At 37.0% G+C, this 72089-nt stretch overlaps 1 long non-coding RNA gene across 1 annotated transcript; it reads right to left on the reverse strand.

The window, feature by feature from the left end:
* Positions 1-19530: 19530 nt before the first annotated feature.
* Positions 19531-22586, reverse strand: LOC120470399 (uncharacterized). The gene is made up of 5 exons (XR_016169814.1): positions 22324-22586; positions 21582-21616; positions 21182-21299; positions 20938-21030; positions 19531-20595 (listed from the first exon to the last, which is right to left on the reverse strand). It is a non-coding gene; the product is annotated as an uncharacterized LOC120470399 (long non-coding RNA).
* Positions 22587-72089: the final 49503 nt, after the last annotated feature.

Raw genomic sequence — 72089 nt, forward strand, 5'->3', positions numbered from 1 at the left:
TCACTGTCAATTCTACCCATCCCTCGAATGGCAATGGTTCTCCATTAACAGCTGAGACACTGAAGTCGCCCCCATCGACTATTTCTGACAGAGGTCGTAGAGCTTGATCTGGTAAGTATTTACTCTTCCAGTTGCAGTCGATTATACTAACTTGCGCTCCTGTGTCCAGTAGAGCAGTTACTGCAAACCCATGAATGTGGCACTTAAGGGTGGCTTTCTTTCCAATGAGCTGGGCTACTCGGTCACAGGAACTTTGTCTTTGATTTGGTGAATCAGGTGTCCTACCCTTCCAAGCTTCTTTTTCCTTAGGCTGGGGCTGTGGTCGCTCGGTCACTGTTCGCCCCTCATCAGTGGCCGCTGGTCGTTTCCCGACCCCTTTTCCCTTCTTAGACAGCCCACCGCACGATGTCCTTCCTCACCGCACACAAAGCAATGACTGCAAGAGCTAACATCCTTGCTACTACATCTGGGACACATTCGTCGACGTTGCCTTCGTTGCAGCTGGGAATCAAAGACTTTGCACGGACCTTCTGTCGTTCTTGCCTTTGTAAGTGATTCAACAGTCTTGGTAAGGGCTTCAATTTGTGCACTTAACCGGCGAATTGTCTCAGTTTGGTCGTTTTGTCTACTACAATCAGCGTCTTTACCTCGGCTGGACTCCCACTGAGCGCTGAGGGCATTCGACACTTTCTGCCGTGTAGCTTGTCCCAACCGACGTTGTCTTTCACTTTCATCACTTGCTATCTGGGTTACTTGGCGCAGGAGTGCCTCATCTGTCACCAGACGATTCGTAAGCAGAGGTTTCAATTCAGTGCGTAATTGATTGTACTTTGCACCCATGCCCTGATAAATCGTCCTCAGAAACACATTTTGTATTGTTTGTTCATCATACTCCAGGTCTGTGACAGCTTGTTTGGACAGGAAAATTAGTTTCTGTTTCAGTCCAATCAGTCTATACAGGAATTGTTGAGGAGTTTCATTGTCATTCTGTTTACCACACATTAACTCCTGGAAGAGTTCAGAGCTACTTCTCTCGTTCAGATGCGACTGAAGGAAACTCTTTAACTCTAGGATTGTTAGTCCCTCCTTGTTTACTAACATGTCCTTAAAGTTTCCTGGCTTAATGACTCTCAAGACCCCTCTGATGATGTCATTTTCACTGTGGTTAGCTGCAAGTCCCTCATCTATTTGCTTGGTTACACTTGTGTAGCTTATATCAGAAGTACTGTCACCAATCTGCCCCCCTTGAACTTTGAACTCTCTGTGCTGAAATGGCAGTAGCTGAAGGTCACGGAGGGAGATCATACTTTCCCTTTTTCCACTGGTGGGCTCACCAGCTACATTCACAGGTAAGCTGCCGCTACTTTTGGGAGATTCTGGTTTACTTGGATTAGCCTCGACCTTGTACTGTGCTAATTTTCGCCCTAGCTCTTCATAACAGTCTACCAATCGGTTATACTCTATCGGCTGTGCCTGCGTGTCAATGGTGGGTGTAAGTTGTTGTGGTGGTGTAAGTGGGACAGTGTCATGCACAACCGTTTTTACATTCTGTTTCTGAATTATCACATCAACATTGTCTTTTAACAGTAACAATTGAGACAACCCTCCATCTTCTAATTCCAGCAGACTATCACTGATCATGTACTCAACAATATACTCAAAGCAACACTCCTCATCAGTTATATCCAACCTGTGCTTTCCTGGTGCTGCAGTTGGCTCCAGACAATCCATCAGGCTGATCAGTTCATCATGGGTGAGTTGATGCAGTCTTTTCTTGATTTCCCAAACTGTTGCTTTTCTCTCGCTCGAAGTCATCTTGTCGACAATCCAGCTGCTGATGGGTTCACACTTGACTTGTACCACACTGCACTACTCCTCCTCAGCCAGGAAAGCCTTTCACCGCCGTGCTTTGGTTCTCCTGCCGCCGTTGAGCTGCCCTTTGTGGTCCTCGCGCTGATCACCCGTCACTCAGCCCTTCTGTGGTTCATTTGAATTGGATCCGCATACCAGCAGGTGGCGCTAGATCCCGGACGAGCCCCCAAAATCTGTAACACGCCCGCCGTCCGACTGGCGTTGCTGCAGTTAATTATTGCTGTTTAATAAAACAAGGAGACAGACAAAGATGTGCTGTTGAATGCAGTCTGAGTCGCTCTGTAATGGCTTTATTACAATAATTCAAAGATTATATCCATATTTTAAACCAATATATATGTCACAATGTCTTGTCACCTTACATGTGACTCACTCAAACAATAACCCAATAAAACAGGTTGCATCACTCTTATAGTGTCTTACTTTTCATACTCAGATAGTACTTTTCTCTAATAACTCAATACCCTTTTCCTTAAAACATACATCTCCATGTTTTACAGTCTCTGTTGTCTGAGCAAAAGTATCATACTAAATACTGTCTCATTAAATAGTTGAGCGAACCATTTAAACTGAATTACAGTGCAGCAGATATACTTCATTGAAAGATCATTAAACATTCAAATATCAACAGTCAATAACCACTATAATATAGTATGCAAAGATAGATAACATTCAAAAATTTATATTACAAATGTATGTATCTACATATACATATACTATTTTGGGTTTTCAGTGTGCTGGAGCCTTTAACCATTTCGATTATACAACATTAATAATACCAGGCCTCACGCGGGACGGCCGCGAGTGAAACTTAATTTTCATAAACACAACCCGGTCTCTATTTAACATCTCAACTTTACTCAGGAAATATATAACCCTCTCAAAACAATGAATACACGGTCTCAACATATTGCATCATGTTTTTATGTCTATGGTGACTGATTTCACCCACCTGTTTAATAAAACAAGGAGACAGACAAAGATGTGCTGTTGAATGCAGTCTGAGTCGCTCTGTAATGGCGGCTTCTTCTCCGCGACTCAGTTACTCACATAGTCCCCGATCAGCACACTGTCTCCACCTACTGTCCACCGTGAGTATCACTCCTCACCAATTCAACATACTAACAGTAATTGAAACAATACCATAAACACAATAAAATAAAATAAAATACATACAGAAAAATGTAATTATTCCTGTGACAATACAGGGTGTCACACTGACATCCATCGATCACAGCAGTCCTGATAGTCACATGATATATGGAAACTCATCACATGTAGCTCTTTCACAAGAAACTTAATATTAACATTTAGAAGCTGCACAGTGTCATTCACTCGAACATTAAACACCATCATGGTTACACACATGAAATTTTAAAAAGGCAGTAAACATTAATTTAACAACATTAAATGTCACATAAAACCCTAATGTACCTGATTGGAAAAAGTTATTTCAACAAAAATACATCAAGTGTGGTGTCGCACAAGTGTTACGTTTTTTCACTGTAAATTATACGACGAGTTGTTCATTTTCACTTTAAAAACTGTAAATTTAACAGTGTTTTACAGTAAAATTACATGAAATTTACCATAAGATCTATCACAGTTATTTACCGTATATAGTAAGGAAAGGTTCTGTTAACCAATTAACAGTTTTTCACCGTAGCATTTTTACAGTCTTTTACTGTTAAAATCACAATCATTTTTTACTGTTCTTATATGTCCTGAATTCTCAAATATGAACACACACAGTATCTCAAACAGTGAGTGTGTGTGCTCCAATGCGTAATGGGTGTGTGTTGAACTACTGAACCTCTGATGTTGTACTGGGAAGTTCAAATGCATGAACGCATGATGGAGGCTCTGAAGTTTTGTAGTCATATCATATCCATAAAATCTGACCATGCGCTCAAAAAACAAACAGACTTCCGGCTATTTAACAGCACAATGTGTTTGACAAAACACTCTCAAAATATCTGTTTACCACAAGAAACAAATGTGCTGTTCCTCTCCTGCAAGACACGAGACGATTATTAATATGACATAATTCACGATAGCTGTGGGCAATGTTGACTGTGAAATCTGTTCATTCATTTAAATGCTTTTTTGTTCCTGTTAAACTCAGCAAAGGAGGATGTGTTTTCCAGCACACAGTATATTTAGCTATATCTGCAAAATTCATGCACAAAAACAACACACACACACACACACACACACACACGATGATTCTCCCGTCGAGAAAACGCTGATTGTTGTTCCAGCCAGCTGATGGCAGCCATACTCTTTGCTGTAAGCTTTGAAGAACACACACACACACACACACGCACGCACGCACGCACGCACGCACACACACACACACACACACACACACACACACACACACACACACACACACACACACACACACACAGAGTTGTGTTTATCTCACAGCATTGATAGACAAGTGTTATTTCCAGTGATCCCTAAAGACACAGCTAAACGATTACTTTAATACTGTGATAAATGATAAGATGTTCTGATTTTGTTTAATTGGTAATAATTTGAGAGATGCATCGGCATCCCGGCGGTTATAACGAGTGAAAATGCTATAAATAATGCAGAAATATAAACACGCAGAGATCTCTTCCAGACTTTTTTTTTTAGCAATTAACCGATCCGTCAACACTGTCGATTACACAGATGAAGCCTTTTGGGTTTAATGTTTCTTTTGAAGGAAAATCAATTAAGACCTGACAGGGTTTAATCACAGTGTCATCGGGTGTTTTGCATCCATCCCTGAAACACCGTTAATGGTGTTTTTGGCCAGGTTTGAAGGCAGATCCGATAAATTCGAGAGCGCTTGTGTAGGAAATCACCGGTTGCTTTGGGATCATTGTGTCGAGAGGACGAGGAGCTCCAGTCATTCTGATGCCAGACGGCTGGGATTATTTATTTATTCATTATTGTGTGACATGCAAGATGTAAATATCATGGTGAACAGCTGCCGGCTTTCAAGGGAGGGAAATTGGGCGCGAGTTTTCCTTGTCTGTGTGTGAGGGGAAGACGTGACATAAAAGCTGTATTTGTGTTTAATTTAACCCAGAAGGCTCAGCAGATTTACTCGTCTCAGGAATATTTGCCCAGCTTTGCATGCACTTCTGTTCCCATTATAACTCAGTCCAAATAATTATGGCAAGAACTTTCGTGGCATTAAATGTTTATCAGGAGTGCTGTGTACTCGAGTCAGATCCAGTCCAGGGTTTACAACACAGAATACTTCCCTTTCCTCATCTCTGTCCCCGGATGAACACTTCCTTCACAGCCCGACACAGCATCCACACGAATGAAGAGGACCAGACCCTGAAAAACACTTAAAGCCCTTATGTGCAATGCATTATAGAAGTATAGTAGCCTAATGCAGACATTGAAATTCATTATTGAACACACATTTACTTAATCACCTTTGCACTTTACTTAAAGCCCTTAATGCATTATATAATGCAGACATTGAAATGCACCTAATAATGCATTATTGAACACACCTTTAGAAAGTAATGCATTGAAAAAAAATGACACATTTCAGGATCTGCAAATGCATTTTAGCTTTTAAATATTTATGAAAAGTTATAATGTATTATTGTAAATAACTTTATAATTATGCATAAGAGATTTCTGTAAAGTGTTACCAATTTGAACGGGTCTTTAAAAATACTTAGTGAAGATGGTTTTGGAAATTACAGGTATGTAATTTACAGTTATTTATTTATGTTTTAATACTTTTGGTTTCCAGTGTTAAGCTGCAAGGTTAAATAAATCTGCAGAATTCAACTAATATTAATATAAAATAATATTAATAATATTAATTATTTATATTATTAATAAGTAACTAATATTAACTAATATTGATAATTAATTAATGTAATTATTAATATAAATAATACAATAATGCTTACGTCTTGAATTTTTTTATTAATAACTTTCAAAGTCAAAGTTCAAATGTGCACATGATTTTTTTTGCCTGAATGATTTTCATTAAAAAAAAGAAGATCTTACAAATTATTATACTGTCAGACCAAAAGTATTATATATATATATATATATATATATATATATATAGGTTACTATAAGTATAATTCTTGTAAAACGTTTGTTGACATTGTTAACATGAATTAATTAGATTGGTTGACCATTATAACCAATAAAAATGAAGTTAGTTAACGTTAATTACAACATTTACCACTACATTATTAAATTACATACATGTTAATATTATTTAATGATCTGACATAAACTAATAGTAACAAAGATGAAAGAATACTGCCTTTTTTTAGTTTTTATACAAGTAAAAAATGTAATACTTGAATGTTAGTTAACTAATAAATAACTAACTAGGGTGTTACCAATTTTATTATATATACAGTATAAATTATATATATTTATGAAATGGAATGATAAACCATTTTTAATGGGAGAAAATTTAAATTTAAACTTTAACATTTTGCGAATCCTTTTTTTTTTAAATTATTTTTATTGTCCCAGGTGTTATTTTGAGCCTCAGTATTGAGGAAACTCACTCAAAGTCTCCTTCCATCAGCTTCAGTCTTCACATAATCCTGAATACTGAGCACCGCATCTCTGAAACTCACACACACCCGGTCGGACAGAGCCCTCGGGACATGCGAAGAGCCCTAGAAAGTCAACACGACTAGCTTGAGGTCCCCTCGGTTGTGCTGAGGCGTCACACCTGTGGACACTCGTGTCTGTGGCTCGAGATGCTGAAGTCAAGCCTTCAGGGAGGAACGGGAGTGTGTTCTTGACGAAGCGTCCTCGTTTGACACGGTGTTTGAGGTTTGAGTTGCGGAGAGAGTGCAGGTTGCCACCATCTGACTGTGATTTACAGCGACCCGAACTGAACCTTACATTTAAAACCAGACAGGCCTCAAGAGGAAAACGTGAAGAGTGGCATTTCTGTGAATTACTGAAAAAACAGGTTTCTGAAGAATTCACATGACATTAGAAGAACGGGAAAACGCTGCACATGTGGAATAATGTGACACAATAACTAATGAGTCACATGATAAAATGCTGATTTGTTAACACAGTCTCATCCCAAGACGTCATATAACTGACGTCTTGGGACGTCTTTTGACCATACGTCAACATCCGCCTTCTTAGGGTACCCTTAAACGTCGGTTAGGTGAAGGGGTAGGTTTAGGTCTGGGGTAGGGTTAGGATCCGATAACGTCATCAAAAAGGCGGATGTTGAAGTATGGTCAAAAGACGTCCCAAGACGTCAGTTATATGACGTCTTGGGATGAGACTGCGCTTATCATCTAATATTATCATCAATGTTGGTAATATTTGTGTGGATACACTACCATTCAAATAGCCTGGGGTAGGAAAGACAATACTTTTATACAACAAGAATGCATTAAATTGATCAAAAGTGACAGCAAAGACATTCATAACGTTATACAAAAGATTTCAATTTCAAATATATGGCGTTGCAACTTTCTATTCATCAAATAATCCTGGAAAAATGTTCCCCATTGATACTGTTTTTCTTGATAATATAAATGCAGCCTGAGTATAAGATTAAGATTACTATGAAAAAAAAAAAAAAAAAAAAAAAAAAAAAAATCTGAATTATTCCAGACTTTTGACCGGTAGTGTATTTTTACTTCTGGAAGTCGCATCTTAATAATCTGAAGGGTTGTACCAAAGCCTTAAGTCTGAAATTTTCATATGCGTTTTTTTCGTATTCGTGATTCGGTGGCTCTGAATTGTCAAAACACCATTCAAACTGCTTGCTACGGATGCGGAAAAGCAGAAAATTGAACCCTATTTGATTTTTGTTTATGACGGACGAAAGTTTTGGAGGCAGTGTGCAAGCATGATTGACATAACGTGAGGTCGTATTTATTTTTTAACGTGCGAAAATTTCGGACGCGATTTTCGGACTCAGTATGCAAGGGCTTTAGGCTTCTGTAAAGAGTCTTTCTGGCTAAACAATTTCCCCAAAGACTGAAATTCAAAGCAGAAAATTTAAATTTAATACGTCAGATTGTAAAAACAAAATATGGACATATTGTCGCTCGTACGTCGCCATCTTGGCCGCGCGTCAATCCCGGATAAATGAACATAGGCAAAGACGCGGATTAGCTGAGGTGACGTGATGCAAACAGACAGCAGACTAGTGACATCAGCAGCAATCCACCTGTCACTCAAGTGGCCACGCCCTTAATAATGCAGAACTTTAAGGCTTGATATAATTTAAACGGATGAGTTATAAAAATATTCACCCCCCACACAGTCGTCATGAAGGGCAAAATAAGCAATATAGACCAAAAGCACTTTTTGCACCAGGCTGTAAACATGTGTTTATCTGCTGTAAAGTTGGACATTTTAACATGCGGGTCTATGGGATTGACTCTCTAGTGGCCAGTGGAGGAACTGCACTTTAACTCACTCCACTGTTGATTAAAGAGAGAGACCGGGAGGTTGCTGCTTGGTCGTAACAATGTTAACCTATTAAGCCATACTGTAAAGAGTCTTTCTGTCTAAACAATGTCCCCACAGACTGAAATTCAAAGCAGAAAAGTGTTTCTCATCTGAAGAGCTAAAGAGCGCATTCATTTCCAGGCCGTGCACAACATCCGAGAAACAACAGGCTGAATGGAAACGAGTGATGATTAACCTGAACAAAAGACAGCGCTTGTTTCTACCCTCTTACCACAATTCCCAAGACCCGGAGTTACACGCTCTCCATTAAATCCTCACCAGTGTATAACTTCACAGAGACCATTGAGAAGAAGCCAGCCGTGCGATTCCAGCATTACAATGTTAAACGGAGAGCGGATGATGGAAGGACTCTCTTATCACTCTCAGCACAGGTAGAGTCTCATTTCTGCTTTCAGGAAATTTCAACGGGAAGTTTGCGTCCTCACACACAGAGAGACCGCCACGGAGAGTGATTAAATGAGAAACGATCGCAATCTCTCTCTTTCATTTGCTCGAGCTCTTTTTTCTTCCCTTGACCCCAAAATGCATTAACAAATCATGAGATCTCTATCTGTCTGTGCCGGTCCTCCCGGGAGGCTGACCGGAGGCCAACGCGCATCTCTGCGTCTGCGTCCAAACTCTTTCAGAAATCGCTCTGAATATTTCCATGCACGCGGCAAATGCCAATTATAGACGGAGAGCAACAAAAGATCTGGAACAGAGCCGCTGTTTATGCTCTCCAAGATCATTTGTGAAGGAAAAGGAGAATTGTGTCTGAATTGGGCCGGCTCAGGCTTGGACTCGAGGAGCGTGCACCACCTGCACCCATTGAGCTTTCTGGGTCCGGAAACGTCCTCATTTGGGATTCTCGGCACGCTTCGGCCGAGGGAATCGCTCAAGACAACGTTTCGCTTGTTTTATCTTCAGAGTTGAGGGTCTGACGCGGGTCCAGATGGTTCATTAGCCTGACAGAGCCTGAAATGTGAGCCGCCTGACACTGCTTATTAACTTCAGCGCCACATATTCCAGAGGATTTCATTTCCATATCCAGCGCCGCTTTGACCCTCGCTCGATTCAGGCAAATCAAACCTCGCCATCTTTCTTCCCTTCACGTGCAGCGCTGGGTGTAATGATGTGAACTGCTGACATCCTCTCATGTTTTGAGTAGAGTTTGGATAGAAATTAATGAAGGCGAGCCGATTGGATGCTTCAGAGTTCATGACATAAATCACAACCTCAGACGACGGCAAGACTCTTCACAACGCCTCAATCGTGCACAACATGGACATTTACTTTACTGCTTTGGGGTTTTATGCAGGAGCAAAAACATCTTAACCAATAAAGACGTCTAAATATTATAAATATATTGATTTGAGAACACACACAATAGGCTACAATATTTGTATAGCCTATATATAATCTCAGTGCTATTTTCGTAGTTATTTTTGCTTTCTAGTTTATATTTAGTCAAATTTTTTGTGTGATTTGTTTTATTTTTTTTTGTTATCGTTAAAGTTTTTAGTCATTTTGTTAACTTCTGATGTGTTTTTATTCATTTTTTAAAACATGTCTACATGCATTTTATTGTTCATTTATTTCCATTTTAATTATTCTAGTACATCAAGTTAGACTAAATAAAACTTCAAATCAGGAATAAAAACATCATAACCAATAAAGACGTCTAAGTATTATAAATATATTGATTAGCCAGACCGATATATCGGCAGACCGATATTATCGGCCGATATTAGTCATTTTCCAAACTATCGGTATCGGCAGTTATAATGGCCGATAAATGAATATTTCAAAAATAAAATAAAAATGGACGAAACACGCTTGAACCATGTCATGAGTGTTGGAGTTGTATAGTTTGTCCACCAGAGGGCACTCTACACCGTTCCTGTTGGCAACACTCGTTGAGTTGGTCGCGAGACGTAGATTGCTTGAAAAACAATTAAAAGAACATCCCCATCAGTTCAAAATTGGTGACTATCATGTCCAGTTTCAAATTAATAAATAAAATATCGGCCGATATATCGGAATATCGGATTTTAAAACCCAAAAATATTTGTATCGGTATCGGCCTTCAAAAAATCCTTTATCGGTCGGGCTCTAATTGATTTGAGTACACACGCATGGATGCACGCACGCACACAATACAATATTTGTATAGCCTATAATCTCAGTGCTATTTTAGTAGTTATTTTTGCTTTCTAGTTTATATTTAGTAACATTTTTTGTGATTTGTTTTATTTTCTGTTATCGTTAAAGTTTTTAGTAATTCTGTTAACTTTTGATGTGTTTTTATTCATTTTTTAATACATGCATTTTATTGTTCATTTATTTCCATTTTAATTATTCTAGTACATCAAGTTAGACTAAATAAAACTTAGAAATTTCTCAAATCAAATTATTTGGAATAGATATCTTTAATGATTTAGAATTTTTTTTTCTTTTTAAGCATAAAACACTTTACTTGAAGGGGTGTGCATGACACCTTCATAATCATGACATGACAGATTTGTCTTAAATATGAAGTAGGGTTTATGCATACCGTTTATTCTTAAATCAGATTTTTATACAGCAAGCAAAGCCTTATCTTACAGTGATTTATCTTATTTTATGTATGTTTAGATTAGCTAGAATCTGCTCACACACAGATCCTAAACTCTTCAGGTTTAATTTAAAGTGTATTCTGTGCCTAAGCCGGAGCGTCCGCAGCGGTCCTGGCCGTGGGAGTGACCATTACCCAGCGTGAATGCATGCCACAATTTGTTGTTTGTCCTATTATACGTGTTCACACCATGCGCTACAGCGGTTGACAGCCTTTCTGATGAGCCTGTGGGGAGAGTATTATCTCCATTCTCTTTCAGCTCTGAACACCACCAGCCGCTCTCGACAGTTATAAACCAGGTTCTCTGAGGTTGAATAAGACAAAACCCTCTCCATTTAGAAAGGCAAACTGACAATAATGAGATTATGGCATCTGAAACCGGGGATAAGAGTGCCATTTCCCCAGCAGCGGCACTGCAATCATATTTGCTTAAGATCTTTGACAAAGCCCTGCGAATAGAATTGCGCTGAGAGCAGAAACAAAATGCCTCCTTTCTCCTTCCCCGGCTTCTGCAGTGTTTGTCAAGGCAGGAGTGGGTGTTAAACAGTGAGTTTCCCCAGTCAAACTGCAGGCTAAATTTAAGAGTGTTAATGAATCTGGATCTCTTCAGCAATCACTGCCAATAAACCCTCTCTCTTTCACTTCCTATAGTCCTCGCTCTCTCATCTGTAAATGTGTGCAAATATTTTTCAAAGGAATGCCAGTGCTATTAGTAGATGTGTAAACGGCTGACTGAAAGTGATAAAGGAACTAAAGCGATCTCCATTTTGTTTCAATGTGTAACCTCGGGGTTTCCACAGGAATAAAAGTATAAGCAAGGTAAAGACTTTTAACTTTAGATGGCTTTAGACTCTTATTCCTCGGCTGGATCGTGTCGAAACTCTGAAGCTGCACTGAAACTCACATCTGGACCCGTTGGACCCCATTGAAGTCCATTATATGGAGAAACCCCAAAAACCTTCATTTCTTTTCGACTGAAGAAAGTAAGACGTGAACATCTCGGATGACGTGGAGGAGAGTAAATGATCAGGAAATTTTAATTCTGAAGTGAACGACTCCTTTAATAATTCTTAAAGAGTAACATGATTTTTAGATGAATTCAAAGGACTCGTATGTCATTCAGACTGCAGTGTATCTGTGTGAAGAATGAAAAAAAAAAATGTCTGACCCACATTCATAGTTAATCTCCTTTCCAAAGATTATATTTGATTTTGAGAAAACCTTTAAATGATTTGAATCCCTCTGGAATGAGTCCTCTGTGCTTTATTGTCTGAAGTCTTTCCACCGTCTTTTGAAGATTATGTAAAATCCTTCAAACCGTTAATTGGTCTCTTGAATTTTAAAGGGATCGTTCGTTCTGTGATCATTAACTCGTGTCATTTCAAACCTGGATGACTTCATTTCTCACACTAAAGGATTTTAAAGGGGTCATGAACTGGCTTTTTAAATCGTATTATATTGTTGTCTGAGGTCAACTTATAACAACAATGCAATTTACATGGAAGAGTTCGTTAAGTAACTAGTAAATTCTATATTAGTACTCAATTCAAGCGTGTAGAAATGAAAGCGTAAATATCAACGTTATAAAATTAAGACTCAACTTTTCTGATACTGGTGTTCCCATCATGCACTGGGCCTTGATTAATTAACGAGGTTGACGTTTCACTGCTTTCCAGCTGTATTTACACTGTTTTATCATCACTTTTGTTGTTAGGATTAGTAACTTTCCAATTTTTTATTTTATTTTGGAGTGTATTTTCTACTCAAAATGACACATTCAAACACTAAAACGATCCATCAAATGTCTACCAAGAATTGAGGTCTGGATTCAGGTGATACTGTATGTAATTTCCAACCCGATCTCACGGGAATTCATACGAATTTTACGAGGTGGCTAATTCGTAACAATTCATACGACCTCACTCGTACAAATTTGCACGAATTTGCTAAATCGTACATATTTTACGAAGTATGAATTCGTACGAATGACCTACCCCTGACCCCGCCCCTAAACCTAACCATCACGTGGGTTTAGACAAATCGTACGAATTCGTACGAGTGAGGTCGTACGAATTAGCCACTTTTTAATCACTCGTGAGATAGGGTAGGTAATTTCAGACATTTAGATATGATCTCACACAATATATATTGTATAAATCACATAAGATGATTCAAAGTAAAGCAGATATTTTAAAAGTGTATTAATTCAATGTTTTATTGTTTGAGAGAAATGTATTGCACAGGAAACTTCAACTAAATAGACATTATTCAACCTTTTACTAGCCTTATTTTATTTGTTACTTCACTTATTTTAGTTGTTGGATCTCAGCTGTTAGATGTATCCAAAGTTCTTTGGAGTTGTAAAAACTTGATGGCGTGTCTGATTAAAACACATGGAAAAATGCCAGTCCTTTGCTCTCTTTTATTACAGTTCAGGATGATTAAGTCTTAATTCACATGGAGCTGATACACACGATGCCAATGGACAGATGTTAATGGATGGACAGGATGTACAAAATGGTCTTTAGTCATCAACGCATCCTAAGGAAAGGACATGTGTCCATTCCAACCACCACACCTCACCAATACAAAAGGAAAAAAGGGAGGAAGTGAGGTCTACTTATAGACCTCACCCAGGGGGTGTATGGGTAATGTAGTGAAGCTTACAAAAAATTGTGGGATATGTAGTGCAAATTAGAGCCCGACCGATAAAGGATTTTAAAGGCCGATAACGATACAAATATTTTTGGGTTTTAAAATCCGATATATCAGCCGATATTTTATTTATTTATTTTTTTAAACTGGAAATGATTAGTCACAAATTTTGTCATGCTTATTTGACTTAGGAGAACTGATGGGGATGTTCTTTTAATTGTTATTCAAGCAAAGTATGTATCGTGCCCAACTCAACGAGTGTTGCCAACAGGAACGGTGTAGAGTGCCCTCTGGTGGACAAACTATACGACTCCAACACTCATGAGATGGTTCAAGCGTGTTTCGTCCGTTTTTATTTTATTTTTGAAATATTCATTTATCGGCCATTATAACTGCCGATGATAGTTTGGTAAATGACTAATATCGGCCGATAATATCGGTCTGCCGATATATCGGTCTGGCTCTAATAAGTGTTGCTTAAAAGGAGCTGTTAAAAACACTATTGTTAATTTACCATTGAATAGAAATAAAACAGCGATATATACAAAGAAAAACAAAAATTAATACTTTAATTCAGCATGGGTGCATTCAATTATTCAAAAGTGAGACATAATTTTATAATGTTACAAAATGTTCAAATAAATGCTGTTCTTATGAATTGTATTGATTTCAACAAAAAGTATTTAGCACCAAAATCTGTTTTCAACATTGAAAACAATGAGAACCATTATTAATAATTGAGCACTAATAATAACTAAGCAGCAAATCACATGTTATAGTGTTTTCTGAAGGATCATGTGACACTGAGGACTGGAGTAATGATGCTGAAAATTCAGCGTTGATCACAGGAATAAATTACTCTTTACAATATATTCACATAGAAAACATGCTGATTTAAATGGTAATAATATTTCATTTTTTTTACTGTATTTTTTAATCAAATAAATTCAGCCTTGGTGAGCAGCAGAGCTCTAAAAACATAAACCCCCCCCCACACTTTTGACACATATGGATAAGCAGACCTATGTTATACCTATAGCTCGAGAATTGTTTTTATCTTATCATGCCATCCCATTTTGAAGACAATTATTTTTGGGGATATATTTAATTAATTTTAAGGTTTTTATTCCACCAGTCTCTCGCAATTCAAAGTGTCACCTCTAAAGATAAAAGAACCGAAACATTAACACCCACGAACACACTCTTTTCAGTTTCATTCCCAGATGTGCACGCTTGCAAAACCACCTTTAAAAGCATCAGCGGGCTGGAGGACAGAGAGTTCCTTATCTTCAGCGGCTGTGGGGGGCATCAGACTGACACTTTAACAGCAAGTCAGTTCTCTCCTCTTTTTAAAAACAGCACGAGGTTGAGAGTTAGATAAGTATTTGCTCTTTATAGCTTACAGAAAAGCCCCCTATAAACCACTTAAAAAGCTGGCACTGGCAGGATAGATGAAGCGTAAAGGAGCTGAGCATGTACGAAACTTTTAAAGATTCCATAAACTTTTATAAACCAAAAGAAAAAGATTCTGACCTCTTGTTAGAAAGCACACACACACACAAAATAAAAAATAATTAAAGAAAATGTGGATGGTCCCTAAAGCCAGAGAAGCCCTCAAATGCGATAAACCGGGCCGGAGACTGACCCCAGGGCCACCGGCGAGCTTTAAACGCTCTCTGAGATTTTGCTCGAATCTGCAGTGGCCGATGGATGTTCAGAACAGCATGAACTTCAGCAGCGAATTCACCTGGAGTCAGAGCAGGGATAATCCCATGAAAGAAAAGAGAGACGATTTCAAATATAAGTCTATTTGAGTCTGGAGAATCACATTACTGAATCACTTTCGTGGAAGCGCTCGAAAATGTACCCAGCAGAGGAACTGCTCTCAAATCCATTTCGCCGAAATACATCCTGCTTCGGTTTGATGTAAAACGCCGTTAGTGTCAACCCTTCTTGCTAGTGTCACTTTGCTGTGTGGTTGGACCATTGAAGGAAAAAAAAATTCACAATTGGTCTTGAGAGATGAAGGGTTAAGGCTGATCCGCACCAGGGTGAATTCAGTTTGATTGGGACACTTTTTCCAAGTCATCTCAATGGCAAAAAGTCTAGTGTGTAATCAACGATTATTATCCATATGACAGGCTAAGCATCAAAACCACAGGGAAGATGATCCAAACAATAACATAGTCCAAGATTCAGGCAAATAGGGAATCCAGGAAACCAGGTCGGAGAGTGCTCAGAAGTGCAGAGTGACACATACAAGACTTCGCAAAGAATGACAGAAAACACAGGGCTTAAAGGTACAACATGCAGGATTTTTGCAGTAAAATATCCAAAAAACACTAGGCCAATGTTATATATTTTGTTTAGTTGATTACTCACAATATCCCAAATGTTTCCAACTATTTGTAAATCGTGAGAAAATTGCGATTTTTAACCAAGGAAACGGGGCGTGTGAGCAGGGGTGAGGAGTCGCCAGTCAATGACGTCATATCCGCGTTACCCCATATCATCCTAAATGTAAAAGAACGGCAGAGTAGAGTCCACACCACAACTATCAGAGCCTTTTATTCTCCCAGAATCCTGATCAAACCTGCAGCAAACTGACAGTGTGGACGCTAATATAGTTATCTAAATATCGTTCTTGGCGTAAATGAGTGGGAATGGGCCACGCAAAGATTAAATGGTGTCGAGTGGCCGTGTTACCCTTCTGCCAAGCGATCTGAAGATGGGTGAGAATCAAAGAGGAAATATTCATGAACAGAAAGGCATGGAAGTTCAAGATGGAGGGTGGGGCAGGGATCAGAGATGTGGGACACTACCCAGAAGGCCATTGGATTGATCCCTAGGTAAGCGATAGCATGCAGTGCCATCTGCCCGCGCTCTGCATTGCACCACACACTCACATTGATCTTTTTTTTCTCCCCCGTCTATGATTATTTTGTTTATTTCGGATATGATGTGTGTCGTGAGACAGGTGATCGCTTGGAGGCAGGAAGTCATCTTATAGTCATTTCGACATTTGGAAAAATGGATTATCTCCTGTTTGGTACGAAGGCATTTGGAGAGAAGCCTAAACATGTCCTTAAGCTGAATTTGGCTTGCGGTGAAACTGTGCACATCTGCCAGGACATTGAGACGACGCTGTATTCTGAATGTGTGTTCATTTCTCTTTCTCAGATGAGATTAAATGCTAGTCTGGTTTTGCATGCGAGTGTGTTCGCACATGCTCGTTTCCAGTCATCTGCCAGCATCAAATTGAAAAAGAAGGTAATACATGAGATTTTCACTTGATACGCTGAACCTGAGCAAGGATGATCGTTGTGGGGGAAAACCAGCTCAGCCACTGACAGATTCAAGATTTCCAATTAATGCTTTTCATGTTCTTACACATTTTGCATTTCATTCATGTAACACTGGGCGAATCCAATTACCAGCTTTTGTAATGCATGCGTCTCACACGTCATTCGCCATTCTTTCAACAACATTAGCAACACGTCTGAATTGAGAGAAGGAGAATAGTTTCAGTAGTTACTTCACAGCCAACTTGACCATTCACATGCACTGTACAAATGATTCTTACAGTAAACTATCTTTACTTTTTATTCTGACTTTATATCTCACAAGTCTGAATTTATTTCTAGCAATTCTGACTTTATATCACGCAATTGTGAGATATAAAGTCAGAATTGTGAGATGTAAACGGGCAATTGCAATAAATAAAGTCAGAATTGCGAGATGTAAACTTGCAATTATGAGAAAAAAGTTAGAATTGTGAGATAAAAAGTCGCAATTACCTTTTTTATTTTTCATTCTGTGGGGGAAACACGCTTCCATAGATAAACCAACAAGCATAGATTAGTTGGATTAATAATTTTGTTTTCTGGAAAATAAGCTTCCACTAAAAAAATAAATAAAATAAAAATAAAACAAGTGTATGGCTTTGTGCTTCAGCCCATTCCCCCAGCATGCACTGAATAATCATTCATTTATAATAGTAATAAAAAATAAAAAAAAACATTAAAAAAAAAATCATGGTTACCCCATTTGACCATTTTCCAGTTTTTAAGTACATAAGTAATTATGTAAATAAATCCAACTGTTGTACTTTTTTTTTTCTTCTAATAAGCTCATTTTTCATAGTTGCCTGTAGGGGCATAAAACTGAAAGAAGAGTTCATTCTGTTCGCCGTTTCTCCTTTTAATCTGTGCCGTGGGGCCGTAAAACCCTTCATCCAAGCCTTTATCGTATAATATACTGATGTTTCCGTCATTTATCCTGAAGGGCATGCGGCATCAACTGCAATCAGTCATGACATTATGACACTTGGAGTTCATTATAATCTTTGTTTTGGGCAGGACACAAATACACGTGTAATCATAGCAAACAAATTGCCTAATATTTCGATTAAAACGATGCCTCGATGGTTGGATTGCTGCTGTCGTTCAGATCTGTGTGCAGGCTGGAATAAAGGAGCCCATCTTGCTGGCAATCTTCTGGTATTGTAGATCAGAGCTGCAGATGGTGGCGGTGGCCGTCCGCTTGATTCTGGAGTGCAAAACATGCTCTTTAGGAGGAGGAAACACCTGCTGGTTCTGCTGGGGTGGATTCAGAAGAACAGGCTTTAATTAAACCGTTATCTCACTACTCGGAGAACTGCTCTCTACATCCGAGAGAAGCTCCAACGGAAAACATATACTAGCCTATATACACAGACTGGGCACTCGTCCAGTTGCTAGAAAAAAGGTTTGGCTGTATGAAGCCACTTCTGATTTTACTGGAAAAAAAAGCGTCAGAGAGAAAGCGAAAAGAGAGCTAATTAGAAGACTTTGATAAACCAATGTACGGTTACAAACTCAAAAAAACATTCAATATTTGCTTCTATAAAGTGCATGTACACTCTTAGAAGAAATGGTTCTATTTAGAACCAGAAATGGTTCCATCCCCCGCTTCATATATGGAACTCCAAAATGGTTCTACACTGTAAAATGTAACAAGTTGACTTTACTTAGAAAAAGTGAGGAAACCGATTGCCTTAAATTTTCCAAGTAAAGTATTGTATTAATTTTTAGTTGGCGCAACTTAATAGCATTTGTATAGACAACTTGTAAATCAAGTATACTCAAGTAAAGTTGACTCAAAATTATTAGTTGTGTTAACTTCTTATTAGAGTTCACATTACTAGGAAAAAATTAGGAAACCGATTGCCTTAAAATTTTGAAGTAAGCTGAACTAAACAAATTAAGTTAAGACAAAAAGACAAAACTGAACTCGGGTAAAACATTATTTATTACTCATCAATTGTCCTTATGCACAACAGTGTACTAAACAATGTCATTCAGACACCCCAAACAGTTTTTTGTTAATGTAACAAACAATTTTAATCACAAAAACACATTGTTATTCTTGTTAACCCTAAAGCAATTCAAATGTGCAGTGCAAATGCAACTAAAAAGCATCAACATTAGGGTAATGCAGGAAAATTGACACTTAAGTTGCAATATAAAAATATGTTAAACAAAAGCATTTAACAATACAACTGTTATAAAACAAGAAAAGCATTTTTAACCAAGGTTGACAAGTGACAATTTATAAATGTTTTGTGTATTTTAGAAATTTTGTACAACCACAAACTCAAAGGGTTAGTTCACCCAAAAATGAAAATTAAGTCATTAATTACTCACCCCCATGCTGTACCAACCCCGTAAGACCTTCGTTCGTCTTCGGAACACAAATGAAGATATTTTTGATTAAATTTGAGAGCTGGATCACTACCACATTGGCTCCTAAGGGATAGACACTTGACGGCCCAGAAAGTCATTGAAGAAAATGTTTAAATATTCCATGTGACGACAGTGGCTCAACTATAAGTTTATCAAACGACGAGAATACTTTTTGTGGGGAAATAAAACAAAAATAACGACTTTATTCGACTATTCCTTTTCTTCCTTCTGGGCCTGAAACAAGACTTAAAAAGATTTCTCGCACACATGCGTCATGGAAATCTCGTTATCTCTTGTTTCAGGCCTACAAGGAAGAAAAGGAATAGTCGAATAAAATCATTATATTTGTTTGTTTTTTCGCACAAAAAGTATTCTCGTCGCTTGATAAACTTATACTTGAGCCACTGTAGTCATGGAATATTTAAACATTTTCTTCATTGACTTTCTGGGCCCTCAAGTTTCGATCCCTTAGAGTGCCTATGTAGCAGTGATACAGCTCTCAAATTTAATCAAAAATATCTTCATTTGTGCTCCGAAGATGAACGAAGGTCTTACGGGGTTGGTACAGCATGGGGGTGAGTAATTAATGACTTAATTTTCATTTTTGGGTGAACTAACCCTTTAAAGGGATAGTAACAGGATAGCCACTAAACTGAAAAATCTGTCATAATTTACTCTCCCACATCTCATAACAAACCTGTAAATTTGGATATTCTTTGAAACACAAATACAAATATTTAAAATTAACCAGTTAAGCATTTTATGTCCCTCTATTGATAGTCCAGATGACCCTAACTTAAAAGATATAAAGAGATTATTAAGATGTATTTATGATTTATTTTAAGACTAGACCCTTTCTCTTACGGGTTTGAAACAAGATGAGGGAGTGTAAATTATGACAGAATTTTCAATCTGAAACAACATTTACTTACATGAGCAGCATGTTTTCAGGTGACTGTAGTTTAGGCTTCAGGAATTTGTGTCCCAGAGAAAGAAACAGTCTCTGAATAAAATCAAAGGTGTTCTTGAGCTGTGGAGTGTACTTCGAATTAAACGCATACAGTATATTAGCCCAAAAAGTAGGCACATGGCATCCGGAAGTTTTTGAAGTTCATCCATAACAATGGCTCCTTCTAGGACAATTGCTGTGTGTGAAGCCTCTAAATGCAGTGCTTGTGATGAATCCTGAGTTTCTTCAGTCATCACAGTTATAATCCCAATGGAAATCTTGGGTGTGTTGCAATCACAGTCCTAATAAAAAAAATACAGAAATATTAAAATTCTAGTTACATTACAAATAGGAAATCTCACAAATGTGCATGTAACTTAAAGAATCAGGACCATTACCTTCTGTTCTACATACAACTCAACTAACAGGTAAACATTAAAGTATTGTATGAAAATTAGACATCAGAAAACAATGCACAGTGCAATGATGGCAGAACAAACACACAAGAAAATGTACAATTACATTTGAAGAGTTTGTGTCTGGTCTGTTTCTGGGATAGTTGAATGAAGAATAATTGAATGGCTATATGTAATGTATGTGTGGGGGATTAGTTTAGAGAGAAATATACAGAGAATGGTACTTGCCAATATTGTTTTGAAAAAGTCTGAGGTGTCTTCTCCAAAAATGTGGGGAAGTCCACAAAGAACTGCTGTGCGATTTGCAGTGATGTCAGTGCCCTGGAAAACCAAATTAAATTTAAAATTAGTCTGAATAAACTACTTTAAAATGTGATGGCTGCTCTGAAAAAAAGTTTTATAACATAGAATTAAATTTTATGAAATAACAGTTACAAAAATTAGTTTAAGAAATAAGCATAGACAAGCTTACCACAAATTCAGAAAGTTTTTTTTCCAACTGCCAGAAATGGAGCTGTATGTTGATCAAGTGCTGTAAAAAATTCTTGCTTGAGGTTTTTGCTTGTGATGCGAATAAACTCTGCATTGATCTGTAAAAGGAAAAAGAACAATGTTATATCTATTATTAGGCTTTTGGTTACTGCGTTATAGGGATACTTGAAAATTGCCTTATTTACTCAATCTCGTAGTATCCCAAATGTACCTCTATTCTTCAGATAAACGTAAAGGTATATATTTATGACTTAAATGAACACAAACAGTCTGTGTGAAGACATGGAAATGGTGTAGTTCTGGTGTAGCTTCCATGTTTTTATACGATAATGCTTCAAGAGGAGAGCTCTATTTTCATAGGGGGAAAAAACAGTACTTACATTTCCTTTGCATGTCTCATCTCACAAAGCAAGCTCTGCAAATGAAGAAAATAATATTGAAATGCACACTTTTTTAATATACAGCTTTGTATTTTAATTTATAAATCAATAGTGTTCAAACATTTAAAGTGTGGGGTGGGCGATATGGCAAAATATGATATCACAATTCTTTTCATGTTGGTTTTACTGTTTTGCATTACAGCAAATTTCCATATTTTCAAAAAAACAAAGCTAAAAACAAAATAGAATAGCAGACATTTTAGGTCAAAATTAATGATAATAAAAAGCTTAGTAATTGTTTAATCTTTGTTAATAAAGAAATAGGAATAAAGATACACGTTATACACAACATAATATATAAATAAGATAAACCCTATAAATTGGCTTGACAGTATACATTAATAATTTATTCTTATTAAAGCCACTGTATTTAAGTGAGTGATTTTCAGTGACTTTTGTTTTATTAACATTAAAAGAATAGTTCTCCCAAAAAACAGTTGTATCATAAAGTATGTTCCTTGATTGAAAGCATGGACCTAACGATTAGGCTACCGATTTGCAAATGCTAGACTGCTCATTTCGATTAGCACAATCCAACACAATCCAAGAATTTGATTAAAATAACACATCCAATGTTCATGTGTAACGCTAGATTGTTTAATCTGTTTCATTTATTACACGGTCAATTGTGTATATTAAGCAATTCAGACATTAAAATAAGACATAAAAAGCACTGACTCACCTTTCCATGTGCTTTCCTCATCCGAAATAATGGTATTACGTTTTCAAATCGGCTCCACCTACTGGTAGAACTGCGCATGACCACTCGAAAATGTTCAACATACTTATTATTTTAAGTAGAGGTTAATTTAATCTGTTGAGTTTAATAACTTACCGTGCTAAAACGTTGTCCTTACTTTATCAAACTTAGTAAGGTCAACAAACTTATTCAAAATAAGTTTTATTCACTTAATGTTATTAGTAAGATCATCAGTTACATTTTACAGTGTATATAGAACCATTTTTTTTTTTTTTTTTGGTAAAAGGTTCTATTGGCCAAGTACAGAACCCCAGGGTTCTATATAGAACCCAGAGGAACCCTTTTTAAAGAGTGTATAGAACATTTTAGGGGTTCCAAGTACGTAGCGCTGATAGAACCTTTGAAGGTTCTATATAGAACCTTTTCTTCTAAGAGTGCAGGCTATTTTACGTTTTTGTCCAAATTCTAAAAAATTACAGTTTATTATTTATACCCATAATGCACTCTGATTTATAGTTTATGACCAATGTGCACTCACTGAAGATGACAAATTACAATCTTAAAATGTTCTGACTTTATATCTCGCAAACTGGAAAGAGCAAAAATACAACAAAAACAACAAAAATTCCACAAAACGTTCTTTATAGTGGAAAAAGTAGCTTTAGATCATTAAAGTGTTCCTCACACTATTATATGGACAAGTGGTTATTTTAAGAACTGTTCACTGAAAGGTTCTTTTTGGAAACAAAAATGGTTCTACTATGACATCACTGAGAAAACCCTGTTTTAGAACCTTTATTTTTAAAGAGTGAAAATATAGCAACACAATAGTATATAGTAACAGCCTTTTGTGACTTTAGGGTGTGAATAGCTATGAATGCAGCTTCCTTTACACTTAACATATATTTTAATCATTATTATTATTATTTTTTGGTGTATGATGTATGTCGTATGATGTAGGCCTATGTTGAAATGCCTACTTGATTGCTATGCAAATACTTTTCCTCACGAGGACAAATAAATGTACTTATTACTTACAAATATATTTTTAAATTTGGCTGAACATTATTTGCATGTTACAGTTAAACATAACTGACCATTAATGGCCAATATTAAAATTCTATACTAAAGTAAAAAAAAAAAAAAAAAAATCATTATCCTATTAAAATTATATATTTCTTTCTAAATAGATAAAAACACAAAACCCTAAAAACTGAAATCAATAATTTATGAATTTAGCAATCACAACATTACAATGTAAATGCAGTTTTGAGATAAGCTGAAGATAACCGTTTTTTTTAAAGATAATCTTAAAAAATGTAGCGCACTGTACATGCAAAACATAGGGTCAATCAAAATATGCAAATTAAAGTCTCATATCAACAGAAATCAGCTGATAAGAACCAATATGCATCGCTACAAATAATGAAATTAACTAAATTGCACTGTTTAGTGTCCTGATCTCAGCACAGATCACCGTGAGCTACGAGTCTGTGTGTGCGCCGTCTTCAGAAATGCTGATCTAACATCACGTTTATGCTTTCCTTTACGACTACACGAGAGGATAGCGGTGCGTTTGCGAGTATATTATCTCAGCCGGCGACGAGCCAGTCCTGCCATCCGTCAGACCCAAATCCCTCGTCCCCCGCAGGAGAGAGAGTGAACCCTGTCCTAATGGAGGTCACTGGAGTGCAAGACCAGCTCGAGATAATCAGACACGATCATGGACAACCATCACAAAGAGCACGCTCAAGGCTAGTGTTAACCGCACAACAATTCATCAAACCCGCCGCGTGCACATCATGGCAGGCTATTATGCAGAGTGAGTGTCAGCAAATGTGCAATCCTCGTAGTAAAACAACTAAGCAGGGATCAGATTATCAAGCACATGCGATAATGTGCATCAGGTTGAACCGCTCTCTCTCTCTCTCTCTCTCTCTCTCTTTCTGCTATAATGGATCACTAATAATAAGATCGAGTCCTGAACAATGCCAGGATGAATTCCCCAGATGGCATTGCTGGGGTTTCATTTCAACACACACCCACAATTGCATCTCTGCTTTTAATACTCATGTAAATCAAACCCTTTAAATCTGCCCGGCGGCCAGGATAAAGAATCCGAAAGAGACACAAACACGGTAAAACACTCTCATAATGTCCTCTGCCAAAACTTATTCCCAAGCAGCGTAATTACCTTTGCTATTTTTTACTGCCTGGCCTGTATTGAAATGAGAAATGCCAGGAAAGTAGATCATTAGCATCCCCTAATTACCGACTGATACATACATTAAATAAACAAATATGACAACCGGTGGTCTCACCCGTCTGCTGCTCAGTGTTAAAGTGTGTGTTTGCTTTGCTATGGGCGAAATCGAATGCTCTTTAAAAGGAGTAGTTTACATAAAAAATAAATAAATAAATAGATAAATAAACTTCTGCTGATAATTTACTCGCCCCCATGTCATCCAAGATGTCCACGTCTTTCTTTCTTCAGTCGAACAGAAATTAAGGTTTTTGATGAAAACATTCCAGGATTTTCTCCATATAATGGACTTCAATGGGAACCAAACGGTTCAAGGTCCAAAAGAGAGTTTCAGTGCAAACTGTTCAAAGGGCTTTAAACGATTCCAGACGATGAATAAGGGTCTTATCAAGCGAAACGATCGCTCATTTAAAAAATAAATAAATAACAAAGTTTAAGTTTTATAAGCTCAAATGCTCGTTTGTGACTCTCTTGTTCGAAATCGTTTATCAAAATGAACGAATCTTTTTTCGTGTCATTTGGTTGACGAATTGACTCAGAAAAAGATTCGTTCATCACAGAACAGAGCAATTCACTAGATAAGACCCTTATTCATCGTCTGGAATCTTTTAAAGCCTTTTGAACAGTTTGCACTGAAACTGTCTTTTGGACCTTGGTTCCCATTGAAGTCCATTATATGGAGAAAATCCTGGAATGTTTTCATCAAAAACCTTCATTTCTTTTCGACTGAAGAAAGAAAGACATGGACATCTTGGATGACACGGGGGTGAGTAAATTATCAGCAAAAGTTTTTTTTAAAAAGTGAACTACTCCTGTAAATCCAATGTTCATCCATTCATTACGTGTGGTTCGAGGATACGTGGATGAATGAACTGGATCAAATTCTGTTGCTCTCTGGTGCTTTTAATGTAGTTTTCTCCATCAATTTCTCACATGTTTCTGGCACACCTGAGATTTACAAGGATCTTTTTCGCTTAAACCCGTTCCTGAATGTTTTAGTGCTGAGAAAAGTGCATCATTTTTTGTTTCTGCCGGACCGATAGACCAGAGTCTGCTCACACTGAAATCAAAACCATTAATCAGTGACGCTTCTCGCTTTCTCAAGGTTGATCAAGCTTTGCATGAAGTCATGGAAGCTGTAACCTTGGTTTAGGTTCATTAAGTCTAGGAATATTAAATATGAGGTAGAAGGATAGTTCACCTCAAGCATTCAGGACTGACTTTTATTATTGCATTTTAACAAAGTGTATTAAAAAACGTTTTTGATACTGCAATTTTACGAGGTGGCTAATTCGTAACAATTCATTCAACCTCACTCGGACGAATTAGTACCATTTTGCTAAATCGTACATATTTTACGAATTGGCCAATTCGTATGAATTCGTACGAATTACCTACCCCTGACCCCGCCCCTAAACCTAACCATCACGTGGGTTTAGACAATTTGTAAGAATTTGCCATTTTTTAATCATTTGTCGAATTCGTACGAATTGGTCGTGAGATAGGGCAGAATCAACTTTTCTTAGGCTTTAACGGTAGATGCAAAGCTAGTATTTTTCCTCCTAAAAAATGTTGGGTTGTTTTAACCCAATTTTGGGTCAAATATGGACAAACCTACTTGTTGGATTAAAAAAATGCAATTTATAAATTTAACTCAAATTTTGTCCATATTTGACCCAAAATTGGGTTAAAACCACCCAACATTTTTTAGATCGTAGGATTCTTTTCGCGTGTGTTCAAAGCTGTTATTGAAACCAGTGTTTGGGACGTCGGTTTTATTAGCAAAGATTGATTCTGACAGTGTCGCTGTGTGTGAGTTGCCCTTGAGAAAGATCTCTCCTTCTCTTAAGTATTTGATTTATGAGGTGAATCTTGCCGGTGACGTTTGGAACGAGTCTACGCCTGATCAAAACTTTAAAACATCACTGTTTAGGACTGTGAAATACACATTTGAATCATTTGGACTTCTCTGTTCTTTCTCTCTTTTGTTTCAATTAACAACAATTGCGGTTCAGTTGTTCATGGGAGACAAAGTCTCAAGATTCAGAGTTTCAAGAGTCAGTAAAATGATTGATTATTTGTGGGTTGATTATCTCGGTGCACTGCATTTACTGTAGATTACATCGTTACATCAGTAGATGGCGAAAAGTCGTGATGGCGAGTGAGTCTTTGCAGTTATTTAAACAATTTGATAACAAATGCTGTTTTATAAAGGAACTAAACAAGTGAATCCCTTCATTAATGAAGCGTTGAATCACTGAAAACACTGAATCAGTCGTCATGGAAACGCCACTCTCTCTCTCTGTTTCAGCTGTGGCTTCGTCTGGACCTATTTTTGCTGAAGGTGAAATGTTGGCTATTAAATGTAACTATTAACCTCTTGTTTTTTAACTAATGTAGAAGTGTGTGGTGCTTTCTTGCTACTCCAATACATTTTTTTTTTGAAAAAAATGTTTTTTTGTTGCTAAAAATGAACACAGGAAATTATTTTTAATTATGCAGGGCAACACGTTTGTGTATGAATTGCAGTGCATAATTTCATCATACATTTCATCTTCAAGAATTATTATGAATGCATGCATGAATCAAAACTAATGTGTGATATTTACCCTACACGGGCGACATTAATTTAGCATTTTCTCACACCAGAAGTCAGCGGGTCCCACTGTTGGCACCAAAGTAATGTTGTGGGTTTTGGTCACATGTCACTTAAGGTGTGTGTGAAAGTGTCAGATGAACGAATCTCAGCTTGACAATGAAATCCAATCAAGCAAGAATAAATAAGAACTATATAAATTGGAGGCAGGATGTGAGATATCGTTAACTTGTAGAGCTAATATGTGCATACTTCACTCTAAAAAAAAAAAATGCTGGGTTGTTTCAATCCAAATTTGGGTCAAATATGGACAAACCCAAATGTTGGGTCAAAAATGTAATTTAAAAAAAATTACAGTTGAAAGTGAAAGTTGAAGTTTTAAATGACATTTTCAACCCAATTGGGTTTGTCCATTTTTGGTAACACTTTATTTCGATAGTCCACTTTAGACATTCTACTGACTATAAGTAACTTTTCAACTACATATCAACTAACTGTCATTAGAGTATTAGTAGACTGTCAGCTTAATATCTGCTAACACTTTATTTTGTTGGACATTCAACTGACTATAAGTAACTTGGCGACTACAAGTAAACTTATTCTCCTAACCTAAACCCTAACACCGAACAGTCTACTATAATATACTAATACTCTAATGAGAGTTAGTTGACGTGTAGTTGAAAAGTTACTTGCAATTAGTAGAACGTCTAAAGTGACTATCGAAAAAAAGTGTAACCCCATTTTTTACCCAAAGTTGGGTTAAAACAACCTAACATTGTTTAGAGTGTATAAAGTTGAGAGGAAGAAGTTTAACATAATCAAGCTGCGGTATATAGTTAGCGAACATTAAGCCTGGAGTAGCTTTTAGATGAATATGTAAATGGTGCTTTCTTCTCAACAACAAAATAAACACACAACAAAAATGAATCAGAGGAGATTTCCATGTCTCACACACTTAATTGCCAGGGATAAATGGTTGTTACCCAGCTGGATTGAACGCTTCTAGAAAGTTTTCCAAAACGAACTCCTGGTTGTGTTCGAAATGATGTCGCAATAGTTCATTATTTGCATATTTTGGAGTGTTAGTGTTGTCTAATCTGAATGCAAAAGTGCAAAATATGTTTTGAAATTGTAAGTGAAATTGTGGAAACATGGAAATGGTTTTTAAATGTGTTTGTTTCGTTATCTCGAGATGGAGTGGTTGAGTCCAGAGGGACAAGAAAGGTCACAGGTTCCTTACATGTAACGACAGCTCACATCCAATCATCATTAGATAGAGCAGTCTGCTCATGATCTTCGGGCCATTAGCTCTGGTCCATCAGAAGTTCACTGCAACAAATGCTTCCCCGCACCCCAAGGACACTCTTGGTAACCTTTACACTTCCATCTCACACCAGAGCTAATGCTCTGTATGCATAGTGACAGGAGGTAACCAGCCACATCTCCCCAGAGGAGGAGAAGACAGAATAATTAAAGAGCCACAGATCAAGTTGCTAGACCTGTCTCCACAGGAATTGCATAGCGACTCGGCCAAAGTCACGACCCAGAGAGAACGACTGCAACGATCCACCGCGTCTCGGCTTCGTGAAGTTCAGTGGGGCCTTGTGAGGTTATGACACGTAGATCCATCAACGCTGCATCTGTCAGACATCAGACATTCTTCTCTCAGGTTCAAACGAGACTTTGGTCAAATGAATCTCAAATCTCGAAAGGAGTGTGAGACCTGAAGACCAAAGAATGACTGAAGTCAATGGCAAATGGTTGGTGTGCAAATGAAACAATGACTTTCAGGGGGGTCGATGTCTTCAAGGAACTGCTATACAAGGCAGTATACAATTTTTTGGCACCACTAACTTGGTCAAACACCAAATATCCTCCAGCTAAAACGTTTGGAATATGTAAATCTAAAATAAAATGATAAAACTTGTGATATTTCTGTTTTGTTAAAGTAAACATATTTTCTTTCTTTAGTGTGTAATGTTGTGTTATGATATACAGTTCTTCTCTATATCAATGTCAGTGTTTCTGAACTCCATTGTACTCTTGAGTTTCTTTCGGGAACGAACACGTCACAATATTCCTCATTATAATAATTAATGCGCAGAATAAAGGGGCGGGGCCTGGTTGAGTTAGTTAGTAGTGTGTTAAACTGGCAGTAATGGAAAGAGGCGGGGCATTTCCCAAACACACTCAATGTGCTCGACCAATCACAACACACTGCTCCAGCCGACCAATCAGAGCTTAGTGTGCTTTTCAGAAGGAGGGGCTTCATAGAGACTGCAAAGTAAACTGGGCGTTACTGACAGTCAAATAATATGTTTTTGAACATTCAAGCATAAAAAAACCGTTCTACACTCTAAAAAATACTGAGTTGTTCTAACCCAAATTTGGGTCAAATATGGACGAACCCAAATGTTGGGTTAAAAATGTAATTTAACAATTTCAACTTTCACTTTCAACTGTAATTTTTTAAATTACACTTTTTACCCAACATTTGGCTTTGTCCATATTTGACCCAAATTTGGGTTGAAACAACCCAGCATTTTTTTTTAGATTTTTTAGGCATAATAAGTTATCCTCTATAATAAACAATTAATAATTAAATGTGTTGGTCTGCTTTTTGATTTCAGGTGAAAATATGCAAGTGTTGCTATATTATTTATTTCAAATAATAGGAAATAAAAATGATAATAATTTCATATTTTACATTTCTGACCATCCCATAGTCTTTTTTTTTCAGGATATTTAGTTAATGAGAGACACGTTCTGTGGGTCCTTCTTGTCTGTGCTTTTAACTCCTATTAATATTTAATAAACTAGCTTTGTCTAGGATAGATGAATTACAGAATAATAATTAGGTTTGTTTGATTTTTGTTGATCGTGCTCTCGATATTCCTCCAGGTGTGTTGCCGATTTTAAGATCATCATTAGCACGCATGTGAACGCCCATGTTTGTTTGCAAGTGTTTTAATTAGAAACACTATTGGTTTCGTATTCAGTCTAATGCCGATCTGTGCATGCTTTGGTTTTTAATTCTATTGTTCGCTGCTATGCCTTTTGAAGTGTCTCTAATGTTATTATAAATTCAAAGGAGAAAATTAATCCCAACACAGCAGACTGCTAGCGGCGTTCCCCGTCCCAGACCTCAGATCTGGGGTTCCTCAACAGGTTTACCCAATAGACTACACAAACTTCATTAAACCAGTGTGTATTATACACTCAAAGAGAGGCAGATTGTTTTAAACCGTATTTTGTTCAAATATGGACAAAACCATTTTGGCTTGTCCAAATTTAACCCAAACATTGTCTGAAAAAACCTATATAATAGGCCTAGTAATTTGCAATATCTTTGCTGTTGGCTTGCATGTATAATGGACTATAAAAAAGAATAACAAATTATAATATCTTATATACATGTTTCTTCCATTCCAAAAATACCAAAAATTTAAATGTTCAATCAACTTGCAAAATAAAACCCAATAATCCAACCTAATGAAATAAATACAAACCAGTTTCATCATATAAACACCAGAGGAAGATGCAGAAACTTGGAGCTCAAAATTGATTCAACTGAATGAACGTGATCTGAGGCAACCTAAATGCTCTTGTGATGTTAGCATTGCCTTTTAAACACGTATTCTGCGAGCTGTAGGCAATAGGCTGCCGTTTATAATCATGGCACATCACAGATCAGTGGCCCAGTCCGGTTACAATGACACACTGATGTATTTCAGTGTATTGCGTAAGACACCAAAATGTACTGCATCTCATTACTTTATTGGCACGGCCGACAAGAAAATACATGTCCAGCAATCCAGCCATCACGCAGTTGGGTTCAGGATCAGATAATGATCTAACATGAGTCACCGACACAACGAAAGCTACTTTGAGAACAGCCGTAACCTTATTTTAAGCAAACCAAACAGACTTTGAGACAGATTCTGCATTTTTATGACTAAAAATGTAAAGCAACCCTCTCGATTTCAGATCCCCAATCCGAATGCACGAGCAGATATTTATCGCTCTCTGTGGATTTACAGGCTGACAACTTAATCCTGCAAATATGCCCAAGTGCAACCAGCCCAGAGGCTCGTGAGTCCGTCCCGATGCTTTGTATCTGTCAGCATTCAGGTCACCTTCATGAATCCTTCTATACTAAGATAATCAAGTCTCACGTGGGACTCTGAGAGGTGTATTACGTATGTAGTCTTCCGAGTGAATACGGACGCGGCAAGATGAGCCGTGCATTTCCACCTCAGGCGCGCTGTATCACTGTAGATCAATATCAAATTACAGAATATAATGATAACCCAACAGGAAAATAAACATTACGTGGAATAAGACAATGATGTTTAGCTAATAAGTACAGGGTTATAGACTAAAACTAAAACCAACAATTTAAACTTTGGATGCCAGAATGTTACTGTAAAAGGGTTTACAGTATCAGTACTGTAATTTCATTTACAGTAATACAATATACTGTATTAATATTTACAGTATTTTTCATTTAAAGTACCATATTTTAATTTATAGGAAAACTACTGTATATTGTGTTCATGAGTACAACTACTGCATTTTTATTTACAGTATTAGAATTGATTTTTTGCAATTTACAATAGAAAATAATTACAGTAGTAAACACACATTTCCCCACTGTTTATTTTTTATCTGCATTCGAACATTAACAGGCTTACATAAGTGAAACTATACGACTTCACAGAGTGAGATTTTAACTAAAGTACAACTACTTTATTTTTATTTACAGTATTAGAATTGATTTCCTATTACATAATTAGATTTTTTTATGATTTACAGTAGAAAATAATAAATCAATTATTACAGTAGTAAACACATATTTCCCCATAATCCTTGGTTATTTACAGTATTATCCTGTTGGCAGATTTAACAGTATTATACTGTAAATATTACAGTAAAATACGTTTCAAATTACAAAAATCTGTTACAACGTAGTCATGTCAGTGACCCTGAACAAACTGTTGATTTTTTATTTGCATACGAACATTAACTTAACAGGCTTACATAAGCGAAACTATACGACTTCACAGACTGACATTTTAACTAAAGTGCAACTACTGTATTTTTATTTACAGTATTAGAATTAATTACCTATTACATAATTAGATTTTTTTTTACCATTTACAGTAGAAAATTATTACAGTAGTAAACACATATTTTCCCATAATCCTTGGCTATTTACAGTATTATCCTGCTGGCACATTTAACAGTATTATACTGTACATATTACAGTAAAATACTGTTCAAATTACAAATATCCGTTACAGCGTATGTCAGTGACCCTAAAAAAACACTGTTTATTTTTTATTTGCATTCGAACATTAACTTAACAGGCTTACATAAGTGAAACTATACGACCTCACAGACTGAGAAAAGTTTTAACTAAAGAACATTGAAAAATAAGTTTAAATTAGATGGATGTTTACAGGAGGCCATATTATATAGACGTAATCAGGGTCCTTTGTTTACTAGTTTGAAGGTAGTGATTATTAGTTGAAATTTGCTCCAGCTATCAGCCAATTTTCTCATTTCAGACTTCATTCATCAGTGTTTAATATTCTTAAGCGGCAGGAACATGACCACCAAATGTTGGACTCATAATGCAATTACTAAAATGTGAAGATGGAGAGGTTTTATTTCAAGGCCTTGTTTCATTGTCGCACTTTGACAGGTCTAATTCATCACATGGACATGAAAGCTGACATTATCTAGTTACTTCATTATCGAGGGCATTCAGAATCTGCACTATACGCATGATTAGCACATGAAGAACTAGCAGCATGTACTTGAACTTATGTTAATGTGCTCTGAGGTTTGATAGATCTTTCCATCTACATTATTTAGCAGACACGTTTATCTGAGGCGAGATTCAACCTTAAGGCAGTCGCAACACCTTTCACAATAATAATACTGAAAAACATACAAAGATATTTACCTGATCATTGCAACAAGCAACGTTTCTGGATATCTGGGGTCCTTGTAGATCCTGTTAGCAGTTTAGCTACAGTAGTGGGTTCAAGATTGGCGAATGGCGATTAATAATGGTTTCCTCTTGTGTAGTAATGCAGTGGTTTATATATGCATTAGCTGTGTTTTTCATTCTTTTATGTGTTTGATTGCACACAAATTATGTTGTCTTATTTCTTTATATTTGTATTGATGAAGTTTGATTACGTTTTAGCGCTCTAAAGCGACGTCTGCTGCATTTGAAGAATTCCTGCTTTCGTGATCCATTGCTTATTAATTGGGGAATGTATTTTACTATTATTTAATTAGATTTTTTTTGTCCTTAATATTTTTAAGCATTCTGAGGATGTTAATCTGAATTCATGCATTGCATTGGTGCATTTCCACAGTAGTCAATGTGTTGTGTTGTGGTCACGTTACATCACTCCGTTATACTGTAGGAACGGACACCTGGAGGGCAAAACAAAGCTTTTCTGCTTTGACCGGCAGGCATTTACCAGGCATAACAGTGATATTAACAGATCAAATTCAGTATACACTTTGATAATGATGCATACTATGTAAAGGCGAGCAGGTAAACCCATTATATAAATGCAATGTGCAGTTTCTCATTAAGCGTTTTCCCACAGAACACCATTAAGACAAATCTTAACCATTCAGCGTGTTGCATTCATGTTCTGGCCTCATATGCAATAAGGCGTATACTGAATTTGATTTACATTTCGCTGTTTTAATACATTAAGGCACTTACATGTTTGTCACGTTAAGCATTTTAGAAAGTCCCGCTGTTTTCAGTGATTGAAATCATTATACATATCTTTATTTTTCATCTTTTGAGAGTTGATCTAAATATTTGTGGCTTTAAACTGATGGAAAATGAACAGGCCTGTGCTGTGGTTTTATGGATATATGCATATACAATCTTACAATACATCTTATAATGCATAATAATTGTGACCCATTTATCATATATTTGAATACTTTGTTACTCCTTTATATATATATATATATATATATATATATATATATATATATGCATTAAAAACACGTGACAAAGAACCAGGACAGAATCTACTGATATTACAATGAATTTTAACTTTGGTTACAATTGTTTGGTGAAAATATACAATGCACAACATACATTATGAATACCTTTATATTGCATTATACATGTGGAATGTTGTCCCGGAAACCATGAATTATGCATAAATTCATAGGTACATATATCTGAATTTCTTTCTGAATTTCCTGCTCTTGAGTGTGCATGCTGAGCATGATCAAAAGCTCAAAATTAATTTCCCATTATTCCATTTTCAAACGCATGAATTTAAATATGATTCACAGTGGTTTCATTTATGGACGGTGGTCACTGAATGGAGCATTTGTTCTGGGTAAAAGCCGAGGTGTGCTCCTCTCAGTCTGAAGCGGTGTGGGCTCAGGCTTGATGTAAGACGGGTTTAGGAAATAAAATACGGCAATTTCTTCCCAACTGTGAAGATTAGCTTCAGACACAGACTTCCAGGCAGGCTAGCCTTAGGAATGGAAATCAGAGCTAATTTTAGAAGAACATCATGTTGTGACCATGCATACAAATCCTCTGAAATGTTGTTTTTTTTCTGACCATTCGAGATCTGGGTTATTGTTACAAAACAAGCTGTTGTTCATGAACAGAACTGTGACATTGTTTAAACACAAGTAAACAAAGAAAATCCCGCAACAGTTGTCGAGATGCCGTCACATTATTTATGATCAGTTTTGATGTCAATGTTTTGCTTGATCTGAATCTTTTTACCATAGACCTATGAAATGATAGTCAGAAAAATCGAATTCAGTTTTTTTGACCTATAGACAAAATATAAAAGAAAATCTAAAAAATACTTTTATGTGTTTGAGTATCATGACACATCAGGCTTATATGGCTCATATAATACATTGTGATAACATGGAGCTCAAACTCGAGGAGGAAAATACCAGCTCAATTTTATTTAGAGGCCCAGCTTGAACAAAAATTTGGTGCAAATTGTGATATTAATATGGAATTCTGATTTTTTAATATAAATCAATGAGATAGTATAGCCAACCCGATCTCAGGAGAATTCGTACAAATTTTACGAGGTGGCTAATTCGTAACAATTCTTACGACCTCACTCGTACGAATTAGTACGTTTTTGCTAAATCGTACATATTTTACGAATTGGCCAATTCGTATGAATTCGTACGAATGACCTACCCCTGACCCCGCCCCTCAACCTACCGTTCACGTGGGTTTAGACAAATCGTACGAATTCGTACGAGTGAGGTCGTATAAATTAGTACGAATTACACTGTAAAAAAAATGTATTTCCTTATGTGTAATCACAACATTTTTTCTTTTGTCAAATCAACTTAAATACTTTATGTAGTTCAGATAACATAATATTTTGAGTTTCTGATGATTAAATCAATCTCCTTCATTGTATTAACTCAATTTTTCAATTTCAATGAATTTAAAATTTTAAGGGTTACTTCATTTTATAAGTTAAACCAACAATATGTTTTTACAGTGTAGCCACTTTTTAATCACTCGTACAAATTCGTACGAATTGGTCGTGAGATAGCGTAGGTATGGCAGATAGGCTACTTACATAAGTTCGTCACTATATCTGTCAAAAATGTCGTAATAAGCTGATATTTTAGTTTTTTCATCAAAGCTCATTACACTGTAAAACATGTTTTCAAGATTTGTTATCACAACATATTTTCGTTTGTCAAATCAACTTTATAATAATTTATTTAGTTGAGATAACGTATTATTTTGTGTTTCTGATGGTTAAATTAATCTCCTTCATTGTATTAACTCACTTTTTCCAGTTCAATCAACTTAAAATTTTAAGGCAACCCATGTTACTTACTTTTTTAAGTTAAACCAACAATATGTTTTACAGTGTAGTAATCACAAAATTTTTTTCTGTGGTCAAATCAACTTAAATAATTTATTTAGTTCAGACAACATATAATTTTGAGTTTCTGATGGTTAAATTAATCTCCTTCATTGTATTAACTCACTTTTCCAGTTCAATTAACTTAAAATTTTAAGGCAACCAGCTTACTTACTTTTTTAAGTTAAACCATCAATATTTTTTTACAGTGTAGTTGCACAATTCACAATGATGATTGAGAGATGAAGAAATAAACCTTCCTTAAAAGCCCGATGATACTCACATTTTGAACATGATATATATATATATATATATATATATATATATATATATATATATATATATATATATATATATATATATATGTGTGTGTGTGTGTGTGTATGGATAATCAAGTAAACTTCAGCTGCTTCAGCAAAGTGTTAATCTTGAAATATTACTAACAATATTAAAGTTATTCTTACTTTTACTTTATAAAAATCAGTAAAGATTTCATAGCAAAATACTGTATAATGTAAATGTGCTTTGTTTTCATTGCCGTGTGTTAGTTTGTAGTGCAGGTCAGGTGTGTGTAACAGCACTCAATGAGTCTTTCTCTGACTGTACAGTGGAGGATTTTCAGGCATCGTTCATCATCCAGCTCTGCCTCGAGTGCCAACTTCACACTGAAAAATATACATGTCACAGTCGCTGCAAAGAGTCCTATCAAACTCTCAACTACTCTTTTTTTCTATCTTTTTTTCTCCCACTCTGTCATCTGTCCTCTCTCTCTCTCTCGTTGGTCAAAATCCCACAGTGAGGCACAAGCTGCTTCAGTTTCTTTCATAAATCTTTTGGTGAATGAAATACAGACATGAAAACTGCTTTATTTGCACCCCTGAGGATGTGCTGCTTTCGTGAAACTGGAGTGAATTCTAATGCTGTTTTTTTTTTCTTCATATACAAGTAATTTTACCTCATTCAAACCCCATGACATTATAGTCTATTAATTAATTATGAATCAAATCTAAGTTACGACTAGTTTTATTCCTTACTCGGAAGTGAAAATTGTCAGAACAATAATTCAGTCAGGTCCCAAAAGCCATCAGCAACTCCAAACACTGTTCGCAAATCTGGACCACCTCAGCTGTCTCCTGAAGATATATTGTGTGTACATAGATACAGATGTTTCCCTTTATTTAGTGGGTGGAATTAATTAATAAAGTTAACTAAGTAAATGGGTCCATCTAATTCAAGAAAAAAACATTCAAACTGGTTTTGTGAATAATAATGCTATTTAAAATTTTATTTTGGAAGTTCTCCTGCAATAAACATGCATCCAAGGTCAAAAAACACTTACATTTCCTCATAACCTGCTCTTTCCTCTTAGTGTCTGAAACGCTTCGATCGAGGATTCAGACTCTCTAAACCCCGCCTATCTGAGAGCAGCTCTGCTCTGATTGGTCAGATGGCCCAGTCTGCTGTGATTGGTCAGAACTGAACTCTCATTATCATATCTGAACCTCAGCTGTTGATCACAGTGATACGAACGGTAACGATGGCGTGGGTTTTACCGTATCAATCTCATCAAAGTGGATTTGCTTTGTCAGCAGAAAACAGCGTCTTCTCCACACGAACAACACGCAAAAATACGCTACAGTGTTTGAGGGCGGGGCTAAAAGACACTGATCAGCCAATGAAGACCACAGACTGGCGTTATGCTATCCCTAGCACAATCTAAATGTCTTAGGAGGAAAAAGTTTTTCTGTTATGCATTAAGGCCTGAAGAAATGTTAATAACATTTTTGTACCTTTTTGAATAGAGAAAATGTAGTACTGGAAGTGATGCTTATTACTAACAAATAGTGTAGGTGAAAGAAATGATGTGCAATTATGTCTATGAAATTCTGAACGGGATCAAAATAAATAAAAAATCTTGATGATGAAAAACATAATAGCGAGTCAACACAGTCTCATGAAAATGCGTATCTATACCACGAATGTCATTTCTCGTGGCATTTATACGTCAAAAATGGTTTTTGCGTGCATATGCTACGCACTAAATAACCCTGGGGTAGGTTTAGGGGGGAGGGGGGTGGGGAGTTCATGCATAATACGTATATGCCATAAAGTGTGTATCATATGCACGAGAAAAACTGTTTTTGGCGTATAAAGGGCACGAGAAATGACATTCGTGCAACAGATACGAATTTTTATGAGATCGGGCTCGGCGAGTAAATGATGCTTTATGTGTGCACGATCTGTGTACTTGGCCTGAGTGTTTGTCCTGTATATCAGTTCTTCCATGTGCTTTTAGCCTTGAGTCAATCTGTGCATCGGCAGTTCGGGGTGTAAAAAGCAGATGTTGGAGCCACAGGCCTGAAGGCTCACCTTTACCCCGGCAGAAGGCAAACACACCTGATGCTGTGGAGAGGTCAAGAGCAAACCGGCTCATGCATAATACTCAAGTACAGTATTGCATTACCCATTCTGTTCAGGAACAGGCATGCCAGAACTTTATACTTGTATTTTTGACTTGATTTACTCATCAAAATAGGGATTTCTGTGCATAGCTCTATACACACTGTAATTGTTCCTCATGGGGGCATAAGGTATTCTCAACAATATGGTTTTGTTGCAATCTGAATTCAAAATGGTTGTTTGTTTTCCCACCATCCAGTATGGATTACTGCATTTGTGACAAACACAATTTAAATATTGTCCGAATTAACATCTCTGAGTTTACAAGAAGGGATCAATCCAAAAGTCGCTTTGTAAATGCTTTTTGACCGCTGCCAAGCACCGTACCGTACAGTTAATTTTAAATATGGAGACTTTTATTACTGAAATGTTGGAAAATGTTAACAGAAAACTAAGAAAAATAAAATAAGGTTTTTCTATTCTATTTGTAATTGAATACGTGATAATAATTTAGTATTAGATCAAACAGATTCATAAACATTTGCACATCTGTAAAGTTGCTGCGTAAATAATTAAAGTTTAGATGTTATGGTATGCAAGTAATAGTACACGTGACCACAATTTATCTATTGTGTGGTCTAAAACGCATAAACAGCAATTGCGAGCAAGTTTTCTGTCATCTTTGCAAGAATGCAATATGAAGATTTGACAAGGGAACATTTCTCTTTAGCAACACTATAAAGTAAATATCAGGCTCAACAATGCCCTACGCTATCTCACGACCAATTTGTACGAATGATTCAAAAGTGGCTAATTCGTACTAATTCATACGACCTCACTCGTACGAATTCGTACGATTTGTCTAAACCCACGTGACGGTTATGTTTAGGGGCGGGGTCAGGGGTAGGTCATTCGTACGAATTCATACGAATTGGCTAATTCGTAAAATATGTACGATTTAGCAAAATCGTACTAATTTGTACGAGTGAAGTCGTATGAATTGTTACGAATTAGCCACCTCGTAAAATTCGTACGAATTCTCGTGAGATCGGGTTGCAATGCCGGTAGTTATCTATCGGTACAATGTGCGTCACATGACTAAATATGCGTCATCGTTTTCAAATACCTCCATTTTCACAGTCCACACACTACAACGCGACAACTGCATTTTCAAAAGTTTCCACTTGGGAGAGTGCTTTCAGAAAGCTCCATCTTCGTTGACAAAAAGTCCAAAACAGAAAGAAAAAGATGATTTTTCCCCCCCAAACAAAAACATATTAGACTGGATAAGGCCTTTAAGTGCCTTTGCTTGTTATGGGATAATTGAAAAATACAATAAAACAAATCAAATAAACAAATGGCAGGAATTGCTACACTCATAGAAGAAATGGTTCTATTTAGAACCAGAAATGGTTCCATCCCCAGCTTCATATGGAAGTTAAAAATGGTTCTATATAGAACCATTTATTTTTTGGTAAAAGGTTCTATTGGCCAAGTATGGAACCCTAGGGTTCTATATAGAACCCAGAGGAACCATTTAGGGGTTTCAAATATTGAACCTTTTAAGGTTCTACATAGAACCTTTTTTCTAAGAGTGTATACCTCTCTGTGTACATGTAAAAAAACCTTTAGTGTATAATTTATATCTGGAGTCAAAACATAGAAGATGAAATGTTGGAATGTGTTATAAAATTGAAATTTATAAGTAGCTTATAACTCATAAGATTAGAGAAAGTCATCCAAATGGCCTCAAGTTCTCGAAGACTCCAAACCAAACACATAACCAGGCCTAGTTAAAGATTTCTGCATCTGTGATGCGTTTTTGCTTAGCTAAGCTGATTGTTGTGCTAAGCCTCGGTTTTCAAGAGAACCCTTTTAATGACGCATGGAAGCTTAACTTCTGAACTTCATTAGTGTGAAGTGGTTTTAAAACTTTTTATGTCCATTTGTGGAAAGCCAATGTAAAATAAAAGCCACTTTAACTTTTTTATCATTAGATGTGTCTTGGATCATCACTTTTAATGGCTCTCATCACAGATATGCTATATGTTACCCTAAATCTTTCCACAATAGAGTTGTGTTCATATTCCCCTGCTTGTCTTGGCACGTACACCGCTAACAAGATAAGTTACCGTTTACCGCTGAGTGCATGCGGAAAGTTTAATCTTCCTTAATTTGGTGACAGAAGTCAAAATGAAATTGCATTTGCTAAATTCTAATGAGTAATGGAGCAAATAATGAAATGACTCTGGAAAACAATTCACACCTAATTTGCAGTTTCCTCTGGTAAAGATCATTAATATGTCGCTCTCCTGTGGGTGATGTCTGAGGCACACTTGAATGGGTGTCGTAATGGAGCAGAGTTCAAGTACTGTGCACCGTATTGAAATAAAGCTCCGGAGAAATGCACACACAAAAAGGCTCGACATCTGTGTGAGCGCTCAGTTTGAGAATCGATACAAAGCAGATGGCTTGAAGGACAAAGATATGAGCAAAGATTCTGATTGACAGCCCACAGCCTTTGTGATTTAGCCCTTAAGAGTGTTGCAACATCAAACAGAGTGATGGATGTGTAGAAACCAAGCGGCGACCTCCCCGTCTCTCTCTTGAAATCAACACGGAAGTGAATTAAAGGAGTAGTTCACTTTTGAAAAAACTTTTGCCGATAATTTACTCACCCCCATGTCATCCAAGATGTCCATGTCTTTCTTTCCTCAGTCGAAAAGAAATTAAGGTTTTTTCTCCATATAATGGACTTCAATGGGAACCAGACGGTTCAAGGTCCAAAAGACAGTTAATAACAGTTTCAGATGCAGCTTCAAATGTCTTAAACGACACCAGACGATGAATAAGGGTCTTATCATGCGAAACGATCGGTTATTTCAAAACTTATTCCAAAAATGTAACTTTTCTAAGGACAAATGCTAGCCTTGCTCTATTCTGTGAGGCACGTTTGTAACGTCACGTAATACGTAATTACGTTCAAAAGGTCACGGGCGACGTAGCCGGAAGTACAGAATCAAAATAGTCCGACATCGTTGTTTTACCTTTTAATTCCTTTTTTTGTAAACGGCGTTTGAGTTAGTTTGCACGTTCAACCTATGCGTTCAACTTGTAAACATTGACTCTGTACTTTCGGCTACGTCGCCCGTGACCTTTTGTGACGTTACAATTGCGCCTCACAGAATAGAGCAAGGCTAGCATTTGTCCTTAGAAAAGTTACATTTTTGGAATAAGCTTTGAAATAACTGATCGTTTCGCATGATAAGACCCTTATTCATCGTCTGGTGTCGATTAAAGACATTTGAAGCTGCATCTGAAACTGTTATTGGACCTTGGACCGTCTGGTTCCCATTGAAGTCCATTATATGGAGAAAATCCTGGAATGTTTTCATTAAAAACCTTCATTTCTTTTCGACTGAGGAAAGAAAGACGTGGACATCTTGGATGACATGGGGGCGAGTAAATTATCATCAAAGTTTTTTCAAAAGTGAACTAATCCTTTAAACTGCAATTTATCGAGTGGCCGCTTGAGGCTGACAGCAAAAGCGAGTCAATTCTGTATCTCCCCCATGTTAAAATGTCTAATGTCACAGTTTAAAGCCTGGTGGCAAATAGTGGTTTTGGTCTATATTGCTAAATTTGCCCTTCATGACGACTGTGAGGGGGTGAATATTTTTACAACTCATCCGATTAAATTATATTAAGCCTTAAAGTTCTGCATAATTAATGGCGTGGCCACTTGAGTGACAGGTGGATTGCTGCTGCTTTCACTGCTAGTCGTTTGTCTGCTGTCTGTTAGCGTCACTGTTTGTGCTTTTTTTCGGGATTATTTCATACAATTTCATAAATGTATTATGGCTCCGCCCATGCGCGCCGTCGGATTCCGTCGTTGTCGAGTATGGAGAGAAAAACCAGCGCTGTATATCCAGTTGTTTCCCTCGCCTGCACTAATGTATGTCTGGCAATTTCATTGCTTTTTGGAGTTTAGATTTAAAAACGTCTGTAAATCTAGACCACCGAACAGATATACTTATTTAACTTTGTAGTGTAAATTAAAAAGTACCGTCAGATGAAATCCTGCAGGTGCCAGTGCTTTCTCTCCGTCCATGCAATAGATGCACACACTTAAATGAGCGCGGATTTCTAGTGCATTTACTTGAACTTCCTACGCTATCTCACGACCAATTCGTACGAATTCGTACAAGTGGCTAATTCATACTAATTCATACGACCTCACTCGTACGAATTTGTACGATTTGTCTAAACCCACATGACGGTTATGTTTAGGGGCGGGGTCAGGGGTAGGTCATTCGTACGAATTCATACGAATTGGCTAATTCGTAAAATATGTACGATTTAGCAAAATCATACTAATTCGTACGAGTGAGGTCGTACGAATTGTTACGAATTAGCCACCTCGTAAAATTCGCACGAATTCCCGTGAGATCGGGTTGGAACTTCTGAGGTAATATCTTTAGTTTAACCCATCTGAGAAATTGAGAGGAGAATCAGATTGTAAAATGGACTGAATAAAGCTCTTTACGAACTTGATGTGCGATGCCCTGCTGACTGACATGAATGTGCATAAATCACTGTCACACGTACAAGCTAAGAGCAATAATGTAAGTTAACTAATCTGTCATTTAGAAACATGGCTTTTCCCATCAATGTTATCATCCATCTACTGGAGTGCCTCAGGGCTCAGTGCTGGGACCGCTTCTCTTCTACATCTACATCTAATCACTGGGATCTGTCATTCAGAAACATGGCTTTTTTTATCACTGTTGTCATCTAGCTTCTGGAGTGTAAATATTGCAGCGACATCTCTTCTTTTCTGTGATGATGAGGGCGGGGCAACCTGTCACTCACACGAGATCCACCAATAGCAAACCCCAACCCCCTACGGTCAAAATCAAGCCCCGCCCACATTGGTTCTTGTCCCAGAAGCGCTTCGCTCGGATGTACGGCACAATAGGGGAGAAAAGACTAGCGCAATGTCCCTTTAATGCAAACTTTAACAACACGGCAGGTAAAGAGAAAGCCACATGAACAAACTTCATTACAAGTAATCACTACAAACTGATGAAAATACTAATATATAACACAAATACAAAACACCATCATAACACACTACACTAAAATAACGTAATAAACATTCAACAATATAACATGTAACATAGAACCTTAATGTACACACCTGATAATGTCAATATACATAACAGGCTGAATATTTCTACACGTTGATATCCCACAGTAAAGCGACTTTTGTTTTCCAAACTGCACATTCAATACAATCTCAACTATGATTCAAACGCATGTCAAATTGCACACGTCTAGCGTTTATAAGGACAAGAGACGTCCGGACGCCCACTCGAATGTCAACGGGAAATTTAGATGGACAGGGTATGGAAGAGGGGAAGATGAGCTGCACGTGATGAGGCCAATGTTTAAAGCCACTGTTCTGGAAAACACCATTACCCAGACCTTCCTCGGCAGCTTCTGCAGGGAAAATGTGAACGCTTTATTTAACAGTTCAATCGAGGCCCATCTTTGAGCTTAATGGAGCAGAAATACCAAAAGCCAACAGTTGTTATGGAGTTGCATTACCTGTCTGACCTTTTGGCTATATATCATAATAGAGCGCCGGTCTTTCCCCACAGCATTTAAAGTGTGTAGCTGCACCAGTCACAACCACTGTCTATCATTATCATCAATATTAATATTGCTATTATTCAAAATCAAAATGAAATGTTAGTCTTTTAAACAGTGATTCTGTTAATTAGTAGTTTTTGCTAAGCAAGCTATCACTCATAGTCATACTTCATTTACAAATCAATAAGTGTACGTGTTAAGTGTTGCATCTCGTCTCATAGATCAACCCGCACTGTTTCTGCTACAGATGTGAATCATATGGCTTGTTATTAGTGATCAAACATAAAAAAAATGACAAATGTGATTTTCAACAGAGGAGGAAATGGAGCCATTTCTGAAGAGCTACATTACACTCTTAGAAGAAATGGTTCTATTTAGAACCAGAAATGGTTCCATCCCCCGCTTCATATATGGAACTCCAAAATGTTTCTATATAGAACCATTTTTTTGGTAAAAGGTTCTATTGGCCAAGTATGGAACCCCAGGGTTCTATATAGAACCCAGAGGAACCCTTTTTTAAGAATGTATAGAAGCTTTTAGGGGTTCCAAATATGTAGCGCTGATAGTAGAATCTTTTCTTCTAAGCGTGTAGGGTTTCTTTAGCAACTTTGATGATTTGTGCTTTGGTGAAGCAGAGGTTCTTGGGTTTTTCTTGGATTTGATGACAAGACATATGTAGTTGTTGTGTACCAGTATCAGTGCTGTGCTTGTACTGTCTGTTCTTTACTAGGGATGAGAAAAAAATAGGACATTCGGCTGAATTTTTGCATTTGAATGTAACATAAAGTACTATTCATCTTAAATAAATAAATATATACACACATCCCAGACATACATATATAATAACTATTAAAAACATGGCTGGACAAGCCAGACTATCAAAATTTTAGTAAAGAGGATGTGAACATAACTAATTTAAAATAGAAAATATTGGGTTCATATAACAAGCATCACACTGTTAGAGGAAGCTGATTCTCTGGTTTTATTAATGAGACAGATGGTCGACCACAATGGATCATCCAGTTGACGGCTGCCAAAAAGAGAAAAAATAGGTGCAAATATTTTGCTGTGTAAAGAAATAAGAAATGTCACCTTCTGATAATATTTGCCATGCTCTCTCTTTGCCTTTCCCTCATGCATACAGTATATTTTCTTTTTGAGATGGACAACATTCATTCCATAACACCCCAGGAAGGATGACTCAAAAATACATGAGCCTTTAATAATTCATTAAAGTGTACAGTATACCTCAGCTGACAGGGAACACTCTCTGAACTGGATAGGTTCTCATGAACTGTCTTCCAGTAACGTTAATAGAAGGTCCAGTCAAAGTTATCTGGTCCTAAATAATGTTTTTAAAAAAACTCTGGGATAAAAACATTGAAAAACATGAACATTGAAGAACAGCGGACTTGAAAAACAAAATTATGACTAGTCTTTAAACTTAGATGACTATACCTTAGACGGATAGTTCACTTTGAAATTAATTGTTGATATGTTTCAGCTTACCTAAAGGGCATCCAAGATGTAGGTGACTTTGTTTCCACAGTATTTTCAATTTTGATATTTTTAGGACAAAGTTCTTGTCTTTCAGTAATGGTCACCACCTCAAAGAGCATGCACAGAGAAGTCCAGATTGAACATGATTTAATGACTTGTAAATGTAAGTACACACTGATGGCCTAAGACACGAAACGAGCATTTTGTGTGAGAAAGCGAACAGTATTTATATCGTTTTTACCTCTTGTAATCACAGCCACGTCCAAATGATCTGAAAGTGAAAAAGCCACCTCGTAAAATTCGTACGAATTGCCGTGAGATCGGGTTGAAATAAATGGACAAAACACATATAAAGTTTTCAGTTGAAAACGGTGTCTTATAAAATGTATGTTAGCAAAACTGAGAGCATATTTTTGTTAGCTCGTCATGCAAATTATTGAAGAAGAAGAGTGGTCTAATAATACGAGAGTTGTGTACTGCATGTTTGCTTTGTGAGGCTGAGCATCTTTTCTCTGTGAAATGGCGATCGCACGGTCACGTATTGGTTTGAATAATGACGACACGTGTCAATAACGAAAGCTAATCAGGACGGAGGACAAAAGAAACAACAGCAGCACCCGGGCCTGTTTTCTTCTGATATATAAGGTGAATTAAACGAATGAATGCTGAGGCACACATATGCATGCAGACGGGGTGAGCTCAACAATGCTGATGAATAAGGGTCATTGTGTAGTTTTTATGAGGTCAAGCTTGCCAGGAACATTAAACTTCACAGCTTCCCTATATATATAGTATATATAATACGGCCATTGTAAAATCCAATAGAGGCTTACATTAACGTTTGAGTTTTTACAGAAACAACCTTTCATTTTCAAGAGCGTCTGAGAGTTTCACAGCGCTCCACTTTGAGTGTGACCAACATATTGAATTATTTAAATGATTGATGTTGCTTCAGAATTTGAATTTTTCCAAATTCATTCACATGATTTGGTCCTTAATGCTTCAGTTGCAATCTGTAAAATCCCCGATCTTTCCTCCCAAGACATTGTTTGGTCTTATTTGAATATAAATGGTGTTTCACTGTGGATTAATGTGTTTGTTTTCAACTTCTGTTCTATATTTGTACCTTTTAACACGACTGGAGGTTTGGTCCTGTTTTGTTTTTATATTCCCAATTTATTTGTTATTTTCCAAATAAACTGTTATGGATTTTTAAACAGTGTCTCAAAGTTATGCATGCCAATGACAACCTCTTAAATGTCAACATGCAAATTCTAATGCTAATCCATAGTTCACTTTAGATATTCTGCTATGAGTAATCTTTGCAACTACATGTCAGCCAAGTCTCATTAGAGTATCAGTAGACCGTTAGGGTTCGGGTTAGTAGAATAAGTTGACGTAGTTGCAAAGTTGCTTATACTCTAGAAAATGCTGGGTTGTTTCAACCCAAATTTGGGTCAAATATGGACAAACCCAAATAATGGGTTAAAAAAATCAAATGTTGGGTTAAAAATGTCATTTAAAATGTTAACCCAACTTCAACTTTCACTTTCAACAGTGATTTTTTTTATTACATTTTTAACCCAACATTTGGGTTTGTCCATATTTGACCCAAATTTGGGTTGAAACAACCCAGCATTTTTTAGAGTGAGTCAGTAAAATGATCAAATATCAAATATATGAACCTTCGAAACAAAGTGAAACCTTCTTTTGCTAAGTTTAGGTGGCCTTTGACTTCCAAATGAAAAGAAAGTCATACAGGTTTGGAACAACATCAGAGTATTTGATTAATTTTGGTTGAAGTTAATATTTTCTAGAATATGAAGGTTATGAGCCAGGTGCTTGTTTATTACCACATCCCCCATAGGCTTCATGAAACACCGTAGGCAAGGTTTTTTGGTCGCATTTCTGGCTTAACGTGAATACTTGTGATTTTGAGCTTGGAAATAATGATAATTATGAATGCATGAGGCGTCCTTTCGGAATCTTAGCTGGCGTTTGCAGTAAACAATTAATAACAATCACTCCGGCATGCATCTTTAATGAGACAGAGAGTGAATTGTAAACTCCATTAGACGGACACCAGTATTATTCAACAGTCCATTCCCAGCTAAAGCTTCACTGGTTTATACCTCCTTCGGCCCAGAGACGCGTCTGCTGTATTTCTTCATGTTCTTTGACCTGAGAGAGGAAGGGTGCGTGGAGACATGTACACAATTACTTTTACAGCTAATGTGCTCAATCACACATCCACTGAAGCCCATTTGAGATGCATCGTCCTTGGCCTTTATTGTGCCACAAATGGGGGTCAGAATGAGGGTCAGAGAAAATACGTTTATTGAATGTCTTGGCATGGTGCCCAAAATCAAATGGCGAATTTTGGTCTATCTGCGAGCTACGGCCTCTGGATTATAAAAACAAGTAATGTGATTTGCTAAAATGATGCTTCATAAATCTGAAAGGTTCCCCTAGGGATGTTTTTACTGTAAATGTCTTTGCAAAAAAAGCTAGTTTAATTGGTGAAACTGTAGGAGTGTTTGTAGATCAACACTTCATAAGTACAGCATAAATCAGCAGGTTGATTATTTCTACACACGTACCATCCTCATACAGTGTGCATCTTCTTACAAAACAACACATTAGACAAGCCGTACTTTTTAGAGCAGGGGTAGTATTAGCACAGAATGTCATTTTCTATTAGTTTGAATGCATATTTATCTCATTATCACTAATTGCTTTTCATTTACTGTGACTGCTCACTAAACAAAAGCAATAGCCACTTCTAAGTTCTAATGAACGGGAATGGGATAGGCTGCGTAAATCATGAAAGGCGTCTCTATAGCACGCATTGTGTTTATCGTGCAATTTATTCATGGAAATGAGTTTTTACGTGCACTGTAAACCCCTTGGGTAGGATGTGGGGTGTTGTGTGTGTATTACACGCCATAAAGTGCATATCAAATGCATGTGAAAACTGCATATTATATTTATGTAAAAACTCATTTCCGTGCATAAATTGCATGAGATCTCTGTGCATTGGAAGCTTTAATTTTGTTTATTGTTTATTAACACAAAGATCATGGGACAAGCATTGATTGCAGCCTAAGAACATTTGCTGGTCTAGAATTTTATTTAGTTTTTTGTTAAGATGGGCATTCATCAATGACTTTGTTTAGTTGCACAGATGCAGTCAGATCCAATAGCAAAGTATACTTGTGTTTGTTTACACATAACCTTAGCACTGTAGGCCAATTGGAAATATAAATTACATGTCCATTACATACGAGTGCATGTTTGGTAAAGTAACCTGTGTCAAACTGCATGAATTTTTGCACAATTTTTGTCAATTTTACTGAGTTGAATAACTAGACATCTTTGGATGTGTATCAAAGCATGGCTTGAGTCGTCTGGCATTGCAATCTACTGTAAATATATGCAAGGTAGATTGAATTAAATGGTAAAACTCTCTGAATTCACAGGCTTACATGGTAATTATTTGTCTGGCTCATTGTAAAAAAAAAAATAAAAATTGCAAAAGGATACAATTCTGTGAGATACAAACACATTTGCTGAAGCAACTATGCCACTTAATCTTGCTTCTAAAAGTCTTCAAATCACGAGAACAGTGCTGAACCAGGCCGGTTTCAATATCAGAAAACACAATTACACGGACATGATTATGTGATGCAAACATCAACATGTATTTTGTTCCTCAAACGTTCTTTAAACGTAATTTTTGATTAAAAATTCAACATGATAGTAATGTTGATTTATAACATTCCAAGAACATAAAAATGTCCAGTTTCCTGAATACTACTACACAGCAATAACTCGGGAGATCAGTGTTTGGTTTAGTTGGGCAGTTGACCCTTACATGTTTAACTTTAGATTTTGTTTGGCTGCTGTACATGAGTTATGACAGCCAGATGAACAAAGAGAAAAGGTTTTCTGATGGTGTTGGTTATGTTATAACATAATCACTATTTCACCTGAATCACTGAACTCAAGTGGTCCTAATCTCTGATTAGAATGTACATTGCTCATTACAGATCCAAAGTTATTTAACCATATAAATTCCAGGTTGTCCAATATGATCTAAATTATTTCTTAAAAGTTGTTCTTATAAAAAAACACACAGATATATAGATTCAGTGTATGAATCTCAACAATGGTGACAAAATGATTATTCGATAAGGAAAAGGAGATTCCTAAAACAATTCAGATTATAATTTATTCATACCGCAGTGTATGATGGGAGCCATGAATGAGTTTTGATTGGCACTCAGAATGGACTGCAACATGCTTTATTATTGTCTCCATTGTTGAGAATCACAAGCTGATTATTGATGTCTGTGTCCAAACAAAATTCTAATTTTTGATCTTTTGACTTTTGATCAGAACAACTTTTTAATAAAAAATCAGAATTGAATGATGTTAAATCACTTTCATATGATAATGACTGATATACATATATGTCAGAGATTAGGACTAATGAGTTCAGTGTTTCAGGTCATATAATTACAAAATAATGATTATGTTAAACAATAACCAACATCATGAGATCACTTTTTTTTTGTTCATCTGGCTGTCATAACTCATGTACAGCAGCCAAACAAAATCTAAAGTTAAACATGTAAGGGTCAGCTGCCCAACTAAATCAAACACTGATCTCCACAATGGTGACTAAAATTTGATTTTTCTTCTTCAGTGATTCATCAGGTGTCTTTAATAATAACTTAAATAGCACATTAAATTTAGGACTCTTCAGTGTTAATTTAACACTCAAATTTTAACACTTTAACACTCTTGAGTTTTTTGCTCTGTAGTATCATTAAGGAAACTGGACATTGTTATAGTTCTTGGAATGTTAAATAAACATCACTATCATGTTGAATTTTTAATCAAACATTACATTTAAAGAACGTTTGAGGAACGTTATACCCTTTAAAACACGTTCCTCTAACGCCCTCTAACGGAAAAAGTCTTTATTAATCGATAATCCCACCCTGCAAATCACAATTAGTCTGAAAGTGAATTTAAAGTTGATGGTGTTTCACTGTTCTACCACTAGTGTTCATATCAGCTGGACACGGCTGTTGGTGTTTGGTGTTTATACAAGTTTTTCATTCAGATCGAGCTGTTATAGTTGGATTATTAACTGGATTTAGGGTGCATCTAAACATATAACGATTGGTTTGGGAGACAAATGTGCAATTTCCCATTAAGCTGAGATATGTTTTCTTTTGTTGCTGGCCTAAATGAGCGGGGTGATGGTTATGTGTATACCGCCTCTGACGAGGAGTTTGTTCGTCTGGTTGATGAGACACCAAACAGCGCTACGACCCGCAGTGAAAGAGCCGAAACGAGCCGCGCAGCTGGCAAGCGCACAATTACTCTTTCCTCTGCAATCAAACGCAATTATCTTTTCAATTTTGTCTTTGGTGTTGTCAGTGTGCTCGATTTCTTTTTTTTGTTTTGGTCATGGCCCTCTGAATTGTCCTCATAGTCCTTTATTCGCTGTTTAGACACTGTCCGGGAAGCTGTGTAATAAAGTCGTTCTTGAATACTTGAATTGGGACGCCTTTAACTCACACTTCTATATTCGGGCTCGATCGCAAGCTGTCGACATTATAACACTCCTGTAGATCTGACTCACAGGAATGTTGTGAAGTTACACCATTTATTTAGAAATCTTGCCATTTTAAGTGATCTCTGAGCATCTGGAAGGGAATACCGGGTTACAATAATGAATATATGCAATAAAGAAATGCAACCAAAGGCACCTTTTCTTACATTCTGCTGCATATTTAGATAATGAAATTAGCAGTGTTTGTCTTAGCAGACCTTTAGTGGATTCTTAAATTATCATGGATTACGTTTGCGATTTTTGTGTGACTCTGAGTGTAAAGAAATGCCAGATCGAATTACAGAGTCTACAGTGCGTTTCAATGGTGTAAAGAAATGCATGATGTTTGTTTATGCTTGGGTCAAATTCAAAGAGTAATTCGACTCGGAAATTGAGCCAAAACGAAAGGTGGTGTTTTCATGCTTGTCATAACTGAATTATTACTGGAAGGAAATGTAAACAGGGCAGTCATTTGATATCGGGAAGACGTGGCTTCTTCACTCTCAGAAAAAAAAGGTACAAAAGCTGTCACACTGGGGTTGTACCTTTTCAAAAGGTACACTTTTGTACCCAAAGGCTGCATATTGGTACCTTAGTGGTACATATTAGCACCTAAAATGTACATATTAACACTTAAAATGTACATATTAGTACCTGAAATGTACACATTAGCACCTAAAATATACATATTAGGACCTAAAATAGACATATTAGCTCCTGAAATGTACATATTAACACTAAAAATGTACATATTAGCACCTAAAATGTACATATTAACACTTAAAATGCACATATTAGCACCTACAATGTACATATTAACACCTAAAATGTACATATTAACAGCTAAAATGTACATAGTAGCACCTGAAATGTACATATTAGCACCTAAAATGTACCTATTAACACTTAAAATGTACTTATTAGGACCTACAATATACATATTAACACCTAAAATGTACATATTAGCACCTAAAATGGACATTTTAACTCCTGAAATTTACATATTAACACAAAAAATTTACATACTGGCACCTAAAATGCACATATTAGCACCTAAAATGTACATATTAACAGCTAAAATGTTCATAGTAGCACCTGAAATGTACATATTAGCACCTAAAATGTACCTATTAACACTTAAAATGTACTTATTAGCACCTAAAATATACATATTGGCACCTGAAATGTACTTATTAGCACATAAAATGTCCATATTAGCACCTGAAATGTTCATATTAGCACCTAAAATGTACATATTAGCACCTAAAACGGACAAAAGTTTACCTTCTGAAAAGGTACAGCCCCAGTGACAGCTTTTGTACCTTTTTTTCTGAGAGTGTTTATGCAGCAGGAGTAAACGAATAAAGGTTTTCTTTCCGTGTTTCAAACGCTGATTATTGGAGATTGCACATCACTTTGTTTCCAAATGAAATCACAGAAAACTTTTTTCATAAACGTAGCTTTAATGCAACTTTTGGGCAATGGTTTGATATTCTCTCGGATTCACATTTCAGACAGTTTGATGTGTGATGAGTTGAGGCTGAGGACAAGTAAATTTGAAGTTTATTGAACATTTAATGTAAAATGGACGTGTGAAGGTGACGCTGATTTCTCTTGGCTTTTATTTTGGTGCAGCTTTGGTCTTTTGTAAATGAAATGCAGGCCCAATCACTGCGTCTTGTTTTCTGTCACTGTCCATGAGAATCAACAAGCAGAATAAACACCGACCTGATATGTTACGCACTGTTTCCTTTTAAAAACACATTTACGTATGTTCATTTAGACGACGCTTCTATAGAAAGCAGCTAAATGACGTAAAGTAAATGTAGTAAACAAAAGTATTTTCTTTAGTATTCCAGTGTGTTTCATAAACACAATAGGCAAAGAAACAGTAATTTCCAGTCTTTTGCATGGATCTAATCACAATATCTTTTACATCAAATGAAAGCTGTTCCGGCAAATTGCATTATTGTTCAGACTGTTTTAAAGCTCCAAATTGCTGAATGAACTAATAACACAAGCAGGAAGAAATGTCTGTTCTGCAAATGAGTGAGTCAATTATCAGCAGATGGTTAATTTAACCAATAATCCAGCATTGTGTGATTATCATCAATAGATTACACTTTCGAGCAGTGCCCTAAAGCAATGCAAGCTCATTATCATGTCTTACCTTGAACACATTTTCAGTTTATGTACAGTGTTGCATGAAAACTTTGTTGACCTGCTGTGAGCTTCAATTAGCAATCTCTGTTCTTTGTTTTTTTTTGCCTTTGAAATGCAAAAGGAGTTGGCTAAAAGTTAAAAATAGTTGACTTTCAGTAGGTAATTTAGAATAACTGGCAGTTACATGACCCACTTGACTATTTTGCATGACCAACGTACCTAAGAAAAACAAAAGTTCAACGCAATCTCTTTAAAACGGCTTTATTTTCGGTATTGTGTGAAATTACATTTATCGATTTAGCAGATTATTTTTTCTGCAAACGAGGAACACCGACAATATTTTCAATGCACAAACACACGATTCGCATTTATTGCATTTGTAAAATTTAATCGGTGAATTCTCAGTTTTCAGTGTTCATATTTCAGAAACTGTCGAGTGCACAAATGTTGCATTCGAAAATACGACTCGAAATACTTAAAATAGTAGAATTACTATGAAAACTCATTGGCTTCCAGAGTTCCAGACCCTGCTTGTTTAGGTTTTAATGCTAATAGAGCGATTTAACATCATTGATTAGAGACGGTGCCGCTCGATTTCACAGAAGGGAAGTCTGACTTTCATCAGGAGAACAATGCTGTTATTTAGGACTTACTCTATAAGGAGCATTTGAAGCTTGTGCCCGTAGTGAGTCTTCATAAGCCATCTTCTAGGTGTTCCTTTGTTGGTTTGAAATAATTAGCACCGTTAGCAGTAAATCCCCAGTTTGGTGAGATGAGACCAGTGTAATTGGCCTGTTCTGATCTCTCATCTCTAGGGGACGTGCAGCACGCCGCAGTGCACTTGACTTTATGAAGCACACTGTTGATGTTTTAAATGTTATGTGTGGATTTTCTTTAGGATCTTTGCATTTGGCTTTAAGAAATGAGAGAAGAGCAAATACTATAAGTGGCTTTCTTTTGCATTGGAAAGATAGCTTCAAATCTGACCAGATTTGCATTGCCTTATAACCCATTCATGCCCACTCCATAACCTATTTGTGGAGTCAAGTGATAAATGACAATGTGAAGCATTTCAACAAAAGGGCAGCGTGACAGCAGAGTGATGACTTTGAGGGAGAATTTAGATTTTTTTTTTTTTGCACTGGTAAACCCTTGAAAATGGGCGAGATCCTTGGAATATGAGAAATAAATGCCTTTGGATGTCAGAATCGTGATGCCAAAAAGAAAAGGAAATATATATATATATATTATTTTACAGAATACTGGTGTTGAAAGAACCATTTAAACAAAGAAATTTGTGGTTACAAGCCAATAAACAGACATTGATGAAAGCTGCGACGATTGTGCTACTATTTAGGCATGAATTCAATGTAAACAATAGGTCAACAAATAACATTTAAACCTAAACCAGATTAATCTCACAGTTCTCACATATCTGAGAATAATAATCAGAAATGCGCGATATGAATTCGATATTCTGCCTTTTTTTTCCTTCGAATTGCGAACTCATATCCCACAATTCTTTGGTTAATAATGTCAGATTAAATGCATGAAGCGTATTTGTATTATTTCATATTTAATTGTTTAACATTCTGAGTTTGCATTTCACTGTTTTTATTCATTAGGGTCTGGTTTCATCGACAGGGTTTAGGTTAAGCCAGGATTAGGCCTTATTTCAATTAGGACATTTAACCCCCCTGGGGACCAAAGTGTATTTGGGGTCCTTGGGATGTTTTGACATGCACTGACATCCATGCTTTTTTCAGTTATTTATAAACATGTTAATGGTAAAGCTGTAAATCCACTCTATATAGCACAAACGGGGCTACCATAATATGTGAGCAACATGTACATGTTGCATTTTTAAGAGAATAATGTTTATGCGTGGTTATTAAAAAAAATGTAAAATGAAAGTTGCTAAAATAAGACCACAAAACACATACGAAATGTGTGTCAACAAGACTTTTGACTAATGGATGTTGTTGCTTCGAGTTTAATGGTGTGAAAATTATTTCAGATCTCGAGACAAGACAATGGCAGTGATCTATTTTAGGATGTGCCAGTGCAAGTTGCTTTCTCTTAAAACAGCTCAAATATGTCTTTTTAAGCCTTGAAACTGGGGGTTTGAGTAATACTGAGTTTGTTTATGTGAGATGAGCAAATGCATGTTCACATTGACTCTAAAACTACATTAATGTCAGTCAATAAAGAAGAAAACAAAGTCACTTGAGATACTTATTTGTAAAAATAGATAGTTTGTTGTAAATTTAAAAGTAATGCGTTGCTTTACTAGTTACTTGAAAAAGTAATCTGAATAAATAACTTGTTAACAGTGCTGAGACATACACTCTTATGTACACTGTAAAAAATGCTGGGTTGTTTTAACCCAATTTTGGGTCAAATATGGACAAACCCGAAATGTTGGGTTAAAAATGTAATGTAAAAATTTAACCCAACGGCTGGGTTAGTCCATATTTGACCCAAAGTTGGGTTAAAACAACCCAGCATTTTTTAGAGTGTAAGACTTGAGTATAATCAGTTCACTTTTCTTATGAATGGGTGCATTTTGCACCATTGGTTTTGTCCTTTTGTAGAGACTGATGGGACCAGTGTAGTTATGCTTATCATGAGGTTTTATTATAGCCAAAAACAAGCTAGAAGGATGTTTTATGGATAAATCCAGGGCTTCAGTGAGCATCACCAATGACACGTCATGCCACCATCTTTAATCTCGCAACACTGATTCATGTCACAAGCATTTGAAACGACTTCTCTTCAGTACATCAAAATAATTGCCCTTCAGGGAAAGTAAAGGGGGTGAACAAGCAATGACAAAGCAAAAAGCTTCCTGGAAGACTTCAGAAACGGTGTAGTCATGTTGTTTATACTGTACCAGCATTGCTCGTTAATTTTACTTACTATATTCATTCAAAATACTTTTTTTTTTTTTTTTAAATCTAAAAAGCTGCAGTTTTCCATTAACAGGTTCTGCTGTCATTCTCCAAAAAGGACATAAAACAATTGGGTAACACTTTACTTGAAGGAGTGTGCATAAGACTGACATGACACCATAATCATGACATATGATATGAATATTAAGGACGTTTTATGCACAACTGTTATTAAGTGTCATTCGCTCATGACAAAGACACGAGCACGACACCATGAAGTATTGGGTTATAACAAAGACATCTCAAACAATGAACTTTTATTAAAATGTAATTTTTTTGTTCCATGAGCAAAAAAAAACAAACAAAAAAACATGAGTCATATCGGAACAACATGAGTTTTCCTTTAAACTTTCCAAAATTTCCAGGTGTCATTTTATGAAAGTGTAAAAAAAAGTCTCTTCTCTCAGCAGAAATCCCTCAGTCTTTGTCTAAAAAATTAGATAGTGCAACATTTGAGCGTAATATTCCGACGTTTCTGTGTCACGACGGGGAATTAAAGGACATGCCGATGCTGTCGTCTCCAGCTGCGAGTGGGATGAAAGTGAAAGCTTCTGTCAGAATAATGCTGTGCTCAGTTTGACTAGACGTGAGTCTTCTCTGACTTTACCAGGAGCTTGATGACGTATTGAAGCAATGTTGCAGAACATTTGTGAGGACGTGCATCAGTGTGAACATAGATTTTACAGTCTTCAAGCTTGCGAAGACTTTGATTCCTGTACTGTAGCATGAGTGTGTGGGATCAAAGATCTGTGTGAGGCGTTTGTTTATTCCAGCACACACACACACACACACACACCGCTGGCTTGATAACCTTGGAGTGAATGCTCAGAGTCAGATTTAGTCAGCAGAAAATCTTCAAGACAAGGATGATTCAAGATATCATAGGGAAATAATTGGTTTCACCACAAGTATTGTAACACTATTCACCCGGATCTGTCAAGTACTTGTGATTAATTTAACAAGGAAAAAATAAAATCAGAAAAGCACCACCATTGGTAAAAAAGTATTGTTTTAGTAATTACAAGAGAGCAGCCAGAAAAATGGAGCGTAGCTGGAAGAAAACTAAGCTAGAGGCCTTAAAAACTGCTAAGTCTGCAGTTAGTCTACCATAATCCTAGGTATCTATTTGAAACAGTGGCTAAACTAACGAAAAAGAAAGCTTTAAGCCCAGAAGTGTCCAAGCAACCCAGCACTTATAAGATTTATATAAGATTGATAATATCAGGGGCAAAATTATAACTATGCAACTGTCTGCATCAGGGGGTGCACTGTTGTCTCCCTGAGGAAAGATTTGGTTCATTTGCTGCTATAAGAGAGGACAAATTTTGCAAACTCATTAATTCATCTAAATCAACAACTTGTGCTAGACCCTATACTGACTAAACTACTGAAAGAGATGCTTCCAGAGGTCATAGATCCTCTTCTTAATATCATTAATTCGTCTTTGTAGCTAGGATACGTACAAAAAACCTTTGCGCTGGCTATGATAAAACCGCTTGTTAAAAAAAACGCACCTTGATCCTACAATTAGTCAATTACAGGCCAATCTCAAATCTGCCTTTTCTGTCAAAGATACTGGAAAAAGCAGTATCCTCACAATTTTGTTCCTTTCTTGAAAGAAATGATATCTGGAAGGATTTTCAGTCAGGATTTAGACCGTACCATAGTACTGAGACAGCTCTCTTCTCTTATCATTCGAACGTGGTTGTATCTCTCTATTAGTGTTACTCGATCTTAGTTCTGCATTTGACACAATTGACCACAACATTCTTTTAAATAGACCAGAAAACTATGTTGGCATTTGTGGAATTGCATTAGCATGGTTTAAAGTTATCAGTTTGTAGCAGTAAATAAAAAGATGTCTTATCGATCACAAGTTCAGTATGGTGTACCACAAGGCTCAGTACTAGGACCGCTGCTATTCACTCTATATATGCTACCATTAGGAGATATCATTACGAAACTTACCAATTCACAAAATTAACTGAATGCGTAGCTGATATAAAAAAAAAAATTGGATGACTAGTAATTTCCTACTACTAAATTCTGAAAAAAAACCCCCAGAGATTCTAATTATTAAACAAAAAAACTTCCACACGTAACAGCCTAGAATGCTGTCTAACACTTGATGGCTGCTCTATATTTTTTTTAGGGCTGTGCAAAAATTAATTGCGATTAATCGCATCCAAAATAAAAGTCTGTGTTTACATAATATATTTGTGTGTATTGTGTGTATACAATTATTTTGTATGTATAAATACACACACATGCATGTATATATTTAAGAAAATATGTTATTCATATATAAAATATTTATATTTATATAATATAGATTATGTATTTATATATATACAGAATTTAAGCAAAAATAATTCTTAAATATATACATGCATGCATAGGTATTTATATATACAAAATAATTACATACTGCACACACAAATATATTATCTAAACACAGACTTTTATTTTGGATGCGATTAATCGCAATTAATTTTTGCACAGCCCAAATTTTTTTATTATTTATGCATTCATTTTATGCATTTATTAATATTTTAATTTATGTATTTATCGATGCATGCATGCTTAATTTACTGAAATAATTGTTATGCCCATTTTAGAAGCAGAAATAGACTGTTTTTGCAAATTCAGCAACCTTGCAAAGTGTAAAACCTGTATATTTCAACACATAGACTAACTTTCTTCTCCCCTTTCGATGTTACAACTCAATACATGTTCCAAGCATCTACTAATATATGCATTATATATTCATTTTGCAATGTTGTTATGCTATTTTTTCCAGCATGTTTCATTAGCCACTCTTGGGTTAAAATAATTTGCTGCCGTCTCTAGTGGCATTAATTTGGATGTAATTAGATGCTCATTTGCTCCAGATTAATGTTGTACTTCCCAGAACAAACAGCGTTCAATCTGGCAACACAAATGTCAGGTGTTGATCTGTTTAGTGTTCCAGCCCTGAATCCGATCCAAAGATTTAACATTTGCTTGATTTCTCTCTCAGGAGCCACCAGCGTGTGTTGGTCCCCCTGAATCCGTCGTGATTTGGGATCACCTGGGGAAATCAGTGAGCATCCCACGCTTTACAGCCTCATCCCGAGACTTCAGGTGGTGTAAACACTGCTTGTCCCGTTGAGTTAAAGCCTCCTTGTCCTGGAAGAGATGCCCCTTTGAATGACTGCAGTGGTCTTAACACATTCACACTTTCAATAATTACTGTATCGAGCATAAAACACACAATAATGGCTTTTATTCTCTTGAATAGGCAGTTTTCAGACCGCTCAGTCGCTTAGTTTAAAAGTTCCACCCAGACTCTCTCATTCATCATGCTTAAAAACTTCTTCAGCATCATCTTCTGCTCCCCATAGAGAGACAGAGAGAGAGAGAGAACCCCACAAATCAGTCCTCTTCTCCTGTCAGAGACGCCTGTGAAGAGAGAGAAAGAGCACTTTCTTGACAGCTGTGCAAATCTGAAAGCTTTCTCCTATCCTAAGGGCCCATATTTTATACATCGTAAAAGCGAGTCGTGATGTTGATTTACCGATGACCGAAAATCAAATCCCATTGCTTTGGGTCTGCGACCACAGTGGCATTTTATGTGTTTATTTTAATCATTTTGCTGCCTTAAAAGAGCCTGTTGTAGTTTGTACCATTTCATTTTCTTTCTTAAAGGGATAGTGCACATTGAAATTAATTTTTGATATGTTTTATCTTCCCTCAAGGGCATCCAAGCTGTAGGTGTCTTTGTTTCCGCAGTAGTTTCAATTTTGATATTTTTAGGTCAAACCGTTCTTGTCTGTCAGTCATATAATGGAGGTCTATGGTCACCACCTCAAAGAGCATGCACAGAGAAGTCCAAATTAAACATGATTTAATGACTCGTAAATGTAAGTACACATTGATGGCCTAAGACACGAAACGAGCGGTTTGTGTGAGAAAACCAACAGTATTTATATCGTTTTTACCTCTTGTAACCACATCCACCTGATCTGGTCAAAAATGCGCTATATTTCAGCTAATTACATTTAATGTAAGTTTAAACCATATTCATTTGTTTTACACACTGAAGGATATTTTCTTTCTGCAGTAAGTACTTTTAAAAGTATGCAAGTGCACTTTTTTTCCACTAGGGACCCCACATCAGATCGGCTAATCGTACCGCGCCGTCACGTTAAAACACAAAAACAGTCATGCACAGATCTAACATTAAATGTCAATCATCCCTCTCGGAATGGCCACATCATCTGTCCTCGCATAACCTTGTAATCTCGAATGAGGTTGCCCTTGGTTTACATCACCGTCAAACAGTTCAGTCTGTTTCCATCCCTCATCCAATTTTAATTAATGCCAACTTCAAAAACAATCTCTCTCTCGGTCTCGCCGGTGTTCTTTGACACAGTGAAGGTGAATTCATTTTTAAGAAAGATTAATGTAGAGCAATTTTAGACTGGAAATGCAATATGAACACGTTTCATTTAAGCTGCTGTTCTGGGGCCTGTGTGAAAACTACTGTCAGTGACCAGGGCAGACAAAGTTTTTTAATCTGTATTGATATATCGTGATTCACTGATATTGACGTCAGAGTTTATGAATGACCCATTTTAGCTGCTTAGTTTCCATAAATAGTCTGCATGAAGAGGGAAGGGAGCATTGTGAAAGTTTGTGAGCGTTAGAGTATGTCCACATCCAATCAGATTATAAATATATTTAGTAAAAATGGGAATTACTAGCAGTATTATACAGTGCTGATTTATGGGCAAAGATTTTATTTTTATTTTTAAATGTGAATTTTTACATTACCCTCTAATTTCTTTAAATATCAAAGGAGAAATCCACCCATACATTTTCCATTTAAATGGTAATAATTTGCCTTTTGTACCGTGTTTTGAATGCATTTTCTAGATGTAAATGATTTGTGCTTCTTGCTCTGCGCGGCTACTTAATGAGAATCTCTCTAAACATTCACACTAAGAGGAGGAAAGGTGAATAAACATGGCAGTTTGACCTCTTTCTCATTTCAGATGTAGTCGGTAAGCTTTCCACAGATTTATGTTGGCTCGGAGCGCATTGTTTACTGATCCACACAGCCTGCAGCTAATATTTTCTTAGTGCTCGTCTTCAAGTTCAGTTAATCATTGAGTTTCTGAAAATGTCGCTGCCTTCTGAATTCATGAGCCAGTCAATCCGCATGAAAGATATTCCATAAGAAATCAGTTTTAATGATGCTGTTTACATGGGATAGAAATAGACAAATTATTTTCCCCTGCTCTGGCATTACTAGTACATTAAATCTACAGTCCAGAATCCAAGAAAGTTCAACCTTTACCAAAGGTCCTTCATAATTAGATTGAACAGAATAGAAAGAAATAACATTAAGTCTTTACCCGTGTAACCAGTCCTACTTGACCCAGTGGTATTCGAACCAGCGTCTCCAGCATGGCAAGTGGGTGTGCCAACAAGGACACTAAAGAGGGTGATAGATGGGGCAACTTTTTTGGGCAATGTTGTAGAGCGATGTTGCTTAAGCACTTTCCCATTGAGAATGGGCAACACATTTCTATCGGGATACTCGTGGACCAGTCGTGGGCACTGTGTCTCAACCATGTCTCACCTGTGTCTAAACCGTGTCTAATCCGTCTCTCACCTGCGCCTCACCTGTGTTTATACTGTCTAACCTGTCTCGCCTGTGTCTCACTAGTGTCTCACCCATGTCTCATCCGTGTCTCGCTTGTGTCTCACCCATGTCTCACCTGCGCCTCACCTGTGTATCACCTGTGTCAAAACTGTGTCTAATCTGTGTCTCACCAGTGTCTCACCCATGTCTCATCTGTGTCTCGCCTTTTTCTCACCCGTGTCTCGCCTGTGTCTCACCCGTGTCTCGCCAGTGTCTACACCATGTCTCACCTGTGTCTCACCTGCACCGAAACTGTGTCTAATCCGTGTCTTACCAGTATCTCACCCGTGTCTCGCCTGTGTCTCACATGTGTCTCACCCGTGTCTCACTCGCGTCTCATTAGTGTCTCGCCTGTGTTTCACCAATGTCTAATCCGTGTCTCACTTGTGTCTAACCCATGTCTCACCCGTTTCTCACCTAGGTCTCACTTGTGTCTCGCCTGTGTCTAAACTGTGTCTCAGCCGTGTCTAACCCGTGTCTCACCAGCTTCTCACCTGCGTCTCAACTGCATCTCACCTGTGCCTCACCTGCGTCTCAGCCGTGTCTAACCCGTGTCTCACCAGCTTCTCACCTGCGTCTCACCAGTGTCTCACCTGTGCCTCACCTACATCTCGCCTGTGTCTCAGCCATTATCACACCTGCGTCTCGCCTGTGTCTAACCTGCGTCTCACCTGCGTCTCGCCTTTGTCTAACCTGTGTCTCACCTAATTGCCTGTTGATGGCAACATTGCTGAAAAGGTTGCCCTGTGTATCATCACCTTAATTTGATAGAATTTGATTAGACTTGTATCAGCAGCTTTGAGATCAGTGGTGAGATCAGTGTGGCACAGTGGGTGCACTGCTACTCACAAACACATTTCCTAAGCATTATGGAGCCCATTGTGTTATTAAATTTGCTAGTTATACGGACGGTGTTATTATACCATAATGCCTTTAATGTTCCTTTTTAAATGCATTGTGTAATGCTCAGATGTGCTCATTCCCTCAGTCTAATGCTGAGACCGTAATGTTTGCAATCATGCGGTCGCTCTCAGTGTTTCTAATCGGAGCTCAAAAGTGTGTTGTTTAAATACCACTTCTTTCTGATGGAGGAGGAAAAGCAGAACATGTTTTACATTGGAGAATTATTTTGAAATAAAATTAGCAAAACTGGGAAGGGTTCTTAACAGATTTTAAAAATGAAATCATTAAATACAAGTAAACTGGTTGATGGTCAAAGTTTTTTAGTGACCCATTTAAAACATGACTTCAGTGAATCTTTGATTTGCTTCCGAGGCTCTGATTGCGTGTCCTCTTTAAAGCCGTCCTCCAGGAAGAAGGGATTGCGTTTTTAAGTGCTTCGTATTTTTCTTTGGAATACAAATCAACATGAAACACTGGAAGAGTGAAGTCCACGTATGTCCGCTGATTACCGCTCCACTCACTCCAAATGGTCAGTTTCCGCAGATAAATTACTTGAAATGTGAACTTCACGGCACTTCTTCAACAACACCGTGTACAATTGGGATTGTCAAAGTTTGTGATGCACAAACCCCCAGAGTTCAACCTTTCCTTACTGTTTACTATTGAATAAACCATGCATTTCATTTAAGACACATTAAATGGTTAACCGTATGGAGGCTTGTTTCCACCACAGAATGAAATACTACAAATGCTAATTGCAACTTTTTAATTCACAATCCTGACTTTTTTTTTTTTTTTGCTATTTGAGTATTGTAAACTACATAATATTTATAAATATATAATAAACTATCGCTGTCAATAAAAATTGTGGTTAATCAAATGAAAAAAGTGGAATGAAACCGTAAATAATATTTTTCATGGACATTATTATTATTTTTTTTTTTTAAATTTCCCCTTTTTTGAAATACCTTGTTGCAAATTGCATTATATTAAAACCATAACCTATGTGAGGAATAATCTACAGCTAGCTGTAAATTAAATGATTTGAATGCATGACACAATTCAAAGATTAAACCATGATTTATTAAATCCAGGATTAAACTGACCTGTGCATTAAACAGCCAATCAGAATCGAGTACTTCGACAGACCATGGTATAATTTAGAAATATTTGACCAATATGTCATGCACAGTGCATTTCATTCCAGTGCAACACAAAACTCCAACCATTAAAAAAATACATACTTTTTTTTTTTTTGGTTTTTCAAAATGATTAAGAATAAGATATAAATAATATTAAGGTGAGATAAATGCAATGAGTATGGTCAAAATAAAATTAGTCACTGTCCTGTTCTAATGAGTCAAAATGTAAATTGAATCATTGATGAATACATAGAAGTGTAGAAACAAGACAAATTCAGAGCTGGTATGAACGTCACGTTGCAAAAGTGACCATAACCAATTTTTTTCAATATGCATTCAACAAGTATGAAATTAGGAATGCAAGCGAGGTCAGAGGCCAGTGTTTACTTTCTCTTCACTGTTAGCAGTCAGTCTTCAACGTCTGATGTGAAATATGGAAACATACGATTCTAATAATATATAAGATAGATCAGAGTATTATTCTCTCTCAGTTCACCAAACAGAGGTGGAGCTTTTCTGAAGATGGCAACATGTTTAGATGGAGAAATATAATTTGCCTTAAAAGTGCCGCATTACTTTATATTCAGTACATTTAAAACACAGCAGCCCTGAACTCAAACTTATGAGATTTCTCCCCATGTGACCTTAGATGGAGAAGTAAATCAAATGACCCAGGAATATTATTGCATTCGCCAGGAGAAAATCATCTCCATAAATATAGACAGTTGGCTATAGGTGAGCGGCAGGGAATGGATGCGCTGGCCTCCCGATGACTGAGCACTACATCACAATGTGTACGGTACATATACATCAAGAATGCATTTAGGAGCAGACAGAATGAAGAAGGCTGTTTTCAGAGAGTGTGTGGCTTTCTTTAAGCATCGTCTCTCTCTCTAAATAAATAAATAAATATACTCACACAAGCTGAGATGCTTTGCTTGAGGGAACCACTGGCATATACTGATTAAGAGACATAAAGCAATCAGACAAAAGAGAGTTATAACTAGGAAACCCTGATAATATTTTGAAGTGAAGTCTTTTTCATGTTTATTGGATGAATGCCTTCCGTTTGTTTTTTGGCAAAGTGCACCGATGTCTGACCTCTTTGAGTTTTGCTGTAATCAGGCCAAAAGCACACAGAGAGTTCAGAGTTTTTAAATGGATTAATTGTCTTTCGAACTATCCCAGCATGACCTCATTAGTATTCGTAAGTATTCATATTTAAAGTTGGTTCTATTGCACATGCATTTTCATAGATAGGGACTGAAATGCAGAACATCAACATCAAAAATGCAAACACATAATTGTGAATCGATAACAGGTTTACATGCATCCAAGGTCAAAAAAATATGTAATATAATATATGCATTACAACAGTATCTGACATTATCTCTAAACCCCGCCTCTCTGAGAGCTGTTCTCCTCTGATTGGTCAGATGGCCCAGTCTGCTCTGATTGGTCTGAAACCAAACACCGATTATCATATCTGAATCTTAGCTCTTGATGACAGTGATACGAACAGTAACGATGGCGTGGGTTTTACCCAACCCCATCTCACGGGAATTCGTACGAATTTTACGAGGTGGCAAATTCGTAAAAAATACGTACGACCTCACTCGTACAAATTAGTACGATCTTGCTAAATCGTACATATTTTAATTCGTACGAATGACCTACCCCTGACCCCGCCCCTAAACATAACCGTCACGTGGGTTTAGACAAATCGTACGAATTCGTACGAGTGAGGTCGTATGAATTAGTACGAATTAGCCACTCGTACGAATTGCTCGTGAGATAGCGTAGGTTTTACCGTATCAATCTCCTCAAAATTTGCTTTGTCGGCAGAAAACAGCGTCTTCTCGACACGAACATACACGAACCGAACTCTTCCAGTCTCAGATACACTACAGTGTTTGAGGGCGGAGCTAAGAGACGCTGTTCAGCCAATCAAGTCCACAGGCTGGCATTATGCAAATTAGTTGGTTCATAATAGTCATTTTATACTGGTGTCACTGACAACTGGTTTCAGGCAGTTCAGAATCACTCCTTTCTTTTAGCAGACAATTACTCGATTTATCTGCAATTGGATATTTTAAACTATACACAAACATCTTTTTTACACACTACATGAAAGGTAATATCCAAGAAAGCATAATAGGGGCACATAACATAACATATTTAAGAACATGCATTTACTTCGACATTAAATCCAGCCATTCACAGTGTGATTGAATTAGTCGAATTTAAATATGTGCCAGCACTTTATATTATAGTCCTGTTCCCCATGTACATGTACTTATTACAGTTATTACTGAGTAATAACTAGGTACTTAACCCTGAAACCGATGTAGTTAACTTATATTAGTATTTCCTTATACACTGTAAGCACCCGTACGTCCATGTGCTGTAAAATAAAGTGCAACCAAATGTGTTTATAAAAAAAAACAAAGAATAAATAATATGTCTATCCAAACATATAAAAATGTACACTTTTGCACCATCCATAAGGTTTTCTGGCCGAATGAGAGCAGAGATTTTGCTCGTTGCACGTCCCAGAACCCATTAACTCGATTCCTGCGGGATTCCTCCCAAGAGACGCCAGATTGTGAGAATACATACTTTGTTTAGCCATGGACAGAGAGTAACGGTCACCCTTTACTTGAAGGGGTGTGCATAAGACTGACATGACACCTTCATAATCATGACATATGTCTTGAATATGAGGTAGGGTTTATGCATGTTTATGACAACTCATTAAGTGTCTTTCGCTCAATAATGACATTTTGAATGCAAATATGACATTGTTTGAGATGTATTACACAACACCCCGGACCTCACCAATTTTCAGACCCTGGTTACGGCCTTGCTAGCAAGATCACTTTATTTATAAAACCCTGTGTACGGCTATTGCACTGAATAGAAAATGATATTTTTGAAAAATACAATGAATTACAAGGCTGTACAGAACAGTGCACTATTGCTTATATACTGAGGTTTTAATTACATTATTTTAATATAGTCAGTCAGGAACTAAAGTGGGCCGGTCTAAGGCATGAAACTCCAGGGCTGAAAATGAGTCCCACTCCGGCCCTGGTGTATACAGACAGGAGCCATCTTAGAAAATAGTCTCCGAGCGCCGTTCATACAGTTCAGCTCACTCATTCGTGGTTTGACTTGTCGTGACTGTTTTCCAAGATGGCTCCTGTCTGTATACACGAAGTGAACTGTCTTTATAAAATATCTTCTTATTAAACGGTCTGTACACTTACAAAGTTCTCAATGCTTCGTTTTGCATGTAGGGACCCTCATTATGTTAGTGTGGGGCTATTTTGAGTTTTGTTAGTGGTATAAACTAGCGATTTCTTTTTACTTAGTAAAACGCTAAACAGTTTTTAGAGATAAAACTCTTTACATTCGATTATCATGAAAACAAATCTCAGAGAACGGTTGACTAAGTACCGATGTTTTATTAGACCAAAGGTTCATTTTGTGACACTCGGTGTGTGCCATTGACACCATGCTAATTGCTTTTGAATAAATGTGCTTATTGTAGGCTAATGAAACTGGTCTTAATATAATCCTTGGTTCATGCACAGATAGAAAATTTGGCCGAACTTCCAGTCTGCCATTTAGATTTTCTTTCGCATCATTGTATCATCTCCAGACTGTGCTGACCAGTGGTGGAATGTAACGAAGTACAAATACTTCGTTACTTTACTTAAGTACATTTTTCACGTATCTTTACTTTACTTAAGTACAATAAATAGTGCCTACTTTTTACTTTTACTTCGTTACATTTTGCAGCAATTATTATACTTTCTACTCCACTACATTTCTACAACTTCTGTTACATTTTCGTTACATTTTCTGATCAGTTTTTCCCCTGCCAAAACGTAATCTGACCGTCCGTTCGTTCCACGTTTGTCTCACCAGTGACGTTTGGTTGCCATAGATACAGTATATCAACCCGGTCACACTAAATGCGTCTCACACGCAGTGTGTTTATCATGCAACTCATACGCGAAAATTAGTTTTTACGTGCATAGGAAACACACCGTGTGTAATATATGTTTGGTTTGGTTATATGGCAAGCCAAGAGGTTCAGAATTACACCATTAATGAATCGCGTGTACTGCCAAACATAGTTATTAACATATAGTAAGGATAAGCATGATATTGCCTAATTGCAAGCTTGTTTTAGAAATGGTGACATTTTTTTCCATCATTATTGAACATCATTATAGGAGTAGGCTATTAGGTTGAATGAGTTAGAATTAAATGTTTTATTAATCATTAGAAAATAGACATTAAGATAATAAATTGTTATGCAAGTACTTTTACTTTTAATACTTAAAGTACATTTAAAATAAAGTACTTTTTACTTTTTACTTAAGTATGGTTGTCATTGTGTTACTTCTACTTTTACTAAAGTAAATATTTATCTGGGTATTTGTACTTTTACTTAAGTACTGAGATTCAGTACTTCCTCCACCACTGGTGCTGACAAAACGTTATTGTATCTATCGTGTCGATATAGACTAAACTCTTTTCAACACAGTTGAGACATGATGCCAACATGACTCTGTATCTATGCAATGCTTCGGCATATTGACACCAAACTTCACGTGTGTTATTGTCAGTTTACATCAGTTTGGTCACAGCGCCCCCATTGGTGGAAAGTAATATTTCACTTTATTCTTATTTCTTCTATTTTCAGAGCTGACTGCCAGTGTTGTAGTACTCGGGACTCGGGACTCGTCTCGGACTCGGTCTCGAGACCATATTTTAATGGTCTTGGTCTTGTCATGGACTCGTGTGCATTTGGACTCGGAATTGACTCGTACTCGAAATTTTTTTTTTTTTAGGACTCAGACTTATTCCCGAGTCCACTCGAGTTCAAATAAAAATATTTTTCATGATTATTAATGTATGTTAATAAAATATTTCTTTAAATTGATTGACACGCCCAGTGATTGGTGATTTTCTAGTGCGCAACTGCGCATGACAAATTGTAATAAAATTACTTTTAACACCACCTACTATGTGGCCTTTTTACCCTAAAACTGATCACATTTTTTAAACTCTAAGTAAATTCAGTAAAATAAAAAAAGGATTTCTCTAAGCAAATAAAAGTAAATTAGGTAATCAACCCTCACTGGTCTCGGTCTCGACTCGGACTCCACCGTCTCTGGTCTTGGACTCGACTCTCTATGAACTCGGTCTTGACTCGGACTCGACTCTCTCTGGTCTCGGTCTCGACTCGGACTCGAGTGAGGTGGTCTCGACTACAACACTGCTGACTGCTCCACAGATGTACTTTGTGTTTTTAATCGTCTCTGAATCCAACATGTTTTCCTCACAAAACCTTGGTAAATATTGTGGAACCAATAACTTAATATTTCTCAGCTAAGGCATCCTCTGAGAAATGTAATCCTGTCCAGATGAGAACGTCTGTGATTATACGGTATATTAATTTTGTGTCAGTGCCAGAATTATAAATCAGTGTGAAGAGTCCCATCATAGACTGCATGGTTTCTTTTCAATGCAAAAGTAGCTGTATAATGCTATTTTAAAGGTTCCTAATTTTCCTAATAAGTTTGCATATATCCAAGTTGCATTTTTTTTAAACTCTTTAATTTTTTTCCCCATAATATTACTTGCAACATCAGCCGTTTATTCACTAAACCTTTCATAGAGCTGCTCTGCTCTGATTGGTCAGATGGCCCAGTCTGTTGTGATTGGCCAGAAATCAAATGCTCATTAGCATATCTGAATCGGAATCTCTTCCTCAGCACTTGATACACAGTAACAATGGCAACGATTTTACAGTATCAATCTCATCCTTTGGAAGTGCAACAAAATGGATTTGTTTGGCGGGAGAAAACCGGTTTCAGGCAGTTCTTTCTTTTAGGAGATAATAACTCCATTTATCTGCACTTTGATCTTTTAAACTTTGCAGAGCTTTCACAACCAGCTTTATTTCTCACTACATGAAAGGGAACATCTGAGAAAGCATTAAATGGGGCACTTTAATACTATGCAAACATTTAGATGCCATTTAAAAAGAGAGAGAAAGAGACACGGAAAATAAAGCTTACCTTTAAAAAATTGCAAGGCTGTCAGTAACCAACAGAATAAATGTGTGATAAGGGCCAGCTTTTTAGATGAAGAGATGCAAGGTGCAGGATATGACCCGGGCGAAAACAGTCTGTGTGAACAATTATTGTTGAGCAGGAATAAAATGGAGAGATAATGAGCAGATTCCAGACCCAAAAACATGATGAAGAGAGTGTGACTCCTGACCTCACGTTGGGATAGACTTGTTTGTGTGTTTCACATGTGTGTGTGTGGGAGAGACAAGATGCTGGAATGAAGGTGTGTGCGTTTTGTTTCGAGCTCTAATTACTCTCCTGAGAGATGCTGTGCTAACAGGAACAGAGCTGGGACTGGACAGATCCTAATTAAATCTCATGTCAGGGATCTACAACTCCACAACTCTCCATCCACTGATTCCCAAAGGACAGAGTTTCCTAGTGGGGAACTGTCAGTCTGCAGTGAATGACACACAAAACACAGTCATGTTGATATTAACTCTTTCCACACCAGCATTTTTCGTTTTTAAAGTTGCCCTCAAGCACCAGCATTATTTTCAACCGCGACCTTCCGGTCTCTCTCTTGAATCCAACCCTGGAGTGAGTTAAACTGCAGTTCATCGACTGGCCACTAGAGGCCGGCTAGAGAAGCGAGTCAATCCCATAGACCCCATGTTAAAAACTTTACAGCAGAAAAAAAAAAAAAAAAACATGTTTACAGCCTGGTGCAAAAATTGGTTTTGGTCTATATCATTTTCCCCTTCATGACGACTGTCATGGGGTGAATATTTTTATAACTCATCCTTTTGAATTATATTAAGCCTTAAAGTTCTTAAAGGTTTTTACCTGTGTAAATCCTTCCTTCCTTCCTTCCTTCCTTCCTTCAATCCACCATTCCTTACTTCCTTCCATCCACCCCTCCTTCCTTGTTTTCCTTCCTTCCTTCCACCATTCCTTCCATCCACCCCTCCTTCCTTGTTTTCCTTCCTTCCTTCCTTCCTTCCTTCCTTCCTTCCATCCTTCCTTCCTTCCTTCCTTCCTTCCTTCCTTTCTTCCTTCCACCCTTCCTTCCTTCCTTCCTTCCTTCCTTCCTTCCTTCCTTTCTTTCTTCCTTCCTTCCTTCCTTCCTTCCTTCCACCATTCCTTCCTTCCTTCCTTCCTTCCTTCCACCATTCCTTCCTTCCTTCCTTCCTTCCACCATTCCTTCCTTCCTTCCTTCATTGTTTCCTTCTTTCCATCCTTCCTTCCTTCCACCATTCCTTCCTTCCATCCTTCCTTCCATCCATCCTTCCTTCCTTCCTTCCTTCCTTCCTTCATTGTTTCCTTCCTTCCATCCATCCTTCCTTCCTTCCTTCCTTCCTTGCTTCCTTCCTTCCTTCCACCATTCCTTCCTTCCTTCCTTCCACCATTCCTTCCTTCCTTCCTTCCTTCATTGTTTCCTTCTTTCCATCCTTCCTTCCTTCCACCATTCCTTCCTTCCATCCTTCCTTCCTTCCATCCATCCTTCCTTCCTTCCTTCCTTCCTTCCTTCCTTCATTGTTTCCTTCCTTCCATCCATCCTTCCTTCCTTCCTTCCTTCCTTCATTGTTTCCTTCCTTCCATCCATCCTTCCTTCCTTCCTTCCTTGCTTCCTTCCTTCCTTCCACCATTCCTTCCTTCCTTCCTTCCACCATTCCTTCCTTCCTTCCTTCCTTCATTGTTTCCTTCTTTCCATCCTTCCTTCCTTCCACCATTCCTTCCTTCCATCCTTCCTTCCTTCCATCCATCCTTCCTTCCTTCCTTCCTTCCTTCCTTGTTTCCTTCCTTCCATCCTTCCTTCCTTCCACCATTCCTTCCTTCCATCCTTC

Source organism: Pimephales promelas, chromosome 10 (genome assembly GCF_988280905.1).
Source record: "Pimephales promelas chromosome 10, fPimPro1.hap1.1, whole genome shotgun sequence".
Classification (NCBI taxonomy): Eukaryota; Metazoa; Chordata; class Actinopteri; order Cypriniformes; family Leuciscidae; genus Pimephales; species Pimephales promelas.